The sequence below is a fragment of the Amblyomma maculatum genome, chromosome 10, assembly GCF_055883805.1.
Source record: "Amblyomma maculatum isolate TAMU_Amacu chromosome 10, ASM5588380v1, whole genome shotgun sequence".
Taxonomy (NCBI): domain Eukaryota; kingdom Metazoa; phylum Arthropoda; class Arachnida; order Ixodida; family Ixodidae; genus Amblyomma; species Amblyomma maculatum.
In genome coordinates this window covers 89,646,299-89,718,387 of record NC_139353.1, presented here as the reverse complement: position 1 = coordinate 89,718,387, position 72,089 = coordinate 89,646,299, and the positions used below count along the sequence as shown (strand labels likewise).

General features: G+C 45.4%; 1 protein-coding gene across 1 annotated transcript; it reads left to right on the top strand.

Moving 5' to 3' along the window:
* Positions 1-31,837: 31,837 nt before the first annotated feature.
* LOC146176983 (uncharacterized) lies at positions 31,838-62,855 on the top strand. Its single transcript, XM_084583047.1, has 6 exons — positions 31,838-31,979; positions 39,997-40,100; positions 41,011-41,026; positions 47,202-47,340; positions 53,659-53,938; positions 62,600-62,855. The coding sequence occupies exons 2-6, from the start codon at positions 40,017-40,019 to the stop codon at positions 62,825-62,827; spliced, it is 747 nt and encodes a 248-aa protein (XP_084439173.1). The 5' UTR covers positions 31,838-31,979; positions 39,997-40,016; the 3' UTR covers positions 62,828-62,855.
* The last annotated feature ends 9,234 nt before the right edge of the window (positions 62,856-72,089 follow it).

The window sequence follows — 72,089 nt, the reverse complement described above, 5'->3', positions numbered from 1 at the left end:
TTGTTGCTGCTTGGCTTCCATCTTGCGTTCCCATTGCCGTTTTTTGTACTTGTTCTTGCATTCCCTCTCGCCCGTTGGATGCTGTCCCCCGCAGAGCCTGCACTTGGGCTTGCATTCGCGTTTGTGATCCTCGCTGGGGTTCGCGATTCCGCAGCCGAAGCATACTCTGGTGTTGGGATTCGGGCATACGTCTCTTCTATGGCCGATCTTGCCGCATTGCCTGCACACGTCAAAGTGCTTGCGGTAAAGCCCGCACCTGACTAATATCGAGCCATACTTGACGTAGTTCGGTACTTTCTCTCCTGCGAAGAGTACTATCACCGTGGTTGTATTGCCGATTCTGTGCGCCTCCACCGCTAGGGGGTTGCACGGGTTCACGATGTTTTCGGCTATCTCCTCCGGGGTGTCGTCTACGGCTATGCCTCGGATGACTCCTTTGACCGTGCCGTCCGGCGCCGTTCGGTAGGCGCTGACTTCGTATGTCCTGTCCCCTACGTTAAGGGTTTTGACCTTAGAGTACAGCGTGGCACGCCTCTCGTCCGGGGTGCTGACCACGATGATGTTTTGCTGCGCGTTCGTGCAGATGGTGTCTGCTTTGGCTTCTTCCTTCGTTACTCGAGCAGCCGTCATGACGGCCGACATAATTATTGAAACCTCAGTTCTCGCTACGTTGAGACCTCCCCGTGGTCTCATGACTATCTTAGTGTCTTCCTTCGGCATGTCCATGGGCATCCTCGCCGCTTTCGTTACCGAGGCTGCAACTCTCTTAGCAAAGCTGGCCCTAGTCTTGGGTCTAGACTGGCGAGTAATGGCGGCGGACTCACCGTTTTCCTTGCCGGCCATGATCTGCTTGACGCGCTTGCCGGAGGCCGACCAGCCTTCGACTTCTTCCGGTGTAATGTCCTCTCCTTGAACTTCAATGCACGTACGCCCGCCGAGACTGCCGATGCTCGGTGCTGACGTCATGTTGTCTTCCATCGACGTGGCCACTTCCATTTCGGACACCATCTTGGTCGTACTCGTTGCCGGTTTAGGCCTAGCGGCCGGGCCCGTCGCCACCGGTGGCCGTACTCGTGGTAGGCCGACGTTAGGCTTAGAGAAAAGTCCGCACCGCACCAGAGAAAAGTCCTCGTATATCGGGAGAATCACGTACCGCTTGGTCAAAACTGGTACCGGTCGATGCCCCGCACCTTCGCGCACACTTTGGTACCAAATATATCGCGGTAACTGTAAATTAACACTGCGTTAATTGGCATAATAGCAGGGGCCGTTGAGAAGCACGTCCCCTCCCGTCGGCGACCGCAGCGCCACCCGGGAGCAAGGCATCCGAAGTGACCTTTCAGAGCTAGCACACAGCCATGTAGCATGTGAACGTTATGCATAAAATCTGTAGCTGTATGGTAAAAAATTGCATGTCGCTTCTCCTCTAGAAGCCAGGCATCACAAAGCAGCGTGCTGTATGCGGATTACTGCTGCATTAAGGGAGCAAAATTGCTGCTTCGCGAGCATTTACAGCCTTTTTAAGCTAGAGCGCATAGTAGCCTGTTTACTTGTAAGAGTGATGTAATATGTTTATACATTCTGCTGAAGTCGACGTTAGATAACATGGTGGTTTTACTCGTCATCAAAGCGCCTGCGATGGAGATCGGTTTAATTTGGTTTTGTGTGGTTTAACGTCCTAAAGCGACGCAGACTATGAGACACGTCGTAGTGGAGGACACAGGAAATTTCGACCACCTGGGGTTCTTTAACGTGTACCGACATCGCACAGCACACGGACTCCTTGATTTTAGCCTCCATCGAAAAGCGGCCGAGGCCGGCATTCCATCCCGCGACCTTGGGCGCAGTAGTCCAGTGCCGTAACGACTGCGCCACCCCGGCGGGGTAATGACACATATGAAGCCCCGATCATAGCCTGGAAGCAAATTAATTGTTGCTCTTTGTTTTTTTCTGAAGTAATATGTTGCTAGCAAAATATATATTTTCTTATTGTGCTGTATAATTGCTTGCAACCCTCCTTCACCTTGCGCCCACTTCGCCCATTGGTCCTAGAGTTTATTTCCTGCTCCCGACAACCTGGTGCCATGGCGATACCTTCTTTGACTATCACACGTCGACCTCTCCAACGCTTCCTGACCTTCTTTTGCTAAACTATCAGCAACGCAGCGATTAAACTGTCTTCGCACTTCGACGTCATTCGTCATCGCTTCCTGACCTTCCTTTGCTGAACAATCGGCAACGCAGCGATTAAACTGTCTCCGCACTTCGATGTCACTCGTCATTCTCCATATGTGCGTTTCCCTTTGGAGCCCTGTATATGTTAAACTGCACCTTCCCGTCCGCCTACCGACGTAAGCGCGTTCTTGTCATGATAAACACTATCCGACTCCTGCTCTTCAGAATGTGTTTTCCTATCCTAGGCCTCGTTCATTCCGTCCTCCCAGAACACTTCAACGCCCAATGAGACAATGTTAATGACAAACATGCGTCCAGCGGTTCGACGTTATGTGGCCAGTTGCGTGCAGTATAAGCGTTTTGAGCTCTTTTTCTTTTACAATTACCAGGACGACTTCTCTCACTTGATCCTCCAAAAAGCCCTTTACCCTTATGAGCGTCGGATTATGACGTCGTTTAACGGTTTTTCTACTGTAACTGATCGATCGCCACATGTGTTGACCACCTCACGCGATACCCTGCAAATGCCACAAGCCAATTCACACTCTTCTCTAGTTCTCGATGTTGGGAGTGTGCGCAAATGATGGTATTATTGCGAAAGCCCCATATTGCTCACCCGGCTAACTGCGACGCACTTCACGTACCCCGCAGTCTGATCTTTGGCTGATCATCAGCAATTAACCAACTATCGCGGTCGCCGCCCACTTCTTCGCAGGTGTGGTGCAAGGAGCGAGCACTTCAATCTCTTCCGGCTACTTCGCCTCTTATATATCGGACACCTGCCTCTTCTTGGCATACCTGACAAACCTCATTTGCAGCGTTACATATCGCCGGTCTCCGTAAAGCACCGGCCGCGCCCGACGTCATCACTTCGTTATATGCATCACTGCGCATGCGTGGTTCTCATCAGTTGCGGTGCCGCATAGAAGCATATAAGCTGAGGAGCAGTCGCTTGCTTGGGAAGACGCATATATACGCTGGGTATTTGCTGCGAGTGTGTAACAATATGCAATGTACGATGCAACAAAGCTTAGTGCGACTGCTCGCTACGCTCTCATAGAACCCAAATCTACCCATCCGGTCTACATTGCTCGCCGCGAAGCAGCAGCGCGAACAACAAAGAATGAAGCTTAAAGATCTAAACGAGTTATGGAAACTTCCGAATAGCGAGAAGAGAGACTTGCAAAGCGACTACGCAAGGCGATGGAGAAAAAGGTTCAACAAGAATGACAAAGACACGATTCGGTCTCGTCCACGATTACTACTACTTTCTTTTTGTATCTTCTGGCATAGCTGAGTTAAGCCACTGGTAATCTTTTTTTTTTCAACACAAGTAAAAACCTTCACCAGAAACACTGAACTGAATTCGTATCTGGAAGACGGTGAAAGCGGAAAGAATACTTACATCGCTTAGGTATTTAGCGTGAATCTGGGTCACATGACGTCCTGTCATATATGACATAGGGCACGAGCTTAAAGAAGGAAAATTTTTTATTTAGCATCACGTGTGTTATGTGTAACTACATATTAATCGTGTGAAGTCATGACTAATATTAACGAGGAGTTCAACGTGAATCAGGATGCAAAGAATAGCCACATTATTCAGTAGGAAATACAAAAATCAATGGCATTGCCGAACACAGCATCACATGACAAAAATGTCACTTGATTCGCGATGCCTGAAAAAAAAGCGATGACATCGCACTCAAGTAACGGGAGAACGAAGTATCACGCCAATGAGACTGGCTAGCGAAAATATATTCTACCACTCTCTATGACAAAATACCATAAGTTATTCAGGACGAATTGCAGAAAGGGTCGATGTCATACAATCCGCAGCGTAGAGACAAAAGAAGCTTTACGTGATTTTGGAAAGGCACGTGATAAATAAATTCCACTTAGCTCACAATAACTAGCAAGATGTGATGTAACTTGTAAAATCAATCTGGAGTCACATAATGAGACTCACGTGATTCAGAACACCATGTCAGTGAAGTCACGTAAAAAATATGTACCACATGATTCAGGATGACTTAAAAAGAAGCTGATGTAACGCCGGAGTCATGTGACTAGGTGTTACTTCATTCCTAACTAAATGCAAAAAGGCATAACGTAATTTATAATTCACGTTAAAAAGAAGTACCGGTTATTCATTATCAATTACCAGTAAAATTCTGGAACTTCCGCATTTATCCCCTTCAGTAAACTACAGTAAGTGTAATTTTTGAAAATGTTCGTCTCTCTCACCCCAATCTCGAAAATATGACTCCATGTCATTTTCAAATAAACTCATTTAACGCGTCAGGAGCGCTCTCACCACTGTGCTGATTACCTATGATGATTCCAATTAAAAGAACTTGGATGACATACTGATTACGTATGGGGATGTCATGCTCTTCCTAAAGTAACCGATTGATCGTCGTGTGGATTGACCACCTCACCCTATACCCTAAAAAAGCCGTCAGCCACACCTACATTTTCGCACATGCTTCTTTCTGCGACACGGCACTCTTCTAACTCTCATCGTTCACCGTGGGATGTCATTTCATTACGTATGCTTACAATGCTAAGCAAGATGTGCCCAGTGATCACAGCCTGCATTACCTGCTTTACGTTTGCATGTTGTTCAGCTGCCTTACTGCAATATCTTCGTTTTTCCTCGCCGAGCAGCCTTTAATCGCTGTCATGTGTTCGAGCTTGGGAAGCTGCCGTCTTGCCACCGTACTCAATTTGACTCTCAGAATTCCTGCAAGGGGCGTTATGATCATCGGTGTCCTCCTGTCTGCTATATAGACCAGATCCCGGAGGGTAAATCCTTGTAGTGCCACCTATACGCGCCGCAGCGAAACAGTGTCTCTGGACTGCCAAACGATATGGCCATGGTTATACGTCGTACTTGTGCGTTTACGCTTAGGTTTCAACCCCGAATTCTCGTAAAATCGTTTGAAGCTAACTCCAGCCTCACGGCAAGATTATTTGATGCCGGCTGGCCAAATCAAGACACATGATTGTCACGATACTAGGGACGGAGCTACCCAAGTGGGTCCAGTACCTGTTGTGTGACCTTCGACTTTTTCTGTTTCACGACCGTGTGGAGGCATGTTATAACTGTCGGAAGAAGGGGCATAGAACAGATGTGTGCCCGCTTCCTGACTGTAATCTGTGTCGTCGGTATGGCGTGGAGCATCCAACGCAGGCAGAAAAAGCCCAGCATTCATGCACCACCAAGTGCATCATATGCACTGGGGGCCACAATACTAGTAGGAGAAACTGCAAGTACCGCTTTATCAGCGCACGTATAGCAGCAGCGTCGACACCGGGAAGGAAGGGACGGATAGTCGAGTGGAAGAGTGAAACAGAGCCATATCCCGAAACCAGCACCAGCAACAGAACGCGTACGAGGGCCATTCACCCTCCTTCCAGCCCCCGTGTAACGATCTTGGGCGGTCTTAGGGAACCGCAAAAATTGGAAGAAGAGAAGTTTCAGCCGGGGGAGAAGCCCATCCGTTGGACGCAAGTCCTTCGGGTAGAAACAGTACAAGAAAATAGAAGCCCTTCGTAAACAGGTGAGGGAGATGTCCAAAATCATACTAGATAGGCAGTCCCAGAATTAAGAACTCAGTAAGGCAAAGCCAAAAGCGAGTTAGAAAGGAGCAGGATCGAATTTTTGAAGGAGCACGATGGTGCCTTATGAGCTAACTTTGCCTTCTCGGTTGATGTAGAGGAGCTATTTTATTCTATTCCTCAAGCAGAGCTGTTAGACGCAGTAAAAGAGCGGATTGGAGGTGGGGATGCTCTCACATTTCAAAATAGTAGCGGGGTTTTAGTAAATGACTTTGTAGCCTTTGTTAAGTGGAACCTTTCACCCAAGATATTTTTTGTTTTAATAATACATTTGTTTTAATAATACGTTGTTCGTGCAAAAGGGTGGTATTTGTTTAGGCTCGTGCATAGCTCCCATCCTTAGTGAAGTTTTTTTAGGTCAGTTTGACAAGCGTGTCGCAGCATTTGGCCTATCATTGTAAGGTTTGGTTTGGTTTGTGGGGTTTAACGTCCCAAAGCAACTCAGGCTATGAGAGACGCCGTAGTGGAGGACTCCGGAAATTTCGACCACCTGGGGTTCTTTAACGTGCACTGACATCGCACAGTACACGGGCGCCTTGCTTTTCGCCTCCATCGAAAAGCGGCCGCCGAGGCCGGGATTCGATCCCGCGTCCTTGGGAACAGTAGTCGAGCGCCGTAACCACTGCGCCACCCCGGTGGTGTAAGCGTTGCGAGTGCGTGCTTGGTAGGGGAAGCACAAGGTTAGGGCGTGAGATATGTGAAACATATCACATTAGCAGGGAAGCCAATAAGCGTGTCAGTGCGCCTTCAATCACTTTGTCCGAAAAAGAAAAAAAGAAAAAGTGTACCTAAGGAACAGTTTGCCCCCTTTTGATTAGTTTTTGAACGTTGGTTTGACTAGTGTTGCATGTGCCACCAGTTCTTTTACGTTCCCTTCATTGCAAGTAAATCCTCAGTTGATGTTTAGCGCTCGTCCCGTCTTCTCCTACGTCTGTGTCTGTGTTATTTGCGCTAGTCTTTTTATTTATGATGACACACCAACTAGCCCAGCTTTCTGCTTTGACTGCAGGATCAACACCTTCTAAAATTGTATGAAGGTCAGGATCCCCACCCTAGACACCAAAATAGAACACTTAATTGTGCGCATGGACGGAAGATTTGATGAGTTCACGCCGCTCATCTGTCAGACATTACGAATTAAAATGGGGCGCACCAGTATGCGCGAGCAAATCCCGCTGAAACATTAGAACTGCAGGTGATTCGCAATAAAGAGGGTACACCTTCACCTCCACATCCAAAATGTCGAGGCGAAGCCCGATATATTAGCACTGCAAGAAAATAGGGGATTAGTTTCATTAACGAACTATAAGGCACAACATCAGTTATGCGTGGCGGAGAAGCGTGATTTGCTCATCGCAAAGGGATATATCGGCGATTCAGCGTGAGATAAAGCTAAGGCTGATTACACCTTAGTAGAAGTGGTACCCAAGAAAAAGAGGGAACAAAACATATACGTCTTTAATATATACAGCTTTCCTAAAGACAACAGTGTGGGCGTCCTCGACCTTCTCAGGCAGTGGCAAAGTTTGTGGGTAAGGAGAAGTTTGTTATTGTTGGGACTTAAGGCGCGACATCCAGCGTGGGGATATGTGAAAGGCGACCGGAAAGGCGCCAAACTATGGGCAATCATGGAAGACCTAGGTCTAATCATCTTTTTTACCACACAACAGCCGACCCGTATAGACCGTTTTATCATGGGCGCTGCCATTTTGTGTATGTGGCACCATCTAGCGGCCGAGTTGTAAACAACCGCCATGCTGGTATGTGGGATCCCATCCGCGGAACAGGCGACAAGTAGCGCAAATCGGCATTTTGGAGCTTTCGCATGCAAATTTTTGCTTTCTGACAGTACGTAGCTGAAAAAAAAAATAAATATTTTCTAGTAGCAGTGAAGCCATTCGGTCAGAAATGACAAAAAATTATGCTCCTGATCAGGTCGGCTGAAGGCTATAAGCCTGATTACAATTAGAGTGTAACTTTTATGTGGCATAGAGAGGCGGCGGGGCATTACTGGCCGCGACGGCAGCTTTTGACCTACTTTTTATTCTTAAATTATTTCTAGAGACGGCTTACCGTAACAATTTGAGGAAAGAAAGAAAGCGAGTGTAGCAGTTTCATGTCACGTTTAGGAGCACTGCTAATCGCGCTACATTTGTTGGGTGAACCGATCATTCATACACTCTTTACTGCTTGAGCGGCTACTGCGGAAGTTCCCACACCTCCACTGGGGTTCTATTCTTAAGTATCCATTATTCATTTCTGGTCTATTTACTCTACCCTGTCTACTTTTGTTGGATGACAATCAGGCAGGGTGTTCAAGCGTCCACTACGAGGCAATCGGATTTCAGCATTGCCTACATCACTCAACCACCTGTTTGCAGGTATGTGCGGGGTGTGGCGATGACTTGTTAGCGGCGGGAGCTGCTACCTTGTAATTTCTCTGACTGGGCGTTAGTTGAATTTGTCTGACGTTGCCGCCATGCTTAAATCCAAATACAAGATAAAATGGACAACTGATACCTATGGAATAGAGACCTTAAATTATGTCCCATAATGACCTCATCGAAAGTTGTTTTTATCAACAATTATACAGTCCATTTTTCGTCGCAAGGTTTGCTTACTGCGAGCGATTGCTGCTATTCCTATGATCATATTCCCATTTATTATCGGCATCAAACTCTTACAAGATGCGTGTTTTCAAAAAATATATTGTAGCGCTGTTTCACTAAATAGTTTGACAACCAATTTATAAGTATATTGTTGTCTTCAAGTGGGACAGGTTCTTTCATGCTTGGATTAACCTCAGGTGACTGAATCGAAATAGTTCTTTACCTGGCGGCATTTCGTAAATATTTGCCGCAAGGAATATCATCCGCTTGTTGCCCAAAGACTGCCGTTGCTGCAGGGGTATTCAGTTTTTCCGTTCACTACTCAACAAACACAGTGTTCGGAACTCGCACGAAAGGCTGCCAAAGCGAAACAAATTCGGTTGGGACTTTAAATTCAGAAGCTGCTCGTCTTCGCCCAGTTGAGTGAGTTGAAAGTGGAACAGTGTAGAGCGACACACGCGCATACCACCGCTGTTAATCTTTTATCTTCTGTTAGTCATCTTCTTTTGATTGTTACTTTTTGTTAATGCGAACAACTGAGTAAAAAAAAGAGTGTGCTAACCGCGGCAGCTCTTAACAGCTAAAATGCGGCCGGCGGAAATGAAATGATCCGGGAAATGAAGGAAAGAAAGGGGCGAAAGAGGAAAGAACAAGGAAAAAAAAGCACATCGCTCACATCAGCTAATCGGCTTAGATACAAATTTGCGGCTCTTCAAGGCACTCTGTGTGCAAAAGACTGCAACGTGTGCCCTTTATCCGTAGAATGCCCTGCCGCCCCCGCTGCTATCCCCGCGTCCCCACATACCAGAGAGGAGGAGCCGCGCAGCGCGTTCCGGTTCGAGGCTATTTTCCTCCTCGCCACGAAAACGGTCTATAGGCAATAGCGTTAGTAAAGACACGAGCACTGACATCACGTTGACGAGGAACGTTTGGAGGGCTGAATGGCTTAATACAGGAGTACCACTGGGCAACAGCATTTGTGTGGTCTCAGGTACGTTTGACAGAGTGCCGCACAAACTCAAAACGCATCTGGCAAGAATAATGGACTGGGATAGATTCGTAAAATGAGGAAAGCGCGGAAAGGTGGTGTAATTCCCCATTTGGATGCCTAGATAAGCAATCTTAGTCGTGATGCGGAGCGAACCACCGAAGAGGTTGACACCACCGAAGAACACCCGCGGTAGACAAACGGCTCATGCAGATGTGGGAGGCGCACGCGTCCCTCTTTGGTAGGCGGAAGTCGGCCAAACACAATTGGTAGTTCAAACTCCGCATTTTTCAAATTGGAACGGGAGATTGAAGATAACGACAATAAACTCATTAGCCAACAGTGAGGGTAGATATGCGGATGATTAAATGGGCCACTGGGAAATAAGAAATCGTGGCTTCTGTTGCGGCACCTTCTACACCCAACAAATTCCGGCCTCAGACGCGCTTGAACCAGATATTAAATCATTACGATGGGACGGGCGAAGAACTACTGGAGGATTTGAAGGGCAAATACCTCAACACGACACTAAATAAGAGGGCACCCCTCGATATATTCGGGCGGAGAATGAGGAACTACACGCGGATATCGCCACCACGGAGGTGATAGCTGCAATGAAGAAACTCCGGACGACCTCGGCAGAGGGGCCAGATGGAATAACTAAGAAAATTCTTAGAAATCTGGATGCCGATTCGGTCCAGGCGTTAACAGAATATATTAGCAAGTGCCGGAAAGGCAAAAGCATTCTGCAGGGTTGGAAACACCCAAGAGTCACTTTTATACCGAAACCCGGCAAAAAGCTCAACATCGAAAACCTTCGACCTATTTCCCTTACGTCGTGCCTGGGTAAGCTCACGGAGCACGTGTTTCTCACGAGTTTGCACAACTACGTAGAAATCCATTGCCTCATGCCACGCACAATGATCGGATTTAGGTCGCATCTGCCCAGGCAGGACGTGATGCTTCAACTCTCTACAGAAATCATAGACTCTGGGAAGGGTAACAGTACGCTGGCCATCCTAGAGTTGGACTTGGAGAAAGCGTTCAATAACGCCTCCCGCGAGGCTATACTGTCCAACCTATAGGAAATAAATATAGGGCGACACACTTACGAGCATATAAGTTATTGTTTGTCCAGCAGGACTGTGGAGCTTACATAGGGGAACTAAAGTCGGAACACATACCGCTGGGAAACAAGGGCACACCGCAGGGATAGGTGTTATCCCCTTTTCTATTTAACGCTGTGCTGATCACGCTCCCTAAAATGATTTACGCCATACAAGGTATTAGACACACCCTATACGCTGACGACGTCATAATTTGGACAAGTCAGGAATCAAACGGGCAAATCGAGAAAGCCCTACAAGAGGCGGCGGACATCGTAGACGCCCACGCTGTTTAGACAGGACTGGAATGTTCCTCACAGAAGTCGGAACTGTTGGTCATCCTTAATAGCAGAAGGGCTTGCAAAGCAAAGCCGAACAAGATAGAGCTATAAATCCAGAGAAACGAAATACCGGCGGTAGAAACGACACGAATGCTTGGGATGTTTATTCAATCCAACCGGTGCAACAAGGTAAAGCTGGAAAGGTTGTCGAGCTCGATCCAGCAGATCATACGACTAATTAAGCGCGTGGCTCCTAGGCGACAAGGTATGAAGCAGCGCGACGCATGTTGGCTCGTTCAGGCTTTTGTTCTCATCCGACTCGCGTATGCCACCACCTGGACCTCACAAAGGCCGATAGTGAAAAATTGAATTGCCTGATAAGGCAGGCATACACAGCGGCTCTTGGTCTCCCCACAAACACGTCCACTGCAAGACTGCTGTCACTAGCTGTCCAAAACTCCCTGGAAGAGCTTATTGAGGCACTGTTGACATCACAAAAGCAGTGACTCAGGGAGACTGAGGCGAGGCTGTGTATCCTGAGAGGCCTAGGTATAATGAGCGAGAACCCTTAAAGCCAGCTGATCTTGCTTGTAGAGATGAGTGAACACATTCGGTCAAAACACACCCCGCGAGCATGCAAGCTGATCCGCACGAAAGTCGGAGGAGGGCCAGGGCGACGACGTTAGGCAAAAACTGTCAAGGGGATGATAGTGCCGTGTATGTTGATTGCGCAAAATGCACCATTACGGGAAAAGAGGCTGTCGCTGTAAGCGCGGTGAGCATCTCCTGCAGGGTAGCAGCTACGGTGGTCACGGGCCGAGTAAAAGAGGCAGAAGAGTCCGCGCAGCCCTAGGAATTGTTCAAAAACCCGCACTATTCTCAGTGATTCCAAAACGGCCCTTCACAACTTTACCAGGGGTCGTATCCCCGCCACTATTCAAAATCCTTAGCGCGTTGCCTAAAGATAGGAACGTAGTGGCTCGCGTATTGGTCCCGGCTTACTCGGGGGTGGCGGGGAACGAGGCCGCTAACCAGTATGCTCGAGGTTTTGTCAGCCGAGCTGGTGAGGAGATCTCGGAGCGGGTGCCCGACGCGGCGAGTCACTGGATACCTATCAGATTATTACCACTTATTACAACGAGCTCAGGGCGAGCCTGCCTCCTCCCCACGAGCAACAGCTACCACATGGAGGTGGCTGCAAACGCGGTCGCAGCCAAACTCCTTGACGTATACTAAAATCTTTCCCGACATAGTAAATCAGTACTGCCACCTTAGTGGCGAGCCTGCCACCTTAGACCATATAGGCTGGGACTGCGCAGAGGATTCGCCTCCGGCAGATCTAGTACCATCACCCTCGCTGGAACACTGGGGAGCTGTTCACGCCTGCCGGCACCGAGACGTCCCGTGCCGGCAGTCGTCAAGAGCGCAAGAGGTCGCTGACAGACAAACTGCCAGCCGTCTGAAGCAGTAGCTGCTCCAGACGGCTGGCAGTTTAAGTCTGTCACAACCTCTTGCGCTTTTGCCGACACCCGGCAGTGAACGTCTCGGTGCCGGCGGGCGTGAACAGCTTCCCAGTGTTCCAGCGAGGGAGATGGTCGCATTCAGCTGATTGTGACCAAAGGATAAAACCATCTAACATTTGCAAATAAAGGTTTCTCTCTCTCTTCCCCATTTCTCTAAGGCAGGGGACAAGAGCAGCATACACAGGTTGAGCGGGAGGTTCGGGGAAAGCCACGGTACATTTCTATGCAACAATGCTGCTGCCGTGACTTTCCCAATTTGATATGCATGCTCAATAATACGCCCTGCGTTGGCAAAACCTTGCAGTGTGTAAAACATTATTCATTGCATGGCGTCTGCAAAAGTCGTTCACAACTTTCAACTAACAGACGCAATAATATTATAAGATATTAAAAATAATTTGTTCATGGAAAAAAAGCGCAGTATCTGTCGTACGTTTTCTGTGGACACCTGAAGCGAGCCCTAAGGTAAGAAAGAAAGGTGGAAGTAAAAGCGGAAAGAAAGAAAGGGGTATCTTAGTGGATGGCTCCGGAGAGCATTCGACCACCTGGGTATTTTTAATGTGCAATGGCATCGCACGGCACACGGGCGCCACAAAAAAAATTCTGAGATCTGCAGGATCTGCACTGGAGAAATGGGTAAGCCTATGTGTTAGCGGGATTCCGCGAGTGGCAGCTACTGCGGCCTTTCTATCACGTAAACCAATTACAGAACACCGGTTGGCTTTGATGCGTTCAACGGAACGCTGATTGTGTATGACACGGGGTGCGGGATGCACCATGCGCAGCGCTCATGCTTTCAGACACGTAACCGAAAACTCAGGACCGAAACCGAACGTGGGCTATCGGTCATGACTGCAAGATGGGAAACGTTTCAGGAAATTAGCTCGCGGCGGTTTTGACTCCAAATCAGACACATAATATGTTCTACCTAATTTCCTAGTTAACGCACATCAACCATTTTGTCATCCACCTTTCCTTGACGCTCTATCCAACATTTTCAGAGACAGTTGGAAAACTTCTGGCGTACCGCGCTGCAAAGTGGTCCCAAAATATCGCCAGTCCGGCGTTACGTGATCGTAAAGCGACCACAGCGCCGTTTCCTCTCTGCGGTAGATGCGTGAGGTCATAGAGCTAATACACCGGCGGAAATGTTGACACCAGTAACCCTCTTCTATTATCAATATGACGAATAATAAAATTGCGTTTGTATTTTTAAACACATTTTGTACGCATGTTAAATCCATCTCATTTACTGACTCGTCTGAAGTAAAGAGGTGTTGTTGTTGTGGCTGTAGGAAGAAAGGAAAAAAATGAATGGACCTGCTACTGGCTCTGTAGTTGAGCCACCTTCGCTGATTTAAAAAAACTGATTTATTTATAGGAAGGGAAAGGCGCGGTAACTGTCTCACTTGTTTTCTGTGGACACCGCAACCGGGCCGTAAGGAAAGGGAGGAAGGTAGGAATGAAAGTGGAAAGAGAGAAAAAGGAGCCGTAGTGTAGGGCTACTTCGACCACCTGGGGATCTTTAACATGCGCTGACATCGCACAGCACACGGACGCCTGTTCGTTTCGCCTCCATCGAAACGCAGCCGCCGAGGTCGGGTTCGAACCCGGATACTCCGGCACAGTAGTCGGGCGTCTTACCACTCGCGCAGGCAGAAGAGAAAATGGAGAAGAAGAAAAAGAAGAAGAGGGAGAGAATGACGCGCGTCGCAACAATAGCCGTCGTCCACCACCACCGAAGTGGTGGTGGGTGCAATAACGGCCTACAATAGATAAACATTTAGTGGCAGACTAGCCCCCGCCGCAAGCGGTGGTGACCTACCTGTCCCAGCCCCAGCAGGACCAGGATCACCCACCCCTCTTTTCAAAGGTACCATCTGACGTCTAAGGAGGTGGCAGACGCGACTCAAGCCAGTCGTCTGCTGCCTGCCTGCTACAGATACGTCTACAAACTAGGCGGCATTTTATGCGTACAATGATGAGTTTGAAAAAGGCTGGCGCAATTTAATTTTCCGTTGCGCTGCTGAAACTAAAGGGTCAAAAATATTTCAAAATTTCCGCCTTTGTATACGCTCTATGGCCTCACCCATCTACCGCAGCGGGGGAAAGGGGCGGTAGATCTATTTGCTATCTACTCACGTCCGTTCGGCAATCGTTTTGGCCCACTTCGCACCGCGCACACTTGCAACTGCCTCTAAGAACGTTGCCTGTATCCGATGCTATTATTCCTCTAATGTCAAAGCATTACTTCGCTATGTTCACAGATTTATGTCCGCAGAGCGTGTCAGCAGGCCGTGTCCACAGAACGTACCAAGCACTCAAATGGGCACACAAGAAGTGAAATAAGCAACTAGAAGCAACCAGAAGCCACAAACCGCATCCGTGCTTTAGCGCTACTTCAATGCAGAATCTGAAGTGCTCTTTATTTTTTCGCTATATAAAGTAGTTCGTCTTTTCCGACAAGCTCCGACAAGGTGACGACCATGCGGAACCCGCGTACGTGGCAATACAATGCTTACGCATTAAAAAAATACGTCGCATTTGCGCTCATTTTCTGATTTCAGACGGAGTAGTTAGCATTGCATCGGCTGAGCTGGAGCAAGGAGCAAACGTCATGTTTTAAACAACCGATGACAGCGTGGCATTCTGATACTCTCATGACCAGCACCACAACCATTCACAAAATGCCACGTCAAGGTTTTATGCTGTTTATCCTAACAGATTCGGACGCAACGTCGCCAACTGTTGCTAAAAATGGCACTTTCTTGTAGCTCCAACTCAGCGGATCCTTTTTCCTTTTTTTACCGTGTTGAAGAAAGAACAGAGACATAAGAAGATGAGCACAATTGTGACTGTTAACTCGCAGTTGCGGCATTGCGCCTGCTTATGAGTTGGACTATTACAGCTTTTTGCAGACATCATGCGAAGGTACATTTTACAAGCAGCAAGAGCTTTGGCAGGGCGTAATAAATTATTGGCCATGCATATGAAATTGAAAAAGTTACAGGACCAACAGTTTTGCATAGAAAGATTTTGTACACTTAGTCGAACCATCCGCTCTGCTTCTGGACGCTTTCCATGCTGCAGCCATCGCAAGATGTGCAAGACAGGCTTACCTTTAGGCTGAAATGAACATGAAACAATTTTACGGGCACCCGGTAGCGAAAATGTCAAAGAAGCGAAAAAACACGAGCGCGGTGTATATTCGTGGCGGCCTCGTTTGGCATACCAGTGCCATCTATTTGCTGATGTGCCGATAGAGTCACTACAGAGCTCTCAAAAGTGCGGTCTGGTCTCTGGTATCTGGGCCCATGCTCTGGTCTATATCCGGACATTTATTGTTGCCGCAGAAGCCGCTGCACAAGTGCGGTTAATGGAAGAAGCGCCTTTGGTATTATAGCTGTACTTGTATTCAAGCGATAGCTTAACTACGCTAGGTTTCAAGCCATCAGCGTGACTGCACCTCATACACACCATTTCTGGAGAGCATAGCCGTTGTCACGGCAACCGCCGCAGCTGGCATGGGGCCGTGCCTTGCCTAGCACATCGTGCGGTCAGCGTGGCTGCGGTGCCGTGTCGGTGCCGGTGCTCCGCCAGCTCCTTATGCGCATGATGTCACTACAAACCAATGGGCTGGTCTCTACACAGTAAAACAGAAATTCCTCCCCAGAAATCGAACCTCCATCCCTCGGATCCCCAGTCGTGCGCATTAACAACCATGCCACGCCCGTGATTTTTTTTTGACATGGTATATATTACTAGTGGTTATGTATAGACTATTTACAAAGCACTCAGCCGTTGCTGAGCAGCACAGCAGAAAAAGCAACAAAAAGGCAAGCAAAGATGAAAACCGTGCCACCAGCGAAAACCTGTCAGGTTTAAAGTCATTTTCTTCATAAATGCTCATCAGTTGCAGCATCATTCTGCTAACACGGAGTCTAGGTGGAACAATAGGTTCAGTGTTGCGATCCAACATGCGTGTCTTCCACACACTATGAAGTCCAATAAGGAAAAACATGTCATATGGTTCGTACTCAGATTGTGTAACCGCAAAATACCACAAAATGTACGAATATAGGACAAAGTGTTTCTTTAGAGTTCTTCGCAGCATGTCCCAAGAGAGAATTGCGTGTTTGCAATTAATTAAACACTGCTCAATTGTTTAATTAAAGCAATTAATTAAACACTGCTCACAGACGCCAGACTACAGAAGATACAAAAATATGCTCTCTATGGCGCCATGTGTTAAAAGTTAGAGCTTCGGCGTGTAATTTAAAAAAATTGTTTTCTTGCAAGGAAAAATGTGTATCTTGAGCACCCTATTTAGCAAATCATGACCCTTTAGACAAATGTATAAAGAGCGATACAGTGGTGGCGGAAAGACCATTGCTATCAATTCATTGTATAGACTCTTGCGCGAAAAAGAATATAAGTACTCATTCGATAACCGTAGTGTCAAAAACTGCACCGAAGTATAAACTTCCTGCTTACATCCTAGTAACTCTGGCTGGTCAGTAAAATCTCAAGAAACCACTAAGTTGGGAAACGAAATCATGAAATTAACTTACAGAAACGATGTATTTATTGGATGTGAACAATCACAAAAAAGAAGAAACGGGCAGCTAACTGCCTCAACTAAGCCGAGCCTCCCTGCACAAAAAGGACTGAATAGGTTACCACGTCGAATCAGTTCAAAATTTGATGACCAAATAAACGTCTTAAATATTCGGTCCAAACGCTGAATGTAATGTCTAGCACAGTGGAGGACCTGAAGCATGTTGGAGATAGTGGAAACATGTTGCAAGCCCTAGCCCGACCGAAGATTGATAGCCGATAGGAGACAAGTGTATTAGTATAACGCTGGATAACTTGAACTAATGGAAGTAATTTGCACTTGACTTAATTCCATACAGTGGAAAGACCATATATTTAGGGGGAACACATGACCATTCCACTCCTTCATATAGGGGCGGTGCTAAGCCCCACGAACCAAAACAAAGGCCAGAACCATTGGAGTAATTCTTCTGAGCACCAGAAACAATGCCAAATTGTTCTATTAACAGTCGCATTTCTGACCGCATAGGACAACACAGCGAGGAATAGCTCGCAGGAAAATAATTTGTTCATATTTCCCATAGAGTCAAGGCTTCCTCCATACCGTGCGCCGGCAGCGGGCAGCACATAAGAAGATCAGTGCGCAGTCACATGGGTGTAGGGATGATCATCGTCTTCTACTCCGCGCGCTTTTCTTTTGCTGCAGGGCCTTGGCTCCCCTACTGCGGCCGCTGCATGCAAGCCACAGTTCGTCAAGACGGGATACTGAGAAGTTCTTTATATCTTGTCTATAGATTCGAAATATTCGGCAATTTTTAGTGGCGACAAAAACAGTTTCTTTGTTCTTTTTTGTTTGGGAGGGGTAGAGGGACGACTGGAAGATTTTCGGAAAAAAAATACTGGCTTAGATTTGCGTAATTTTATTATTGCTTAAGTGCCCTATGGATATGTAGGCGGGGTTCGCATGGGCGTGACCTTGTCGGAGCTGTGAGAGAGCAACTGGTGGGTATGTCGGAGAACAAAATGGTACCAGATTATAGAGTGCCAATAAAAGTGTGCAAATCATAAAATAGTTCTTGAAGGTCAATTAGGTCATTAAAACAAATTATTTGCGCAATTTGACGCCAAGATGACCGCTAGCCAACTTCCGGTTTCGGTTCCCCGCTTTCTGTCACGTGTCACACTGGATTCCACGCGTCTCAGTGGAACGCCCCTTGTAGCGTTGAAAGCTTCAAATTCCGGGTTCTATAATTGGCTCACAGTAAAGGAAAGGCGCAGCATTGTGACTCGCGGAATTTCATTGACACGTTTCGCCAACACAGCAGCGCTCAGGCTTGCGCATTTCTGCATAAATCTAGGAATTTTTTTTGCGAAAACATCAATTATGTATTTAGCATTATCCGATGATTCAAACGGAAACTTCGGCCGTTAGTTGTGTATCCAAAGCATATGATATGCTCAGGCGCCCCTTTCTCTCTATTCACTTTCACTCTCATCTTCCTACCTTCCCTTACGGTGCGGTGCAGGTGTCCACAGAAACAAGTGTGACAGATACTGCATCGTTTCCTTCCTGTGAACCAATTATTATTATTATTATTCAGTTTAGTTGCGCACATACAAACATTCGGTAGTATGTTTCTGGTTTTGTCCGAGACTGAGGTTTCTATTTTGTCATCCCCTGGCGTTTCAGTCCCTTTGCTCATCTAGCAAGCAATATAAACCACAGTATGACGATGCTTTCCTGTATCGACTAGTCAATACAACAATAATTTAGTCGAAGCCAGGGCAGTTTTATAACTACCTTGCCACGAATATCAGTCCAAGGGTTTGTCAAAGGAATGCGACACTACTTATTTCGCAAGGTCTCCTCTTATGATGCATTGTTTACCTGCACTTCGAGTTGGAGGAAATCTGCACTCAGAAGGTGTCGAGAAGCTTACGCAAATGCGTCAGTTCGGCTTAGCAGCTACCGGTGATGTAGGAAAGATAGTTATGCCGCCCTTGAACATTATATGATCCTAACCCTCGTCTCTCCAACATGAGACTCATTTGCTTGACTTTATTACTGCGACAAAAACCAATCCTGACTCATGGCGTTTGCATCAATGACTAATTTTGATATGTTCAACTTTACATGACGAGCGGTGCTTGTATTGCCCATCGCATTGAAACATGCATGCTCAATGCTACAGTATTCGCATAATGCTCCCTTTTTTTCACCCGTGCCCACTTCGCACATACGTTGCTTACAGGAGCTCTTCTACGGTGAACCTTTCCTTAATATTTCCAAATATATTTCTCGCTATATTATGCGTACGCTCTTTCTCGTTTTCGCTCTTCGAGAGCATTCATGGCAAGATTGCGCACCAGTATAAGTTGAAGCTCTTGCCTTGTATGATCTAAATTTCATTACATATTAGTGCGAATGTAGCTGATAAACAATTATTGTATAGCCACCCCAAAAACATCCCAGGTAACAGTGAATGTAGCACTAAAGGAGGCTTTCATTTGGATAAAGCAGCTTATGTCGCCAAAGTGTCTTTGCCTTGGGAAGCTTTTATTTCGCGGTAACACATTAAGCTTTTTGTTGTATTTAAGCACAGATGTAAATCCTTATATTAGACTTATGTTGAGCCTGATCCATTTTTGTGATCTGCCTTCAACCCGCTTTTTCGCAGCACGAAAGTCAATAAACGCTGACCCAACAAGCAATCCCAGGTAGCGCATACGACCGGCTCGATATTGGAAATTGATTGGCGACATCTGGTCCGCCAGTGGCCCGGCGTTGCTAATGCGCTACGAATAATAGTACAGCCATTCGATAACATTCACTACTCTTAGGCGAGTGATTTATACGTTCCCCCATGATTGGCATTCATGGGCTATCAATGGGCAATAATGACCTTGCGTATAGAACTGCTTGCCAATATTTTATACACAATGATATATGATGGCCAATATTACCCAGCCATGGGCATTTGTCTTGCCCACAATTCGCAAATCACGGCATATATTGGTAAATATTTTTCTGCCATATATATGGCTTGCCGACATTGAATATACCATGGCATTCATTGGTCAATATCATCCTGCCAATGTTAGTGACTCGCCAACATTGTACTCATCTTCAGTTACTGTGGCCGATATTGCCCAGCGAGAGGTGGCTACTGGCCTACATTAGGTATATCATGGCATGCATTGGTAAATATTGTCCAGCGAGTATTGACAGCTTTTTGAGATCGAATATATATTGACATACATTGGTGAATATCCCCCTGCCGATCGTGATGGCTTCACAACATTGTGCATATCTGTAGACAAAAATGGTCGATGATGGCATACAATGGTAAATATTGTCCTGCCAATATAGCTGGCTTGTCAACATTTAGTATACCTTAGCATATATCGGTAATGTTATCCCACCAGTCTTAGCGGCTTCCCAACAATGTAAACTTGTTAGTTCCAGTGAGCAATATTGCCCAATGAGCAGTGGCGACTGGCTAGCATTGCGCCTGTCATGGCATACATTGGTCAATATCCTCCCGCCAGTCGTCATGGCTTCCCAACATTGTATTACTGCAGTTACAGTCGTTGATGTTGCTTGACGAAGTGTAATGGCCTGCCAAAAATCATACATCTTTACATAGGTTAATCAATATTCTCTTGACATTGATGGCCTGTCAACTCGAAGATTTACTGACATACGATGGTCAATATTTTACTACTAGTTGAGATTGTTCCTCAATATTGTATTCATCATGAATTATAGTGGTCAATATTTAAGGGCAGCTGCGATAGCTTGCCACATTGCACGCATCATTGTATGCATTGATTGATATGATCCTGCTAGTATAACTGGCTTATCTACATTGACCACATTTTGGCACACAGGGGTCAATGTCGCCCCGCCAGTTCTAGGGACTTTACAACAGTGAATATGATTGGGTTACAGTGGTTGATATTGTCCACTCAGTTTTGAGGGCTGGAAAACATTGCACATATCATGACATGTGCTGGTTGGAATTGGCTTGCAGATATTAAAGATCAATTCTCAACCTGCATATCCTGATATATTTGTAACGTCCTGAACGAAAAGGGGGAAATCAGCTGGAGAGGATCAGATAACTACAGATTTGCTGAAGGACGGGGGGGATATCGTGCTAGAAATCCTGGCCACCCTGTATACGCAGTGCCTGGTGTCATCGACGGTACCGGAACCATGGAAGAATGCAAACATTATCCTCATTCACAAGAAAGGGGACTCTAAGGACCTTAAAAATTACAGACCAATCAGCTTACTGTCTTACGTATAAGGTATTTACTAAGGTAATCGCTAATAGAATCAGGACAACCTTAGACTGCAATCAAGCAAAGGATCAAGCAGGGTTTCGGAAACGGTACTCTACTATCGATCATATCCATACCATCAATCAGGTGATAGAAAAATGCTCGGAATATAACCAGCCCTTATACATAGCATTCATGGATTACGAAAAAGCATTTGACTCAGTTGAAACCTAAGCGGTGATGCAGGCATTGCGAAATCAGGGGGTAGACGAGCCATACGTGAAAGTGCTGGAAGATATATATAGCGGCTGCACAGCAACAATAGTTCTGCATAAAGAAAGTAACAAAATTCCCATAAAGAGAGGTGTTAGGCAAGGAGACACAATCTCCCCAGTACTATTCACAGCTTGTTTAGAGAAAGTATTCAGAGACTTGGAATGGGAGCAGTTAGGGATAAGGGTAGATGGAGAATACCTCAGTAATCTGCGATTTGCTGATGACATTGCCTTGCTAAGCAACTCGGGGGATGAACTGCAAATAATGATTGATGACCTAGACAGGAAAAGTAGAAAGGTAGGCTTGAAAATCAATATGCAGAAGACTAAGGTAATGTTTAACAGCCTCGGGAAGGAACAGCAGTTTACATTAGGTAGCGAAATACTGGAAGTAGTAGGCGAATATGTCTACTTAGGACAGGTAGTAACCGCAGACCCGGACCACGAAAAGGAAATAACAAGAAGAATACGATTGGGGTGGAGCGCATTTGGCAAGCACTCGCAGATTATGACTAGCAGCTTACCGGTATCGCTCAAGAGGAAAGTATACAACAGTTGCATCTTGCCTGTACTCACCTATGGGGCTGAAACGTGGAGGCTAACCAAGAGAGTTCTACTTAAGTTGAGGACAACCCAGAGGGCTATGGAACGAAAAATGGTAGGGGTAACATTAAGAGATAGAAAGCGTGCAGAGTGGGTCAGAGAAATAACTCAAGTTACCGACATTCTAGTAGAAATTAAGAAGAAGAAATGGACATGGGCAGGACATGTAGTGCGAAGAGAGGATAACCGATGGTCGCTGAGGGTAACAAACTGGATTCCAAGGGAAGAAAAGCGTAGCAGGGGGCGGCAGAAAGTTAGGTGGGCGGATGAGATTAAGAAGTTCGCAGGGGTCAAGTGGATGCAGCTAGCACAGAACCGGGTTAAGTGGAGAAATATGGGAGAGGCCTTCGCCCTGCGGTGGGTATAATCAGGCTGATCATGATGATGATGATGATGAACAATACACCGGGCACCCGTCTCCCGGGCACCCGCCGGATTTGTTGATAACGTCATGGATGACAGAGGTTTTCTTGGACTAGTGAATGCCTCAGGCATAATGACCCGACAGCGAGCTGACCCAGAACTTCGGCCCGTCATTGAACACCTGGAGGGTCGCGCTGCTGACGTCCCCCATCAGTTTGGAAGGCACTTGTCTGCATTCTGTCTTCGGAATGGCGTTTTATTCAAGAAAAACTCCAGCACTGTTGATCGAGCGCACCTCCTTGTTGTGCCGGCCGATTTTCGCGACGATATCCTTTTTGCTTGCCACGATGAGCCCACCTCCGGCCACTTGGGCTTTGCACGCACACTCGCTCGAGTTCGTCAAGCCTATTATGGGCCTAAACTTTCTGACGCCGTTCATCGCTACGTCAGAGGCTGCCGCGAGTGTCAACGTCGAAAGGTGCCTCCTCTCAAGCCCGCGGGTTTGCTCCAACTTATTATTCCACCTCGCACGCCGTTTGACCAAGTCGGCATCGACCTACTGGGCCCATTTCCGCTGTCATCGATGGGTAACAAATGGATTATAGTCGCGACCGACTATCTCACACGTTATGCGGAAACCAAGGCAGTGCAGCGGGGCAGATAAATTGAGATCGCCCAATTCTTTATGCAGCAAATCGTGTTGCGTCACGGTGCAGCGTCCCTAGTCGTAACCGATCGAGGCACCGCGTTTACGGCACAGCTCATGCACGACGTGCTCGAGCTTAGTCATGCCAGCCACCGAAAAACTACTGCATATCACCCGCAGACGAATGGCCTCACGGAGAGACTCAACAAAACCATCGCCGACATGATAGCAATGTACATAGACTCGCAACACAAAAACTGGGACGAAATTCTCCCTTACATCACATATGCTTACAACACGGCCACTCAAGAGACGACGCGTTTTACACCATTTCGCCTAGTCTACGGACGTGACGTTCAGACGATGTTGGATGCCATGCTTCCGAGCTGCACAGATGATCATCCACTCACGCCAGACGCCGAGCAGTTTGCTCACCGTGCTGAGGAAGCCCGTCAACTTGCCCGCATTCACATTCAACAACAGCAGGGCACGGATGCAAGCCGCTACAACCTCCGTCATCGACACGTCGCATACTATCCTGGAGAGAAAGTTTCGGTGTGGACCCCGGTGCGTCGGCCCGGCTTGTATGATAAACTAATTTTTCGTTACTTCGGACCTTACGAAGTTCTGCGCCGAGTCACGGAAGTGACTTACGAAGTTCTTCCAGCGGGTACTGTGCAACCCTCGCGTCGGCAACCACGCTCCGATGTCGTGCACGTTGTCCGCATGAAGCCCTATTTCACGCGGTAGTGCTCTATGCGCTTGTTTCGTTGTCGCGTAGGACACCTTGCCCCGCCTCCGTTATCTATGCTGTCCATGTGCTGATCTTTCTTTTCGCTTACATTGGCCATCGCTCGCGCTCCGTCCCTTATTTCTTTTTTTAAGAGGGGGAGTAATGCCACCTGGTGTCCCCACGTTCTTGCTGCGGCTGGAAGAAGAGGACACTGAAGTTGACTCTCGCGTGCTGTGCGCCGAACGTTGCCTGCTGGTACAGCTTCGTCCCTTCGTTTTAGTCAAGTCTAGCCCTGTTGTCCGTGACAATACTGTCGTCTCCTTCGCGATGGCTTTCAAATATGTTTTATACATCATCAACAATATAGTAGCAGAGAAATTTATTGAAGAAAAATGGCATAGGCTGTAAGGGCATGGTTGGTATATGGTCCTCCCCCATTGCTCCAGTCGCTGAACCCCTGTTGGCGTAAAGCTTCATTTTCTTTACAAGCCAATGCCATGAGATAAAGGTAGAGATTCTCGAGGCAAAACATTTAAAATTTAAAAAGCCCCGAATTGAATGATTGGTGGGCATACGTATGCAAGTAGGGCATGCTTCGTGCAATATTGCCATTGAGTCGGACGCGTGGTTTACACTGTCTACGAAACGCATAAAAATGCCCTAATGTTGCGCTTTTCTCAACTGTGAAGAAGTTCAACACAGAGGTTGAACGCGCAGCAGTTACAGACCCTACCAATCCTTCTATACGTCTTCAGCGTGATGCATGAGGCCACGCATACGTCCACGTCATCGCACTCCTCGTTAAAATCACACCAAAACAGATGCATAATTTTTTTTAACTGACAACTCTCGTTGCCTATGTATAGAAACACAATGCGGCGCTGTATACAAGCATACACACTTCTGCAATCTGCAGTAGGCGAGTAACACGTAGCACCTTCCAAACCATATATCCAAACCATCAGCCCGGGTTTATTCGTAGCGATGAGGCTTTACATCCGCATCCTGAACACTTTTGTCCCTGACTGGAAATCGACACGTAAATGCTATATATATGCACTATTTCATTTGCGTGGTGAAAGAAAAGATCAAATGCTGGAAAACAGAGGACGGAGAGATTGTGCTAGTGAAGGCAAATGCTGCACCGTTTCGTCATGTACGCTAGCTGACTCCTCAACGAGGCGCCAGCCCCGACTGTATTGCGCCGAGGTGGTCTTGTAAGCACAGAAGACGGGCTTGCGGCAGCATATTTTGTATTGTAATTTACATCAGCCATAAACTTGCACTTGATTCCTAAATGCCGGCGTGCTCTGCTTTGAGTGCTTCAGCAAGGGACGAATGATAAACAAACCCTTTAGGCTGTTGATGCAGCATAGCTCATAATCAAAAAGTAGATCCGCCCAGATAAAAAAAAAAAGCATTATTTTCTATGCGTTCTCTACCTTCGCCTGGCAGAGAAAAAAATCTAGTTTTCTCAGAAGTTCTGAAATGAAATGTATTTAAATTCAATAGCAATGCGTGCTGCCCAACGTTTTACTACAAGTTGTGTGCTTGTTGTGGCAGCTGTTTAACTAATTCGCACTCAACATTTGCTAGTAAAAACTTAAAAGAGAAAATATTGAAAACGCTTGAAGCATATCCACCCCGCAATTGGGTACTGGAAGTAAGTGTCAATTAAAGGTCCCCAGAAAGGGGTCACCAAGAAGGGTAAACAACGCCATAACACTGATAGTTATTGAACCACCCATCATTCTCCCGCAAAAATTTTCGATCTAGCTTCTGCAACACCAGAGATATCGGCGATTAAAAATGACCCTTCCAATTTTCCCCCTGAACTCGTACGCCGAAGGGAGCCATAAAAAAAAATAAAGAATACAAGCAAGTTCAAAGCTCCGCCCAGACATACGTCACTTCGACGAACTTCCGGTTGCCGCGCGCTCGCTCGCTGGCGTACTCGCGCCAACTCGTCCTCGCTCGCACACGCCTGAGGAGTTCGCCAGTTCGCGCAGCGACGGAACCCGTGGTTATCCTATGTTACACGGCGGACCAAACCATGGTTGCACCACTAACCGCGGTTACCGCAAACCAAGCTTGACCACCTCGGTTTGCGTCGTTAACCGAGGTTATGACGGCGTCTGTTGACGGAAGCTACTCGTCGGCGCCCGAGTGCGCGAAGCGTACGAGCGGGTCTGCTTCACAAAGTTATTCATTTTCCCACTGTATCACGTTTAAAGATCGATGTATAGATTATGGTGCCGCCCGACGTCTTCGATTACGGCCGACAGCGCAGCGACTGCGTATGAAGCCTTGTCGTGCCTACAGTATCGTTTGAACGGCTTGTTGCTGAGCAGAACGCCAAAAAATACGCGGCCTTAGCTATGAAAGTACACGAGTTTGCAACGCTTGCAGCACGGGATGCCGCGAGCAGGCTGAGGTACGTTACACAATTACCGCGGGGGTGGAACGTGCGAGCGCGGCGAACGCCGGCGCCGTGCGTGACCGTCCCTAGTCGTCGCTAGGCCTATTGTTTCGCTTCGAAGCCGCGGCGGTCGACGCTTTGGAACATGATCAAAGCTGTCGTAAATCGTCTACTTATGAAACTGCCTTATAGTGATTCCTATCCTGCCATAGTAAAATAATTATAGGATTAACTCTACCGACGCATTAATCGCAGAGCTAGTACGAGCAGATCGGATCAGCCGAAATGCACCAGTGGCAGCTGGCTTGAGCAGAAACTAGCTTGTATCACGGCTACCGCTCTTACCAGCGATTTGCTGCTGGTCAGCGATCCTCACGAGCGCTTCGTACTTGATATTCGGCTCAGTATTCCAGACGCCAACAAATTTTAGCACGCTTTATTTCGGACATCGGTGCTAACGATCCGCCGTGTGGTTCGCGAACGGTATGCGGGAGGAGGGACCACAGCGGCGATGTTTACGGCGGTCAAGGAGGTGCTGCCATCGTGCGGTGCTTGACCGTGCTGTTGACGCCTCGTCGGACGACACTCCGATACTCCTGAAACCACGTTATATAAATAAGATATTTGTAAATGCAGCTTCGTTCTGCCGATCCCTGCGTCGCTTCGGTTGTTGCACTTAATGGGCAATGGCCACCTAACCGATAAGGGCGGCGAGCTGTAACAGCCCGCACAGAGTTCGAGCAGCGCACGAGCAGACGATTTTCGCAGCTACCGGAAGTGTGTTCGTGACGTCATGGTTGCAGTGACCGCAGCGAATGGCAGCTTGTAGCAAGCCTTGCCAGTCAACCGACCCGTGACGTCACGGGATTAGGAAATAGTTCCATGCGACACCGCCAAGCGACATTTCCTCTGCCCGCGAATTTCAAAAAACGCTGTTTTTAAAAATTAATAATAAATCGCTGGCTTTGTTCCAAGGAGTTATACTTTGCGTTAATGCTCAAAAGGATGTGTTCTACACGCTGAACACGTTTATCAGTGGTTTCTTGGGGGCCGTTTCCGTGGACCTTTAATTTGTTTTTCCAGAAACAAACCAAACATGAATGCGTGATGACCACCGAAATATTTGTCAAACCATTACTGTTGACTGGTCATGCTGCTCTTCAAGGAAAATATTTTTGTCCGAAAGCAGTATAGGCGCGTGTATAACTCTCATGACCTGCCTTCGAATATTTTTGCAAAGTCGGCTTAAAATCACGCGTTTAAAGACTTGTTCCTATAGGAACAATACTGCATATATGCAGTATTGTGGGAAGATTCTATAATGGGAGTATTATGAAAACATATTGCGACCAGGCCGAAGGTACTTCAATTTAGAAATTAGTTTGTTCGCCCTTAGAGTTTACCGAAGACATGTTCTTTCTAGCAGCAATAGACAGGCGGCTTTTTGCGACGCAGTCAAAGTAGCGGCGCGAGCCTTCGCCGTGGCAGAGTACGCATTCTTCGTTCCCACGCCTCAGCAGCGGGCACTGACCGTCGGTGTAATTCCAACTTGCGGTGTCATATGAAACCATGCGGACAGACCTGCTGCGTTCGCCCAACGCCGCTAGCGCCGGCGTGCTCTCTCCCTTCGTTCTTCCCTCTTCTCGCTAGCCGCACGTGCGCGCCTGGCGTTGGCTGCTTACACATAGAGAAAGAGATTGGTAAAGAGCGGATACTCCCATAGGGCCCAGCGGCCCATTTGACTTTAGCGCACCAAGCGGCGGGCGGCAACTACTTCCGGTCTTGCTAAAAGGCGCGCGATTTGAATGCTAGCATGCGCTGCGTTCTTCTCTGCCCTTTTGGCGCATTATTTTGGTTTTATATCGTCTGCTAGGGTTTCTGTTTATTTTCAGCACGCACAACAACATGAAATATAGATTCCCAGTTCTCTAAACTGGCCATCAACGCAGCTGTGCCACAGCCTTTGCACAACAGTATTGCAGAAAAGACTCCAAGTGCTTTGTGAAATGAACATTTATTTTGCTGCATATAAAACACATAAGAGATGCAACAGACGTAGACGGATGCATTGACAAAACTTGGCGCACATTAGACGATAGCACAGTACAAAAAATGAAAATACACAAGTCGAGAAATGGCACCTAAAGACAAAAAACAGTATAACGTTGATTTCCGAATTATGGCAAATGGTATGACGCGAAACAGGCATTATACATAAACTACACAGTCCCAGTACAGGTTACCCTAGCAAGGGTAACTTATATTGTTAAAGGCAGAGAGGAGTACTGACTTTTGGGGGAAGGCCACAACGTTCACTCGTCGCATCTGCCGTGCTTCAGCTGCTCTCCGTGGGTCCATGCAGTACTGTTGGAAAAGGACTGAACATGATGCAGAAGGTTGCAATGAACTCTAAGGCCACTGCACCGCGCACAGATCTGTGCATGTGGGTGCGTACTGAAGACTTGGCGAGTAGCAGTTATGGTCCAGAACAGAAAAGCTGTCATTCGTATAATTTATACAAAAGCTACTCTTGCAACGTAGAGGTCAGGAAATGTAGGTTAACCGAACTTATCTTAAAATGCGTTTCTACAGTGAGTGAAATAACAGCCACTAAACTAACAATATTCCTCAAAAGCATTGAACAGCTGAAGCAATGAAGCTTGCAGCATAGTACAACATCTCACTTTAATATTGTCCCGTTAAATGAACCGCGACACCACGCAAAACTGGCCGTTCGCAAAACCGCAGACGGCGAGCACGCCATGCTGACTTGCCCTTTATACGCGACATTGTGAAGCGCACCGCCGTGCTGAGCTAAACTGCCCGCAATGCCTCGCAGTTTTCGCTTGCAGATGTTTGTACGAAAGAGAAGATGGTTACATGCAAACTTCTCGAGCATACATCGGCAAAGGGTGCTGAAAGCTAATGTCCTTATAACCGAGAGCAAAAGGCGCGTGGTAGAGATGCTGGCTTGGCAGACACCTGAAGCTGTCTTTAAAGCGGCGTCGTCTTCCTACAACCTGGGATCTGCCGACACCTTGTCAATAGACCTAACCAGAGGTAAAGTCCTAGAAGTCTGAAAGAATTCTGCCTATAGTTTCTTTTTTTTCACTATGTACCACATGCACACCTAATAAATATCCATGAAACATACAATTCTGGCTTTTTGTGTGAATGCATGTGTACTTTCAGGAAGCTGTATATATATTATTAGCTACATGTAAAATACCTGCACAAAAACAAACTAAACCCTGTGTTTGGTGCATGATGGCGTTAGCTGCCTGCGCGCCGTAACACCCATCAAATCAAAAAATAGTCACAAAAAACAACATTCAACAATAATGGGATTGCCTGGATGCCAATGATGCAAAGCCAGGGGACAAGCTTGAGTGGGTGATGTTGGGCAGCCGGTGAGCCTAGCTAGATAGCAATTCTTAGAAGCCAGTTAGTAAGATTGGTTGTAAGTATTGGATAGCCAGTGAGAGTGGCTCTATATAGTTCTATAGGAGCCAGTGGAAGATATATAGAGCTTGGGTGGAAGATATTGGGTAGCCATTGAGTCAGGCTGCATGCAAAATAAATTAGCTAGTCTGCCAGTGGTGGCCATTGTTAGAAAGTCAGTCTAGTAGATTGGATTATATCTTAGCACGGGTAGCGCCCCAATGAAACATAATTATTGGCCCCAATATATGGGCCGGTTTCCCCCAATATTGGGCTGATAGCGATCTATTGACGGCATGCTACTTGGGATGTCATGGGCACCTGAATATTAGGGCGAAGAAGCCAGGGTTAGATCTCGTCCACTGCTGCCCCATTTCGATGCAGGCGTCTATTTGCAGTCGGATATTATTGCATGTCACGGAATCTTGAGAACTGGATGTTGTCGAAGCCGTCATCTACAGAGTTGTTCCTCGACGATGTAGCTTTCAAACAATAAATCCCACAAAAGCTTGAAAAAGCCACATGCAGTCGCTGTCTACTCTCTCTGTCGAGGCATGCGGCAGACATCTTCCGAATTTAACTGAAAATTGGGGTGAACCTGGACTAAAAGCAAGCAGTCAGAAAAGCGGTATATTTGACTATTTGTTTTTGATTGTTTTGTTTTACTACTTCTACAAGCGCAAAAAAAAAAGAAAACAAGATATTATAAAATTTGATTTTTTTACGCAATTACATCTCTAACCATGGCAGAAGAGGAACGCTCTTCTTCTGCCACTGTGGCAGTTTCGCTACGAGGTGACAATGAGAGGAAGCTAACCGGCGGTCGATGGAGATGGACGCCGCCAGGAGACCCGCCTCTTCTGGCGGCGCGGGGCTGATGCACCCCGAACATTTAAGCAATGAATAAAACATATTTTACTTGATAAGACTGTCAACTGAATATTCACTACTACATAAAGCCATTACGCTATGCTATCGTTTATCAAGTTTACAAACAGAAATATTATTTAAAGACTTTAGTGCCGTTAGACTTCTCGTTTAGGGAATTGCCGCATGGTTTGGATCGTTTTGAAAAAGAAAATGATGTATAGGTTAATAGTCTTGGTATTTGTGGCATTTCAGCGGGGGCGAAGTACAAGGTCGAAAACCGGAGAAGACGCATGCAGTTACGGTTCTGAGAAAATGTCAGTCTCCCGGATTGTAAATCGACCCCTGTTAAGATATTCAGTACGTAAAACTTCGAAATAAACTTTTATTTTAGTTATGACGGTGTAGCATTAGCACCCCAATCTGAGTGCATGCTTCCTATCTCTCATTTGCAGAACTAGATTTTAAGACTCAATTAAACATATTATCACCAAAGGGCATGCACTTACACTTAGTGGTTATCGCTTTCATCTTCGCTCTGTTCAGTGCTTTCAGGCTGCGTGCATTCGTAGATATTTTTTTTATATATTACTCGTCCAAACATGCGCAAAGAGACCAAGGAGCGTGTATCTATAATCGCTGCTCTTTATCTACCCGGGAATCGACATAACGGAATATGTTTTTGTAAACTTTTGATGGGACTGCGCTTTTAAGCTATCATTATTCTTGCTGGAACCGGTTCAGTTCAGTTCAGTCGTTCAGTCGTGTCCGACTCTTCGTGACCCTATTGACCATGTCACGCCACGCTTTCCGGTCTCTCACTATCTTCCTAACATCACACAACTTCATCTGCAGTGCCTCGAGGATGCCATCTAACCATCGCGTTCGCTGCCTACCCCTTCTCCGGCGACCCTCAACCTTTCCCAACATCAAATCTTCTCCAGCGACTCCTCTCTTCTCATCAGATGACCAAAGTAGCTGAGCTTTAACTTTAGAATTTGACCCTCTAATGAGCAGTCAGGGTTTATGGTCGACAATATTGACTGATTTGATCTTCTGGCAGTCCAAGGAACTCTCCGGAACCGGTTCTCTCCTCTACATTTCATCTCGAATGTCTTACCACTGCGCTAGCTACTTAATCATCGCCTTTTGTTTTCATAGGTTACAGTAGTGCAGCATATATTTCTTCTTTTAAAAGTGATTAAGAACCGAGAAATGGCTTTGACACGAGATTGCATACAATGCCCTTCGATATACATTTTTGCTGCTGCGATACAAGAAAAAACGTGGCTCCCACGTCCTATTCACGTGCCTCTCCTCAATGTGATCAGAATTTACTGTAAAATATTTTACCGGGCAAGTAAGATCAAGTTTATATTTTAAAAAATCTGAAATCTTTCCTTCAGTGGCGACTGAAATAAAAAGCGGTCTTGCTTTCTCGCTCCAATCTTGTTTCGATTTACCAAGGTTCAAATGGTCACGGTGAGTTTCCCGTTACTTTGTTCTTGTCGTCCGTGTTTTATATGTCGGTCAATATTATAGTCAGATGTTAGTAAAGGAACGGTAATAATTTTCTTGTTATCTTTTCTAATATATTATTCGGTACAAGGAGAGCAAATTGAAAATTGTAGTAGCGCTGCAACGCCTGATTTATTTTTTGGAAGGTTTGTTCAAAACATTTGGATATTCTTCGTGATTCTAGCAAATGAGGAAAAAAGCGATAAGGAAGGTTTCATAATGTTTCAGGTTTAGAGTGCTGTTGTCAGCATGAACTGAATACACACAATATCGAGCACGAATTAGGTAGAAAGAACGGTGGACATATTATCGTAAAGGAAGCAACCAGCCATTACAAGTCATGTGACCCTGATTGTGCTCTGATGTAATATGTTCTTTCATCGTTATTTAGTGTGAATGCTAACTATACAATGAAAGTGGAGGCATTCCCATCATATTCAAAGCCTTGGTAAATGCATTAGCCACTTGGCTAAGGCAACGCAAAGTGCCTTATCTACACGCCGCCCCTCTGTTTTTTCTGTTTCGCTTAAAAAGGAAGCTGGTAAAATCTTTCAGGCTTCCCTTGCACCTCTGTTTCACGATGGCAATTTAAATACCTAGTTCGGAGCGAGAAGTTGCGACGGCGTTTTGTGTGCAGGAAGTCAATACATCCCTAATTTTTTAAACTGAGTAATACTGAAAAAAAAAAACGGTAACAGTTTCTTAGTCCCCGATGTCGTCGCAGATGTTCGAAATGGGAGGCTTCCTCAGTGTTCAAGAAACATAAGCAACATACTATTCTAGAAGCACCGCCGGGGTGGTGCAGTGGTAAGACGCCCGACTACTGTGCCGGAGTTCCCGGGATCGAATCCCGGCCTCGGCGGCTGCGTTTCGATGGAGGCGAAACGAAGTGGCGTCCGTGTGCTGTGCGATGTCAGCGCACGTTAAAGATCCCCAGGTGGTCGAAATTACTCCGTAGCCCTCCACTACGACCCCCCTTTCTCTCTATCCACTTTCACTCCCACCTTCATCCCTTCCCTTACGGCGCGGTTCAGGTGTCCACAGAGCAAGTGTGACAGATACTGCGCCTTTCCCTTCCTATGAACCAACCAACCACATATTTATGAATAATTCAATGAGAATAAAAATGGAACTTTGAAGCAAGTAATAAATGGCTAGCGTTAGAAATAGGCATTTTATGATTATAAATATTTTTAGTGTAGTGCTTAGTGCTCTGTTAAGCGACGTGCTTCGATAATTATATCTCCGAGATGTTTTACGGTACTTTTATAGTATTTACTGTGGACTGGGAATGAAATGATAATTAATTGGTTCACAGGAAGGGAAAGGCGCAGTATCTGTCATACTTGTGCTGTCGACACCTGAACCGCGCTGTAAGGGAAGGGAGGAAGGTGGGAGTGAATGTGGATATACATACGTCTTTGGTAAATATTACGTCTTGTCGGTGAAACATATCCGCCTGAAACTTCGTTACGCAATATACCGACGTCGACATATAGAGCTTCCACGAAAATAAATTTGAATCTTAGCTTAAACAACAAACCGCTGCTCGACGTTGGCTAGTGAGGAGATGTTAGCTGGAAGTAGAAGCTCGGTATCTGTGTACTGCCACTACACATCAAAGGATCGAGACGAGTCAACCCAAAAATACGCTTTCTATCTTGTACGTCAACCTCGACGGATGTGTAAAAACCAAATGCCAAATGTTCCTGAGAGCAGTTTTGCTTCCTTAAGAAGCATTAGAGACCGATGAAAGTTACGAAGAAAATTGCTGCTCTAGGAGCAGCTGAACACACTGTGCCTGCAAAGGCGCTTTATGTTTTAATTCAAATAACTACGACTAGCTTGCACAAGCTGGAGGATCGGAGGAAATAAATCGCTTTCAATCTCGACAGCCGTTATTAGGGCTAACAAGGACCGCGAGCAGCTAATCGTCTCGCACAAAAGCCGGTGCACACAACTTTGCCTGCATACGAGCAAGCAGTTCCTCGTAGACCATAGAGGAAAGCTCAACATTGATCTAAGAGTGCAGTTTATTGTGAAGAGAAAATATATCAACAGTTGCTTCAAAGATGCAAGTTACATCATAACAAAATTTGGGTTCATAAAAAGGACGTCGTCATATTTAAACTATGTAGACATTCGCCAGTCCACATTAGCTCTTGAGAGGGAATTGAATCTGTAGTTAGCCATTCTGTAGTCTAAAAGCCTCTACCAACACAGACTACAGAAGCCTGGCTTGCGGATAATTGTAACTGCATTTTCTAGCGTATTTTAAGTGCAGAACACGCACAGACCTCTACAAATGCGGAATCCGCACCTGTACAACCGGAAGGAAAGGCAGATAAGGGCTCGACGTGTGTTTTCTTTTTTTTGCTTTATTGCGTGATATCAACAAAAATAATAAAAGCTTCCTTTGCGATGGCTTCGTCTTTCTCGAGTGACCTCTCGCCCGCCTCTTTGGCTTAGGAACCAATAAATTCAAAACCCGCACGCTTATTCACACAGTGATTTCCTAAGTATTAAAGAAAGCAGCAGTCGTACAAGATTGAATTTGACAAGTAGCTTTATTGCAGCTAAACCTTCTAATGGGTTGTAAGGTTAGCTGTATAACATAATAATTGTGTTTACAATTGCAATAGTACACCCCACCACATATTTGTCGCAAATGTAATTTATAGTCTTTCATATGGTGTCGTGCATTTCGGAATGTGAAGACTGAATCAAGGGTTTTATACAATGTCTTGGTTGCTCATACACAGGTAACACAAACCAGTCAGTGTGAATTTGTCCACAACTAAATAAGGTCCTGTTACTAACAGATTCTTCCAGTTAATTTCTGATTTGAATATATATATATATATATATATATATATATATATATATATATATATATATATATATATATATATATATATATATATATATATATCTCTTAATTTATATATATTCACTTCAGTCGTTCAGTCGTGTCCGACACTTCGTGACCCTATGGACCATGTCACGCCACGCTTTCCGGTCTCTCACTATCTTCCTAACATCACATAACTTCATCTGCAGTGCCTCGAGGATGCCATCTAACCATCGCGTTCGCTGCCTACCCCTTCTCCGGCGACCCTCAATCTTTCCTAACATCAAATATTTCTCCAGCGACTCCTCTCTTCTCATCAGATGACCAAAGGAGCTGAGCTTTAACTTTAGAATTTGACCCTTCAATGAGCTTTCAGGGTTTATGGTCGACAATATAAACTGATTTGATCTTCTGGCAGACCAAGTAACTCTCAAGAGTCTTCGCCAGTACCACAATTCACACGCGTCAATTCTTCGGTGGTCAGCCTTTTTCACAGTCCAACTCTCGCATCCATACATCACAACTGGAAAGACCATAGCACGAGTTATACGGATCTTGGTTGGCAGACTAATGTCTCTGCTCTTTACTAGGCGGTCAAGGCTAACCATTGCTCTCTTTCCCAGAAGCAGGCGTCTCCTAATTTCATGGCTGCAGTCTGCTTCCGAGGTAATCTTGGAGCCCAAGAAGATAAAATCTGTCACAGCTTCCACTTCTTGTCCATTGATGCTCCAGGACTTGATAGGGCAAGATGCCATGATCTTTGTCTTTTTAATGTTCAGTGCAAGCCCAAACCTCTCACTCTCTTCTTGTACGCGCATCAGAAGTCTCTTGAGTTCCACTTCACTTTCTGCCATTAAATTGTATATATATATATATATATATATATATATATATATATATATATATATATATATTGTATTTATCATATCTTGTCCGCGCTCAGTGTTCACAGCACATAGCGATGCAAAATTGCTTTTATGCCCTGCATGTATGCAAAGGCGTCCTGCTTAATATCATTCATTTAGTTATGGATCTTGAACACGCATAGAGGGAAATTGACTTTTGAAGCACATGAATTCTGCAGATTTATAACATAAAGCAAGTTAATAAAAAATATATAATGAGAGCCTCAGCCGAAATAAAGACGATAATATGACGGAATTTGCGTCGTCCAGTTCGTCATTTGCCTTCTGCAGTTTTCTTCCCTGCAAATGAATGCACCTCCTCTTAAGCCTTTCAGTACCACGAATAAAGGGGATAATTTTCATAGGCGGAATAATTTCCATTATTAAATGTTTCAAACCGTATTACAAGATATGCCGAACTGCGATACATATAGGTTTTCACATGCAAAATGGGTAATCCTTACCCATTGTAGAGGGGCACGGGGCAAGAGCTATACCAGGTAGTTGGGGGATATGAAGAAAACTCGCTGATGTCACAGAGGTGTTTTAGTTGCCAATGGGTTTCAGTTGTAAGCGAGCGGGCGAGCTGACAGCATTCTTCTACGTGCATCGCGCGTCGGTGAGTGGCGTCTATAAAGAAACATCAAGGCGGTAGGGAAGAAGTTTGTCCATCGAGCAAGTTTCAGAGCAGGCCATCAAGAATGCATATGTTGTGGGCTTGGGAAAGAAGTCTTCTGAACGAAAGAGAGCAATTCGGGCTTGAAAGAAAGTGTAGAAGTGTCCCTATCCATGGGTCATTCCACTGGTAGGGGGCCATGCCTTAAGTGGCAAGCGACGACAAATCGCAAATACAGGGCAGGTCAATTACAGAAGCTTAAGGCAGCGGCTAGTGGGAAAGAGCGTTCGCGTCCGTATTTCTGAGCCTAATAGAAAAATTACACGAATATCATGCTCCTGAAGAAGGGAAAGCCAGTTAGCAGGACAATGGGACGGGTCTTTACGAGAGACCAGCGAGGACAAAGCCTGGTGGTCAGTGACCACATAAATGAGTCGGCTGATCGAATAGGGACGAAATGTTTCAATACACCAAAATATGGCAAATATTCTATTTCTGTTACAGAACAGTTTCACATGCTTTCGTCAAGGTTCAGCGGGCATACGCCACCAGGGTTTTGTAGGGTGGGGACGATACCTAGCCCAATACCGCTGCAGTCAGTGTGGATCTCAGCTGGCACAGTCGGATCTGAGGCGGAAAAGGAAGGCGAAACCAAACGATGGCGCTAAGTGTTCTAGGCACTGCCGCATGTTGGCGTTGAAGCGAATAAGTCCGAGCTGCCGGCAAACAGCTAGATCAGAGGGGCGATGATGAAGGCGAAATTACAGGCGAAAAGTCGAAAGCAGGAACAGAGTCTGTTAAAGCTGTGGAGGTTGGCCTCGAAAGCTCCAAAATGGCACGAAATTTGGCGTGGTCGTGAAAAGTGCCGTTTCAGAAACATGTCCTAAAAAGGCTAATTTATGTGCATCATCGATTTCAAGAATTAGATCTCGAAGACAAAGAGTCCGAAGAGATGTGGACTGATGTTCGTGATATAATACAAGAAGTTGCTACTAAGGTAGTTCCAAAGCAAAAGAAATGCAAAAAAGCAAACTGGTTATCTGAAGAGGCTTTGCAAATAGCTGAGGAAAGGAGGATGGCAAAAGGTATGGGGGAAAGAGAAAGATACAAGGTTCTCAATGCGGATTTTCAGAAAATAGCAAGGAGAGATAAGAATGCCTTCCTGAACATACAGTGTCAAGCAGTTGAGGACAACAGCCAATTAAGGAACACAAGAGCTCTGTATAAGACAATCAAAGATATCAAAGGAAGCTTCTGTGCTAAGCTGGGCGTGATAAAGGACAAACGAGGCAAGGACCTCACTGAAGCCTCAGACATAAAGAAGAGGTGGCAGGAATACACAGAAGAACTGTACAAGAAGGACCCGGATGTGCAAACCCAACATAGGACGGTTGTGATTACTGATCTCGAGCCGGGCATCCTGAAGAGTGAAGTTGAATGGGCCTTAGCCAGCCTTGCTAAGAACAAAGCTAGCGGAATTGATGGTATTCCAGCTGAGTTGCTTCAAAACCTCAACCACGACGCTGTTAACACACTGCATACATTATGTCAAAAGATTTGGACAACCCTGCAGTGGCCACAGGATTGGAGGAGGTCAGTTTACATCCCCATTCCAAAGAAAGGCAGTGCCAAAGATTGTTCCAACTACCGCACGATCGCGCTTATTTCGCATGCTAGCAAGGTGATGTTAAAAATCCTGCAAGGTAGGCTGCAGCAGTATGTGGATCGGGAGCTTCCGGACGTGCAAGCTGGGTTTCGCAAGGGCAGAGGAACTAGAGACCAAATTGCCAACCTTCGCTGGATCATGGAAAAAGCAAGAGAGTTCCAGAAACCCATTTACTTCTGCTTTATTGATTATGCGAAAGCGTTTGACTGCGTAGATCACAGCAGATTGTGGCAAGCTCTCCAAGAGATGGGAGTTCCAATTCACCTCATCTGTCTCCTTAGGAACCTTTATGAAGGGCAAGAGGCCACAGTCAGAACTGGGCATGGCCTTACTGATTGGTTTCCGATTGAGAAAGGAGTGAGGAAAGGCTGCATACTGTCGCCCTGCCTATTTAACCTATATGCAGAGTGCATCATGAGGAAGGCCGGTCTGGACGAGTCTTCAGCTGGAGTGAAGATTGCTGGAAAACGTATCAACAACCTTAGATATGCGGATGATACCACTTTAATGGCAGAAAGTGAAGTGGAACTCAAGAGACTTGTGATGCGCGTACAAGAAGAGAGTGAGAAGTTTGGGCTTAAACTGAACATTAAAAAGACGAAGATCATGGCGTCTTGCCCTATCAAGTCCTGGAGCATCAATGGACAAGAAGTGGAAGCTGTGACAGATTTTCTGTTCTTGGGCGCCAAGATTACCTCGGAAGGAGACTGCAGCCATGAAATTAGGAGACGCCTGCTTCTGGGAAAGAGAGCAATGGTTAGCCTTGACCGCCTAGTAAAGAGAAGAGACATTAGTCTACCAACCAAGATCCGTATAACCCGTGCTATGGTCTTTCCAGTTGTGATGTATGGATGCGAGAGTTGGACTGTGAAAAAGGCTGACCGCCGAAGAATTGACGCGTTTGAATTGTGGTGCTGGCGAAGACTCTTAAGAGTTCCTTGGACTGCCAGAAGATCAAATCAGTCGATATTGTCGACCATAAACCCTGACTGCTCATTGGAGGGTCAAATTCTAAAGTTAAAGCTCAGCTACTTTGGTCATCTGATGAGAAGAGAGGAGTCGCTGGAGAAAGATTTGATGTTGGGAAAGGTTGAGGGTCGCCGGAGAAGGGGTAGGCAGCGAACGCGATGGTTAGATGGCATTCTCGAGGCATTGCAGATGAAGCTATGTGATGTTAAGAAGATAGTGAGAGACCGGAAAGCGTGGCGTGACATGGTCCATAGGGTCGCGAAGAGTCGGACACGACTGAACGCCTGAACTGAACTGAACTATGTGCATCAAGCGCCACTTTTTTAAATTCAACTGAAACCCAGCGTAGGCGCGATACGTGTGGGCGTGCTTCAAGCGAATATAATTTTGTATAAAATTTAGTAGGAAAGACAACGGTGTACCTCAGAAGGTCGAAATTAGGCAGGACGTTTAAAAAGTGAAAGGGCATAGTGTTGAACTCCTATACGGCATCGGGTATTTTAAAGGCAGTTTTGAAGCGCTAACTGTCAACCATCGGTACCTGCCAGTAGCCATGCGGCAAATCCAACGAAAAATACTCGGTTCCCTGCAAGCAGTCCAGTGGGTCATCGATTCGTGCCATAGGATAGGCGCCTTTGCGTGTAACCTTGTTTGGCCGATGGTTATCAATCCAAAACCGGATGGAACCATCTTTATCGGTGAACAAACAATCGCAGAAACGCAGGGACTCTTCGATGGGTGTATGACAACGCGACAAAGCATATCTTCCATGTAATTAACAATGATTTGGCCCATACACGATAGGGACAACCAAACATTGTTGCATTAATCGGTGACTCTCATGTAAAAAGGCATATTTTTGAAACAGCGAGGTATTTTTGGTGCCTGAATAAAAAAACGAGGTTTCACCTCAAGGGAATTCAGGTCTTAACACAGGCGGAAGATAATCCAAAAAGTCACTTTTTGTTTCACAGGTTTTCTAGACAAGTACAACATGCTCCAATTCACTTTTGCTGTCATTGTGGTTTTTCTGCGGTTGTCGGCTGCCTTTCATGTCGCGTCAAGAGCTTATTTACTCGTAAGTACGCCACTTTTCTTGTAATATCTCTAGCAGAGCTTTTCGATTCGTGTTTTAGTGCGGCGTCATTTATTGACTCCATATACGTGGTACAGAAGCCCACAGAGATTTAAAACAGTTCTTCAGTTGAAAGTAGAGAAGATGCACATATTGTTGCATGTATGAGGCACTTACAGAGTGATTTTATCTTAACCGTTTCAATTTCAGCCCGCCATTGGAATTATAAAGGCAACTATTCTTTTTTTATTCCTTTGCGGAAAAGATTCTTCCTTTGAACTCTTTCCCAACAGAAAAGATACCGTATTAGTGCAAATAAAGTTTTCAGATGCTGAGTAAACTTTGAAAGCCCATTCAGAATAAATAGTGTGTAAGCATGACGCAGGATTGTTCTCAGTATACCCTTTCATCTGCATTGTGGGCTGTCACGCAAATTATCGTAGAATATGGGTTATTATTAGATTTCCGCCATTCAAATTCTAACTCAGACTCAACTTAGGTTATTTAGTAAATAACTGCACCCACGTCTCATAATAACCTTTCTGAATACTTCAAAAACAGGATGGTTTTATAACAACATCGGATATAACGCTGTTCAGTTTGAACAATCTTTCACAGGCCTATTGCACTGTAACCTGGTTAGTCAGCGATAACGCATGCTGAAACAGCTGTCGAGCCTTTTTAATAAAACATTCATAACGCAATCTCTATGTTGTGACTGTTCATAGGCCATATAAATTTATAGATTTATTCCAACTTTCTTCATCAAATGGTCTTCATACCGACTCATGTAGGCTGCTCTATACCAAATTATATTCTCTTATCTAAAGTAAGCATTTCTTGAGAAGACCAACATTACTAAGCCCGAGTTACCTGCATAAGCTAACCGCATTCAATGCTCTATTTTTTGCAGGCGGCATGGCAAGAAAGTAAGTGCCTTTTAAAACTTTTTGTTAAATGTGAGCTCCTAAAGCCAAATTTTAAGACATTATTATTACGTGTGCTCGCCGTCGTTCTGTACAAAATAACTCGTTGTACCCACCACTCGGTGACTTATTGTTAGGATTGTTACGAGGTTTATTTACACGTAGTATCTTGTGATGCACTGGATGTTACCACACCAAGAGCATACAGGCTCATCTTCCTCTTCTGCCTCTCCCACCACACCTTATCTTCGTCAGACACAGGATAGCGGGAAGTGCGTGACACTGCCCCCTTCGCAGACGATGCCCACCTGGCGAGTCAAGGTTCGTCGCGTTGATCAGTTCAGTTCAGTCGTTCAGTCGTGTCCGACTGTTCGTGACCCTATGGACCATGTCACGCCACGCTTTCCGGTCTCTCACTATCTTCCTAGCATCACATAACTGCATCTGCAGTGCCTCGAGGATACCATGTAACGATCGCGTCCGCTGCCTACCCCTTCTCCGGTGACCCTCAACCTTTCCCAACATCAAATCTTTCTCCAGCGACTCTTCTCTTCTCATCAGATGACCAAACTAGCTGAGCTTTAACTTTAGAATTTGACCCTCCAATGAGCAGTCAGGGATTATGGTCGACAATATGGACTGATTTGATCTTCTGGCTGTCCAAGCAACTCTCAAGGGTCTACGCAAGCACCACAATTCAAACGCGTCAATTCTTCGGCGGTCAGCCTTTTTCACAGTCCAACTCTGGCATCCATACATCACAACTGGAAAGACCATAGCACGAGTTAAACGGATATTGGTTGGCAGACTAATTTCTCTGCTCTTTACTAGGCGGTCAAGGCTAACCATTGCTCTCTTTCCCAGAAGCAGGCGTCTCCTAATTTCATGGCTGCAGTCTCCTTCCGAGGTAATCTTGGAGCCCAAGAAGAGAAAATCTGTCACCACTTCCACTTCTTGTCCCTTGATGCTCCAGGACCTGAGAGCTTTGATAGCAGTGCTGCAATCGGGCTGCGTTAACTACTTGACTCTTTCGAGAACTGCGACCTTGGGTAGTCAGGCAATAGACTACAAAGTGTAAAGGCGCCTCTTACTCCTTAATACGACGGCCCGTACCGCGTCCTCAACAGGACGACAAAGTCAGCGACAATCCTGCTGGATGGTCGTGAAGAGGTCGTCTCTCTAGATCGCCTCAAACCCGCGTACCTCGAGACACCTCCCCAGGAGCTCCCCTCAGATGTTTCCGGCATATCTGCAGACCTGCTTGCGCCATGGTACCCCCATTTCTGCCCCGTCGGCGCGTACATTTCGCCGTTCTGTCTAGGCGGGGGGCCCTATAGCGCCCGCCGACGCTATACAGCGGAGGCGCTCAGATCAGTGTTAGAAGAAAATGAAGATGTACAGCGCTTGCTCGGAGCGCAGGCACGGCACGGGCTGTTCAGAATAAGAAACCTGCCACGCTGGTCGTCTTGCCCTGGTGCTCCATCAAAACAAACGTTCTGTGCGCTGAGGGGTTTCAGTACAATGAAAGGGCCAGTACACACATCCAACACTTTCTGGAACAAGCCGCGATTACGCAACGGTGTCAAAATCTACACCAATTTACCAGAAACATAATTATATCTTGGTGATGCTTGCCGTAGCATTTCTTACAGCGGTCTTGGGATGCTAGAGTGCGAAGTCTAGCGAGTCGACGAACTTATTCAGCCAAAAAGTGTATGCGCTAGTGAAGTTTCAGCAGGGAATGAGAAAGATAAAAACGTATCCAGAGTATTTCAAGAAGTCGGGCACAAAGAAGAAAAAACGTACCGTAGTCGGTTGTTTCGTGCCTAACAGCGTTTAATGCCTATGTTTTAAACGGGACAACTTACCCCCAGTTTTTATGCCAGGAATCGACATATATTGCAAGCATATTACTAAGCTAAAGATAGGTGCATTCGGTATGTCCGTTTCTTTATGGGTGGTAACCAGTTGAATGACGAACATTGCATGAGCAGAGGCGAGGAAGCTCTACAACTTGTGCCGTAAACTGTCGCCCATTGTCACTTATTAACACATATGGATACCCGTTTCAAATAACAATAGACCGTAGGATAAAGGACAAGACATCAGAAGTAGTGGCTAGCGGTATAGTAGCAGTCTCACAATACCGTGTGAGGCAGTTACGCATACAATAACTCAGCGGCTTCCGTTGGGGAAACGGTCCTAAAAGGTCAATATCCGCCTGCTCCAATGGAGATCGCGGAGGCGTTATAGTCTGCAGATGACCTTGCGGAGAGCAGAATTTGTGTTTGAAATGCTGGTACTGGAGGCAGCTGGCCACATTATGTGCAGTAGTTTGACGCATCTTCGCCAATAAAAATGTTTCTTATTCCTGTGTAATGTCGCAAAACCCAAGTGTCCAGCCTCCGCATCGTGGGACATTACCCGAAGGACCTAACACGGAAGATTTGTAGGAACTACCTGAAGACACTGTGCATCTACTGACGAGTAGTTCTTCCTATATAGTAGACCTTCATGAATGCAGAAGAATAATGCGGGTTTCTGGGAAACTTCTGCATCAAAAAGCGGCGCCAACTCCTTGACGTTCAGTTGTGCTATCTTGAATTCACCAACTTAGGGGAAGCTTGGAAAAATAGCACCTATATAATCATCCAAGAGCTCATTGTTGCAATCAGTAGTTCCAAGCGGCAACCGTGACAGGCAGTCAGCACAAACGTGCTTAACGACCGTTAAAAGACCATAAAATTGAAAGCCCACCGCGCGAGGCGTCCGCAGGGGTCACGAATGTTTACAAGCCAACCTAAGGAATGAGGTCCGTCACTATTTTAAATGCATATCCAGTAAGCTATGCCCGAAACCGTAGCACATCAAAAACAACATGTAAGCATTTCTGTTCAGTTACTCAGTTCCTGCTAAGTTAAGATGCTTCTGAGCAGTTTCAAAGATTCCGTTGCTTAAAAGCAAGTGACAGCTTAAATCTTATTCGGATCAAGCCTGACCCCATCTTTACCTACGTGATATCAAGCACCAGAGCAGCTTTCTCGGTACACTCGAAGACAATCTCTAATCGGCTATTCTGTTCACGAAGGCTAGTTCCGATTAGTACTACATTTTCCAAATAGCAGGTACAAATGTACCACGTTTTCGGCGCAAAACTGTACCCATGAATCTTTCGAATGTGACTGGAGCATAACATATTCCAAACGGCATCACATTAAATTCATACAGTCCGTCTAGGGTTATAAACGCCGTCTTTCCTTTACCTTGCGGGTGCATGGGCCTGACCGCATGTCAACTATGGAAAAATATGAGGCAGAATGTAAGAAATGAATGTGTCATCAATATGTGGCAAAGGATACACGTCCTTTATGGTAACAATATTCAGCCGTCGATAGTAGAAACAAAATCGGCATGTGTCATGTTTCTTTTTGGCTAGTATCACAGGGGTAGCCCACGGACTAGACAATTCCTGAATCATGTGCTTATGCAGCATACCACGAATATGTTCTTCGAACGTCTGACGCTCCCATGGGGATACACGAGAAGGCTTCTGATGGATGGCATGAGTAGTCCCAGTATTGCTTCTGTGCTGAGTGCTGGAAATTAAATCCATTGCTGTAGAGTCTCGACAGAAATCAAAAGCAGAGCATGTTTCGACAGAACTTCCTCTAAATTATGACGGTCACTCGTTGACAGAGATTTGCAACCATGGCAAGGAATTTTGTTTGGCCTACTGAGAATGCGGTAGGCCGGAAATTGTGTGTGCTGTGCACTCCCACTGATTCAACAGCGTATTCGTCAAAGTTGGCAGGTTTTAGGCCACATACAAATACAACAGGTTCATTAGAGCAGTTATTCGTCCACAAAGAGGAATGACCATCCTTGACTGAGATGATGCAACGGGGAATCAGAACACTTTTCTTCGCGTTGTCGACGGTTAGTTGTTCAACTGCAGCGTCGATCGGATCACTGGCACAACTTGAACAAACAGCTTGTATAACCTCTTCTGACATTGTAAGAATGACTATGTCGTTCGAAACCGAAATCATGATAGGATTACTCGGTAAATTCTCACACAAAGCAGCTCAATACGAGTGCTCACTGAAATGTCTCCGTTGCGAAAGTCAAGAGTGGCCCCAAATTGTTCCAGAAAATATAAACCAAGAATGACGCCATGCATTGATCGAGAAAGTGCTGCGAATTAGTTCAGAATGTGTGTCCAGTGATTACAAGGTTCACGGAACAGACCCTAAGTGGGTTAAGCGGTTCGCCGCCAATACCACACAATGTCACCGCGCTATATCAACCAAGCATAATTCTACGACCAAGACATTTTTTAAGTAGCGAAGTTTATAATAGAAATGGTTGCATCCTTGTCCATCAACGTCATAGCAGGTACATAATTACACAAGCACTTCAGTTTGGTTCTATAATATTACAATGGGCACATGGATAGGTAAGTCTGAATCATTTGCGACGTTACCTCTATCGGCCGCACTGACTAGTTTTCCAGAGGTGACGACCGTCCTCCGAGAGGAGAGAAGCGTTGCAGGCGCCGAGAAGGTGGTGCAGGCTACGGTCAGAGGCTGGTGATTCGTGTCGGTTCAGCGCCGTTCTGTGCTCCTATCGGCAAGATGTTTCTCTGTACTCATTCCGGGCAGGTGTCCGTCTATACGGATCATCACTGTGAGCAGGAAACGTTCTATAGGAGCACAACCACTGACGATCATACTGCTTGTACGAAGGGCGATTGCGGCAAAAACGCGAAATGTGGCCCTCATTCCACATTCTTAACACGCCAGCGCCTCACGTTCATTCGATGAATAAGGCTCATCGTCGCTTGGGTTAAACGCATCATGATCTGGATGTAGTCGACTAGGAGGACCAGAGTGCTCCCTGTTTTAAGCTTTGATGGTGAGCGGTTGGATGCCCTGGTGATGAGCAGCAGAGAATCGGATATCACAACGATGCGTAACAGAGGGAGCATAGAAGGCAGACAATTATCTATTGTTCACCGAGAGGTCCCACTTTAAATGGGTCTGACGTGGCCCCAAATACCTTAATGCCTCCGAAGCTCATCGCAAAGATCTGTCGAGTTGTATTTGGCATGCTCTTCGCTTTAGGCAGATTCACACTGGCGACAGCTGTGACATTCGGGAACCAACGAAACTTCGCGGTGATACAGCGAAGCTTCAAACATTCAAACGTGCGGCAGTGTTGTGTTGCATTTGCGGTGGTATTCAAATCGTCCTTGATGATAACAAAGATGTACACGTCTTCTGCTATTGTCCCTGAGGAGGTGGCCGGCTTCGTCTTCCTCAGTCATCCGAGCATTGACTTTTCTGCACAGCTTAAAGACTTCTATGTAAGTTGTGCAGGTTTCCCTCGGTCCTAGCGGTCGCGGTTTCTTTTATGGGCATCGGTATCACCAAATCACGCTCTAATTTCTTCCATGAACCTATCCCATGTAGTAAGGAATGCTTCATGGCGGTCAAACTATGTTACCGCCGTGTTTTTCTGAAAGAATACCACGTTCCCCAACTTGGTCTTCGCATCCAAGCGGTTGTATTTGCTCACCCAATTGTTGTGGGTGAGCCAGTCATTCACGTCTTCAGCAGGCTTGCCATAAAGGTACTGCGGTTTCCGTAAGGATGTGTGGTGACCGGTAGAGCGGCTGGCATTGGCTGCGTTGGAACATCTGCTAGCTCCATCTCCGTCCTTAGGGTAGTCCAGGTATTCTTCTGCTTCAGCGGTGTATACGCGCCGTAGTGATCTACTCCGCGCCTCCATAACCGTCATTACGAGGTTTATTTACATGTATGATGTTAGAATGCGCTAGATGTTACCACACCAAGTGGAGAATAGCTCAACTTTTTCTTTCTCTTTTGTCTATCCCGACGCACCTTATATTCCTCCAATACAGCCACGCGGGAAGTGCATGACAACATATAACTCAGGAATCTAGTCATTTTACACAAACCGCAACAGAAATCATTTAAGCTAGAGTAAAAACCTGTCAAGCTGCTTTGGACATATTTTCAAGCAGGGCCGATTATCATTTTCTGAGGTTCATAGCTTTTAAACGTAATCTTTTAAACAATCGATAAAGTAAGAAGCACATACATATGTACAACAAGCATAAATTATTTACCATGTTTTTTCTCTGATTTTTTAAAAGGAAGTGTACATATGCTAGACCTGAAGGAAAGCGGAAAGGCCTACATTCAAAAGTTGAATGAAACTGATGGCCTGATCGACAGCTGGAATCTGACGAGGAAGTACGAATACTGGACTGAGCGGCACAATGAGACTGGAGAGTGAGTTACAGTACCGCAATTCATTCAGTTGGGTTCTGTTCCAAGTGGGGAGCATATGCTCGGTGCGTGCAGCGATGGGTGTCCTTGACGTCGTTTCAAATATTTTACAAAACTTTTCTATTAGCCTTTCTAGTTGTATACACACTTGACTTTGTTATGTTTTTGTTTTAGAGGACTTGTTTGTCCAAGCCGTTGGCGGAGCTTAACAATTGCCGAGCAAATATTGGAACCATTCCGGAGACAATGCCTGCAACCTACGCATCGGAAATGACACTGCACTTGCGATGTCCCCGTAGTTGAGAATCGATCTTTGTGGAGTCCAATCCATATTTGTGATTTTGTAATATGTCCACAGAATGTGAAACCTGTGTAGTAGACGCACTGCTGTGGTTTGCTTGGATATCGCATTCTCCATCTTTCGCAAATATAATGCCCGAATTACGTTTTTACGATAAAAAAGTTGGCCTGGTTGAAATTATTAGCAAGAAATATACATTAAATCCACTATTAGCAGAATTGATTGGCTTGAAATGATCACTGCTCAGCCAAGTCACTTTTTTGCGTTCGTGCAGTAGAATTGCTTAGTCACGGCCGCTCGATGGAAGCGCACTGGGTGCGGCCTGCTGCGTCGCGCCGCCGTCAATGGGCAAGCGCGTCCTTGGGGAGTTTACAGTTACGCCCGCTATTTCTGCTGAGGGCGCCACTGTTCGGGGACACGTCGCCGCCGGGGTCGCCGGCCCTGAGCGCGCGGTTTGCTTCCTTTCTGAGCGCGTTCGCCTCGAGTCTGCGTGGTAAACGAAAACTTTTTTGTGCGCGCATGTGCAAGCACGTTAACGATGAGACTGGATGCGTTTGTTTTTTAGGGCGAAAGCCGTTCTAGGCCCATGGAACGAAAATCTATGCGCAGAAGCTGTGCCTGTTATCTGTGCGTCGCATCTGTGCACTGGTGTGCCAGTCGCAAAAGCGGACGTGTAGGGAGGGAGATCAAGAATGAGATGATTGATGGTGATAAGTAATCAATAAAAGTTATAGACATTGATAGAGATAATGACTAATGCTAATAACTAATAATGGTTAATAATGATTAAAATAATTTGTAATGACCAGTATATCAAACTACGACATGTAATGACCGCAATTGATTACAAATGAGTAAAAGTGCTTAGCTATGTGTGGTAATGACTATAATAGCTAGGCATGACTCATCATTACGGTTAATGACAACGAAATGACCAATATGTGAAACATGTAATGACCACTGCTGATTCTAAATGAGTGATAAGGGCTACAATGACTACGCAGGCAGACTCATCATTACTGAGAAACGACCAATATATCAAACGACGACTTGAAATGGCGAACTGGGACAAACGATGGAAGGCAAATGATAGGACAAGGATAGGCTTTCGCCGTCGCTTAAGAGACATCTAAGAGACCCTCTAATTTTATCTGCTGAGCTCGCTTCGGGCAAAGACAGCAGCGAGGAGTGGAAATGCACTCGCTTCCTCTGAAATGAAAGCAGCGCTGAGGTTAAAAAGTCCAGATGCTGAAGCATAACGCCCTACCAGCTGCCGTTGAATTTGCTGCAAGGGGCAGTAGATTGGACTTGTTGGTGATTAATTATAGGTTGACAGCGCAAACAACGGGACAGGAACACAGGAGAAAAAGACGGCACAACCACGCTAGTTGTGTCGGCCTCTTTTCCTGTGTTCCCGTCACGTTGTTTAACCTGTTTAGTTACCAGGGAGCTGGTCAGTGAACTAAGACATTTCACGATGTGTTGTGAAGCAGATGAACACAATGAGGTAGCACCAGAAGCTTTTCTCGTAGGTTATGTTGCGAGGACATATCAGAAAAAGCTACGAAGGTTTTTTTTTTCTTTATATAAGCATGTAATTTGTTCTATATTTTGCCGCGCTAGTCTGAGTGGCCTTGCAAGTAAAGGAGCCTGAGCATACAACATTTGTTTATACTGTTGAGACTGAGCCGATGCGATAAAATGAAAAGCCGCGTCCCACAGAAAATCCGGCGCCCGCTCTGTCGGCGGACAGTCGGAAAAATCCTCTCTGGTAAGAGGCACTTTAGTTGGTGATATGGCCAGACACCTTTGGCGCAATGAGAACACATGACATGTTCAATGTGGCAGGAGCTGCCAAACCAGAGAGAGTCAATAAAATGTAAGGGTGAAATGGGAATTATTGAAAGCGGGACCCTTAGATCTCAAGTAAGGCACACTATACTCCTATAGACAAGCGTCATGTTTGTAAACAAAGGTGGCGCTGCGATCGGCATCGACATGAGGTGTAGGCAAAAACACAGCAGCGTGCCTACACTGCGCCAAGCGGCGCTTCCTTCGAAACCAGTTCGCGCGTGCGAATATTCTGAAGCGTTAGCTTCGCTTCTGCGTAGAAATAGTTTGGCTTATACCTGGAGAGTAGTTCAGCCCGTTATCAGCCGATTAGTGCTGGAAAAACATGACGAAGAGCGCTGCACTGACTTCCTTCTCCGTGGCCTCAACAGCACGCGCGCGGCTACGGTACGTAGGCGACTGGTTGCAGTGAGGGATTAGGTTAAATAAAAACGAGAAAGCGCAATGCATAAGGAAGACTAATAGTCAACACTGTTCAACTCCCGGTTCTATTCCTAGCGCATGCAAGGAGGACGACGATATGAATAACTGGAAATGTGTTTTCCATATGACGACTCTTTCGACTGGTTTTCTGCAGCTGCTTCAAGCACTTTCACTTTAAAGAACAATAGTATCGGCAACTATAGTGAACTAGAAATCACATTTCTAGCTCACTGTACCGGCAGCTTAAGTCATGGAATTTCATATTTAACAATAACTCAATCTTTTAGTTCTTTCTAACAGATTCGCCGAGTGCGCTGCGAACTTGTTTTAGCCTGCTGGATAAAAAAGGACGTTTGACGCCCGTGTCATCTTACAGACGTAGCCAAGGTCATTCACAAGTGAATATACACATGAAGGCCCGTAAAAATGCTCTCATTTTGTTCTCTTCGCTCTATAGGAGACGCGCATGAGTGCAGATGTAACTTTCTTCACGATCGCTTGGAGCGAAATTTGCGCGATCTGCTGACCTTTTTTAAATATACTTCGAAATTTTTGTTCAAATGAGCGTCATTTTATTCTGCTTATTTGCACCCCTCATAGCCCATTCCACTTTGGGACATTAAACTCCATGTATCATATATACTTAACTATCCTGCTTGATCAGAGCTAGGTTGTACATTTAATTCGTTCGTCAGGACCTTGATGACCTCCAAAAAGAAAATTTAAGAATATGAGAAATAACGCTGCATGGCTGCCCGGATCTTAACGATGTTTACTCGCTTTCTAGAACATTAACAGTCACTCGATGAAACTCGCGAAAGTCAAAAAGAAAAAAGATTGGTTTGGTTTGGTTTGTGGGGTTTAACGTCCCAAAGCGACTCAGGCTATGATAGACGCCGTAATGGAGGACTCCAGAAATTTCGACCACCTGGGGTTCTTTAACATGCACTGACATCGCGCAGCACACGGGCACCTTGCTTTTCGCCTCCATCGAAAAGCGGCCGCCGAGGCCGGGATTCGATCCCGCATCCTTGGGCACAGTGGTCGAGCGCCGTAACCACTGCGCCAAAGAAAAGCAAGCTTCACAAGTCCGGGCCTGTAATTTCGGCAATATCGCGCTTAAGTGACTGCTCAAGGTAATTGCACTTACCTTCGCAGCAGCTTTTGTGTCCTTTTCTGTGTGAACGTATGCACGGGCAGTACTGCAGGTGGATGGAACTCAGAGAGCAACCTCCATGCGTGATAATACGCACAAGGAATAATCGCGTCTAAGCAATTCCTATGACTTGATAGTATATACAACAAAACCGGTACTAGCTGCAAGCGTTTGTTCTTGCGCTGTTTGTCGTGCTGCCGAAAAACTAGCACGACAATTAAGATTTGCGAACGAACTGACCTAGTTTCAGTGCAGAACTACAACGCACGTTAGCCGCGAAGGCAATCCGTCACCGACAATTTAACTTGTCGCGCTCAACGCCGCTGCCCTTCGCTCTCATCTTTATTTGACAGCAAGAAACATGTTGGAACGAGTGCCATTTTGTTTTTTGTGCCTCGTGGCGCAATCAGCCGCAACATAGTTTACAGAAATATTGGAAATTATGCCCGAAAACACGGCAAGCGCCGCGCATCCAATGCAGACAGCCCACGCTTTTGCCTACACCACGAAAGTCACTGCTGTCACCAGCGCCGCCGCATCTCCACTGACGTCACGGGCTGACGCTTGTCTATAGGGCACGTTCGTACGGCTGCGGTAAAGAGGGGCTTTATATTATGTGTAGGGTGCTATTTCATATAATGCAGTGGCTTAAGGCTGCATTCTAATGATATGAGACAGAGGCAGCAATTGCGGGATACGGCGAATAAGGCGGTAGCAAAGTGCGGGCACTCTAACAAGGCTCCTCAATGAGACTTAAGAACCCCAAGTTTTGTTTATCACTACCAGGTTGTTGCTTAATTTATGCGATATTTGGTAATGGTTTTGAGGCGACATGTCAGTCGAGCAAGAGCCTGTTGCAGGAAATATGGTCAACTGGACCAGTTACAGGTTAATGAAAACCAAGGAAAATGGAGGATTGATATACCCCGCAAAGGAAGTAATCAAGCTTTGTCAGCTTACGAGCACCTTCATTAACAGGATGATGAAGTCTGAAGAGCTCCGGTGAAGTAGCAAGCTGTGTAAACTTTTGGTTTCATCATTGTTTTCTCACTGTACACAGTACCTGCAGCTAATCTATAAAAACAATGATCGTGCCCATGCTAAGGCGCTATGCAAGATATCTTTAAGTTGCTGCCCCCACTGATAGCGAGCTGGGCTGGAAAAATCAACTCAACAGTGGAGCGATGTGTATGGCTATGGCATAAACCTCTCTCAAGAAAGGTTTTCCGCCTGCGATTGGTAATTTTCTTCCTTTTTTTTGTATGGCCATTAAATAAGCGTACTTGGCTGCTCGCTGAATCTCGGCTGCAGTTGCGCTCTGACGCGTGAACATTCTTGTGATCACAGCTAATAGTTTCACAACAGCAACACTCGATGCGCGTTTTTCTATTGAAAATTACGAACCAGCAAAATTGTATGCGTTTGCGAGCAGCCAATAACAATATTATTAAAACCTTTTGGCGCATATACGTAGCACCTTGAGGCAGACCGGCTATCAAGCGCGCTTACTTTGTCCGGTCATGCAAACTGCGGGAAGCCATGACAGATAACGTTCTGGCGTACAAAGTTTAAGGACTCCAACTGAGTCGAAGATACAAGGTTATCATCTAGATTTAACATAATAAACATCTTCATATTTCCACCGTAAAATTTGTCACAATGAGATAGAAAGGTTGGTTACATGTCGCGTTTTCACAGAGGTTGCTCATAGTAGGACATTTTTTTAGTGGATAGCGCTGGCAGCTTAGAACAGGTTGACATCAGTTTGTGCATAAAAGCTGTATTGCAGGAATGAGTAAATGGTATGAAAATGACACACGGAATTCGCGACGCAGTTAAGTGGTTATGCATTAGGCTACCATGGCAGCTGAACTGCTTCGAATTGTTCACAGCCGGGTGACATTTTAATGTGACGAACAACTGGATCCGATGCAACATCACGGTAATGCGAGCTCTCCATTCGAGTGGCCTTGAACCACCGTGACTATAAGTTTTTCGGGGTACACTCCAGTGTACATCCTTGCCGAGTAAGCGCTAAGTGCTGACATGGTCACACTAGACATGACAGTATATACTAATTCTTGCTGCCAAATTGTGTGAAGCGGAGCTCTTATATCCTTAAAATAAAGCGCTTCTACTATGCCGACGCCTACCTCAAAGCGCAGCCAGGCGCAGCTCTCCGCGCGCGGCTGTCCCCGAACGGTGGCGCCGCGGCGGTGGCGACAGGAAGTAGGCGCCTCCCGCCGGTTTCGGGCGGTGTAGCAGGCCGCACCTAGTGCGCTTCCATCGAGCGGCCGTGGCTTAGTTATGTGGATGCTTAGAAGCAAGCACCTTTTTGCTGTGTTATCTTATTTTTGGATTAATTAGCGCCCATTTTATACTCCACTCTACTTTGTTTGTGTTTAGCTAACCAGCTATTTATTTAGTCGAAAGCCTCCACAGATGGCCAAACGTTAGGCAGCCTACAAGAAGAATATTGCTCTGTGAGCTCCAACTGGCCTTATTTACCATACAGCATAGAACCTACCAATTACTTTTTGTTTTATTTGAATATCATACCAACCTTCCAATATTTGTTGATTTCTAACAGGTACCCAATACAAGCAAGGGCAAGCCAAATGACATGCGATAGTCATCTTCCATCTGCTCAATATACGAAGACTGTCATGGCGATGTACATCTGGCACTTCAATAACAGCATACTGAGCCCTTTCGATTTACGCTTAACCGTCGAAGTCCCCATGGTTTCCCATAGTGGTGTGCACAGGACAAATTTGAGCCTAAAGCTTAATGGCGCAAAAAGAATCATTCGTGTGCGAAAAGACTGGGCGAAAATATACAAGGAAAAGAACCTACATTTTAGCATGCAGGTAAATATGTCCACCAACCTTCATCACTGTCAGCTACATTTTTTTTTTCACAATGACCCCTCTCAATAGTTTTCTTCCATTCCATCTGCCGTCATTTTTGATGAAAGCTTGGAAAAGACCCCTAAGCGCACTGCAGAGACACTTTTGAGACAGTTCGTGCTTCGACCGAAACGTCGAAATAAACGTTTTAACTTCTGACACAGCATGACTCGCGGAACCTACTACTTTCAGTCAGTGTTGCCTTTAAAACTTTTGAGATGTATGTATGTATATATATATATATATATATATATATATATATATATATATATATATATATATATATATATATATATATATATAGAGTCACACTGAAAAATTTATTACATATTTCTTTAGACGTTTCGGCCGTTGCAAGACCTTTCTCAAGAATCCTTTAGAGTGCGCTCAGGCGCCTTATCGAATGTTTTACAGTGACACTTACCGAACGCAGTGAAAGGGAAACGGAAGGGGAAAACTAATGATAGCGGCTAAAAAGATACAAGACGGAGGGGGCATTTCTCCGCGATGCAAGCACATAAAGGGCGAAAAAAAAAAGCAAACAACAACCAGCGCTGATGGTCAACAACCCAAGAGGGAGACGAGCATATCGATTGGTGTACGCTTTGACTTCAGTGCAGGGATTCGCGGCGCCTTTGTACTGGTGCGGTGAAGCAACATCACACAGGTGTAGCCTGAGGCAGAGAAAGTAGGTGAAAGGCAAATAATTGGATGTAAGTGCGTGAGCGAAAAGAAAATCGAGGAAGTAAAACCAAAAGGACACAGAGAAGGAAAGGAAAAAAGAAAGGATGCTAAAGCGGTAGGGAAAAACGAACACATCATTATAAAACCAGTCTATAACTTTATCTAAGAAAATACGCCATAACGGTTTGAAGATATCCGAACTATAACAAAGGAAGCAACGCAATTCCTCAAATAGGAATGTAACTCATGTGAAGCGCCTAAGATCAGCCCTGTATTCAGATGCATCAGATGGTGGCACTCCACAATAAGGCAATGCTTAGCATCAATACAATCAAAAGAAAAAGATAACTGTATTAAAAATGAAGCCTGTAAGCACATAAATAACCCTCAGAAACATTGTTTCCAGAGACTATTTTTTGTTTCTTTTCCTTCCCTTCTCATTATTTTTTTCACATTCTTTCCCCCTTCTTTGTCTTCTGTCGCGGTTAGGGTCGAACATCGAAGAAGCCGCCTGAGCTCACTGTATAGACATTTTCGTTAAAGGTCGTGCTTCGACCGAAGTGTCAAAAGAGATACGGTTAAAGTTTTTCGGCGTGACTCTAAGCTCGTACTAAGCCTTATATATATATTACATTCTTGCATTTCAGAATCGTCATATGGCCAAAATACGCAAGCTCGTAATTCTGGAAAGGTACTTAAGCGCTTTAAATTTAGAAAATCATCACGTCAGACACCCTTCTAAAAAGCTTTAAGACGTCACTTCATTCATTTATTCTTTCTCATAAACGATTAGTTTATATGACACGTCATCTCATAGAGTTAATATTAAGGTATGAAAAATATATAAGATTGAATGATATATTTGAATGAGTTTGATATGAAAATTTTGTATAAGGTTATGTAACTCAGTTGCTGACACTTGAGTGAAGTTAAATATAACCGGTAGCGCATGTTCTATCTTTCTTTTCTAATCGCTGTTGTCCCTTTCCTAGTCCTGGGTAAGAAATGTTAACTTGGCTACTGAAATAAATAATACTTGAAACATAAGAGTGCAGTAGCAATGTCTATTGTTGTGATGAAAATAATTTTCTTAAAAGTTTCGGACCTGCTTAAAATCTCTTTTGAAAATCGCTGCAAGAATAATGTGTAAGTTTCTAAAGCAGTAGTGAGTCATTAAAATTTTATTTACCTTTTTCAGTATTCGGTTCTGTTGGCCTCATGGTGTTCCACGCGTGTGTTTCAAGAGTAAAAAAAATATATTATATCAAAGGTATAGCCATATCAGTTCAGTCGTTCAGTCGTGTCCGACTATTCGTGACCCTATGGACCATGTCACGCCACGCTTTCCAGTCTCTCACTATCTTCCTGACATCACATAATTTCATCTGCAGTGCCTCGAGGATGCCATCCAACCATCGCGTTCGCTGCCTACCTCTTCTCCGGCGACCCTCAACCTTTCCCAACATCAAATCTTTCTCCAGCGACTCCTCTCTTCTTATGAGATGACGAAAGTAGCTGAGCTTTAACGTTAGAATTTGACCCTCCAATGAGCAGTCAGGGTTTATGGTCGACAATATCGACGGATTTGACCTTCTGGCAGTCCAAGGAACTCTCAAGAGTCTTCGCCAGCACCACAATTCAAACGCGTCAATTCTTCGGCGGTCAGCCTTTTTCACAGTCCAACTCTCGCATCCATACATCACAACTTCAAAGACCATAGCACGAGTTATACGGATCTTGGTTGGCAGACTAATGTCTTTGCTCTTTACTAGGCGGTCAAAGCTAACCATTGCTCTCTTTCCCAGAAGCAGGCGTCTCCTAATTTCATGGCTGCAATCTCCTTCGGAGGTAATCTTGGAGCCCAAGAACAGAAAATCAGTCACAGCTTCTAGTTCTTGTGCATTGATGCTCCAGGACTTGATAGGGCAAGACGCCATGATCTTTGTCTTTTTAATGTTCAGTTTAAGGCCAAACTTCTCACTCTCTTCTTGTACGCGCATCAGCCATATATAGGTGGCTAAATGCGAAGTATGGGCGAAAGCACGTAACGTTTAGTTGTGCTTCTGTTTTAAGCGTAGAGTTTCAAGACAAGCATTCATGCAAATATTAACAAACCCAGTGACTGGGGACTACATAAATAGCACACTATGCAATTTTGGAACCGAAGAAAACCAATTATGAGGGCAATGCGAAAGCAATGCGCTTCGAACCGTTGCGCGTGGACAAAAGATGGTGAAGATCGCTTCGTTGAATCCACAAGGCGAGAACTGGATTACATTAAACAGCTGCTCTTTCTGTTATCTCATATAGCCCGCCGTCATGTTCACCAAGGGGGAATCATCAGTGTTACTATGTTTATCGGTGCCGGAAATATGCATGGAAAAGTCTCCTTCATAATGAGTTCCCCTTTAATTGGTTATAAAACAACTTCCACGCTGCACATTTTCAGTGTGCAGCATCTAGTAAGCTAAAGCATAAAGATAAAGGCATGAAAATTCACTAGAGGGGTTTTTGGTTTTCACTTTCAGCGCGATGCTAAATGTCAACACCAGGCATCAGGGCACCATCTGATGTGAGATGCCGTAGCAATGCGGCTCATTATTGGATGCCGTTTTGATTTCCAAATATCAGGTTCGGTTCTACATCTCGCCAAAAATAATCCTTATGTTTTCACAGGAATTGGCGAATATTATTATCTCTTCACTGCAGTACTCATGGATTCATAGCTAATGGAAGCTAGCTAAATTTGTCTGTAATAAAGGCCGATGTTCCTGGCTTCTATTCTGGTCAAACAATAGAGCGCATTAGGTACAAATCTCGAAATTTAAAATAACCGCCTTCACTTTTAGCACATGAGTTGTATAACGTTATTAAAATGAAACATCTTTAGAAACGCAAAATTGACTACAAAATAGAGAAGTTCCAGGGTTATGCGACAGAAACGTTTTGGCTTCGACCTGCCGCTTTCCTGTCTATGGTTTTGGTCACTATTTTACTAGTAAAAATATCATGTTTGCTACAATTATTTTTCTATATTCTCTAACCAACTCTTAGGCAATGCCAAAAAACTGTCAAGTGGAATACTGGGCTTTACCAGGTCTATTTTAGGTTTAGTTCAGAATTTCGTACCTCCATCTGCGATTAATCCAACCAGACATTCGAGAACAGCTATAAGACCTTTGAAACTAAACAATAATTACTCTACGGAGTTCGATCAAGGCTTCTTATTTTGCGACAAAATTGTGTATCCTAATTAAACTATAGACAATTTATTGCGCCCAGTGGAAAAATATTTAAAAGAGCCCTCATTATCTGTGATGACTTGATTAAATACTTTGCTACCATAGTTCTAAAGTGTGTATGAAGAACCACCTAGGCTCAGTCATAACCATAATGTCAACCTCCGCATTTTGTGTTAGACTGAGGTAAATGGAGCTTGTAAGCCAAGCTCTGAATGCAAAAAAAAAAACGATCTAAAACAAACACATGGCAGCAAACAGGACTAATTACATATATTACTCTGCAGCTAATAAAATGTGACTTTGTTACCGGAGTAGCCCTTTAGCAGGGCTGTGAGCAGACGCTGATTGCTTTTCCATCACGTTGCCATAAATAATCAATAACTGCTAATAACATTGTACTCACCATTATTGAAAAAGCTTGGCATTAGGTTAATTTGGTGTGATTATCTTCGCCTCTTGCTGCGGTAACAAGAAGAGCCAAAACTTTGTTAAATCATAAAGGTTTTGTAATCTAGACGAATGTTGATATGCGTAATGTTGTGTGCTCCGAAGACGCTTGCCAAACTCGGAGGAAGTGCCTTGATTACGAATGATGAGAAAAGGCAGCTAAAGTTCCGTTAACTTGAAGGGGTAAGATGAAACTGGTATACTATAGTCAGTACTTGGAGGAACTCTCGTTTCTTGGTCTGAAAACTGCACAATGCAAGGGCGTAGTATGAGGCGAGCCTGAATTGCCATACTGGTGTGTTTAACTTTATTTTTAGATTCGGGTTTAACTTTATTCTTTGATTCTCTTGAATGTATGCCTCACACATAGAGTAAAAAACGTCTACACATGTATGCACAGGTAGATGCGCCGGCGACTCGTAGCGAAAAATAATTTCTCGACCGTGGTTTTACTTTTGGTTTCAGTGCAGTTCAGAATCCATGGTTTTGATAAATAGTAGTGCTTTCGCTCCCAGCATTCTAATGATGTCTCTCATCTGCTCCGCTAGCCACACATCCGCAGTATGTATGTGCTCTAGTATCCGATGTATGACATGCAGTAAAAAGTCAGCAAAAGTTATACATATTTGGAAGGTTGTCTAAGACTTATTCTGAAGCCTTTATAAAGAATGAAATTGTAGCCCGATGTCGTATATGCACCTGGACTAAACAAGATTCCTCATTCTAGCTTAGATGTTTCGTCGGCGTGAGATTCAAGTAGAATGGCTAGGCATCAACTTCAGTTGCTATAAGCTCAATCATAAGTACGTCAAATCTGGCGGCGGCGCTCGCTGCAAATCAATAGGGTCATGACAACGCTCGCTCCAGCCCTGGCATTTCAATTCCTTTGTCCGAATGAAATTTGACACCGCTCTTTTAATAAGACAAACTCAAAAAACAAATTTTTGTTCTTTTTAGCCTCGTATCATTGAATAGCCCTTGCGTATTTCACTTTTCAAACACTACCATTTTGTGTCAGGCTTGAGAGCTAAAGCCGTTAATCACAGATCAGTTTCTTCAAAGCCTTAAGCCCTGCAGCTGTCATCTCTAACATGAATGTTGAAGCTACCTGACAGCTAGACCTCAGAAGAAAACTTTAACATTATCGCATAATTTCTCATTTAGGTTACTCAACAACGCAACATTTACGCTCCGTAATAGTACTGGTAGCTACAAAATACAGGTGGTGTACCTTACGTGGACAAAGGAATTTCGAAATAAAGCGGTTTTCACTCCAATGTTACTGTGCCGAAGTGGCCAAAGTGGTCAGGACGCTTACTAATGACATAGAGGGCCGCAATTTCATCTCGGTCGCGCCGGCTACATTTCGTTCAGGACAAATTAGGGTTTTCTTAGTTTCTTGAGGTTTTCTTGCTGCTTGATGCCAGTGCAAGGTAATAAACTCTAGATGAAATTCTCCAAAGCCATCACATACTATGTCCTTCAAAGCCTCACTAAGTTTAGGTGTTGAGCTCCATAAACAAATCCAAACATGTCCATCTTATGTGCCAGGATGATTTCAAAACAACTTTAAATTCATTTCAAGAGGTCTCTATATATGTGTAGAAGACGATTTTGCCTCTAACCTTAACACAGTATTTTTCCTGAGGCTCATAAAGTTTGATAAATCTAGCAATATCTTAATTAGATGAAGCTCTTGCTTTAACATGCGAGCCTCAGTATCCTTTTCACACTGCGACCTCAATATTATTGTCATAATTTGTTTAAGCAAGGGAACTTTTATATTCATTTATGCGTTGCAAATGGAGGCAGACGAACAGCATCGCGTACACGCCAGTGATATTGGCGACCGAAGGATACTATCGTAGTATGGGGAAAAGGAGAACAGGCTTCTAAATATGTGCCTTTTGAAATCCCTGCATGCTTGTGGAATAAAAACACCAAGCTTGAGTGTGTCAGGGTTGCCTTGTGATTCTGTAAGTGTTACAATATATGCATTATTCACCTGGATGGTTAATGGATGTGATAGTTTCTAGCATTTATTGTTGGCCAGACATATTTGCTTGGAACAGAAGAGGTGTGCATGTGAAGTACTTGGGAGTAGAGGAGGAAGTTGTTGCTGGGTGTGAAAGAGGAAATTAGGGTTTCGTTTCGTATTTAACTAAGTAGTGTCCTCCTGTATGGTGTTTCTCTCTACGTGTTTATCTACTATGCGCCGCAATTCTGGGAAACAAAGATCTTTGCCAAGAATCTTAGCTACTTTCCTTGAAACATTTTACGGTCAGAATTCCGAGGACGCTGCCATAGGTTTCTTCCGCTGTATCCTTTTGTTTCTTGCCTCCTATTTCTATACATGAAGAGACAACAGCTGGATGATCTGCCTAGGAGCCATAAGGTTTTTTCAACGAGACTGATAGGTTACGTTGCCGCCGCATTATTTATTAGCACTACTGCGGCTACTGTGCTGCTATTTCTTTGGTGCGCAGAATACCTTGTCATGCAATAATTTGTTAATTTCTGTTCCTGTTTCTTCTGCGGTACCATGATGGTGGATGTGTGCGCTATGAAACAATTAAACCTCGTTGCTCCAAATGTGGCAAAACCTGTCTCAGTTAAAATGCCTTCATCTTGGGCTACTGTTCTCCTATTTAAGGCATACTGAAAAATCTGTAAGGGGCAATAACCTCACATTTTCTCACACAATCTCGCTCAATTCACATAAGAAATCACGTACAAGTCGCATACAATTGCATAGGTTCTCATAGTTTCTTGTACATTATCATAAATTATGTACGATATTTTATGATAATGATGTGCACCTTATGAGACTTTATGCGATTAAATGAGATTTTATGAGGTTATTGCCCCGTAGAACTTTTGGTTTTTCAGTAGGGAGCTCTATTTGCTAGGCCAAGATGCTATCTGCTGTGCGAGAATCTAGATGTGCCCTGCGCCTGTTTCGTCGTGTGCTGAAACTCGGGTGCCCAGGCCTCGACACCCGAAACTTCACATATACCAGTACTTCCAAACCTTACGTATGAATATTTAATAATACGAAGTTATAGCTGGCGTTCAACCTCAACTGGCACATTTTTAGCGCAAATTACATACATGTATGATCTGAACAGGCCACCGTGTGCCAAAATTTTGCTTTACTAGCTCTGGTTTTCCGGGCCGATGTTTGAGAAGAAGCGAGATGTTTTGTTCAGTTTCTGGAATTCTCCTCGTTTAAGGCAATAAGCGAACAGAAACGAGCCGACGCCGTTCTCCGCTAATGAACTATTCGGACTCTCCAGAAGGTCGCAATGGTAGAAAGGCCATTGATAAACCAAGGCTGGATGTGGGCCTCACAGACCATTTGCATCACAGTATAAGGTCGCTGATATTATTTTGCTGAAAACGCACTAAAATGTGTACGGCATAAATGTTTCTAAAATGCAGCTGTTAACCTAATTTATTCATTTTTGTTATCCTAGAAAGTTTAGGATATCTACCTTTTGTAAAAGCATGATTTATTGGTTTAACAGGATCATTAGCGTACGGTTATTCAGTCAAGTGACGGGTCTATGTTTAGGAAATATTTTTCAAGATCTTTTTGTGTCTCCAATTGTACTTGGGTTTTAATCAATCGCGCTACTTTGTTTGTGTAAGATTTTCTTCCCGCACTTTGTATCAACAAAACGTGAAAATGGGCTAGACGGTGCATTTCAACTTCACTAAAGATAAGATAGCGCGTGTCCTGTGTCTTCTTCTTTTGAGTGTGTCTTCCTATGCGCTTTATATTTAGTCACTTTGTAATATTTCTTGAATAATCATTTGCCCACGCTCAAAAAAATTTTCTTGATTGGTGTTTATATTTTTCGACGTTATCTGCGTGGGTGCGTTCTGTATCTCTAATGCAATGAAATAATCCATCCAAGATTTTATTTATGCGGAATATATTTGAAATTTGACATGAATTCTTGTGAATTATTACATTTTTCATCAGGCGCTTGAGATTTTAAAAGCAGTGCAAGTGGTGCACGGGTGACCGCAATAATGTTGACAAGAGACTCTCCATAGAAAACAATATAGAGCAGGAGTTGCTCACCTGCGTTGACATAGAGCTGCATCAAGATTTTAAGGCTACCAAGATGAGCGCTAGGTGAAGCGCGACAGCATGCTCGAAAAAAATGGGTGTAATAGGATATTCGTTAGATTTCAGAGCGAACAACAACTTTCGCTATGATATCATTCTTTCTTTTTTCAGACGTGCAAGTTCTCTACCAAGGTGACATTTGATGGATGGTTTGCATACCATAAGAAAAACAAGACATCAGCTACCGATGGATACCAAAGCGTTGCTGTTGGAAATCTCGCGAGCGTGTCAGAAAGACTAGTGAACACTAGTGACCATACGCTTAATTATACAATAGATGGAAATTACACGCAGATAATATTCTTTGAACCAACATTTAAATACAGGTTAATACGCTAACAATAAATATGCGTTCTAACAAATTTAATTCAAGCGTGGATTCCTCAGCAGGATGGGAATGCCGGCAAATTGCTCAGAGCTGACTATTCTGCATACTGCGAAATCAAAACCAACTCCTACACTGACTATAGTCACCTCATTGGTTAATATTTATGAGCCTTAATTGATTTTAGGCGCATTAAAATTCAATTTTTTTGTCCGCCCTGTCCTTTTCACATTCAATTTTAGGGCGGCATGTAGAGTGCGAGAAGCCTCTACTACATTTTCTTGCGCCTGTACTGATGGAGCCTTGATCATCACACCAAATCTACAATAGAAATATTTAGCAACGCAGTGTTAAAGCCCGCACATGGGGCAATATTACTGTCAGTATTAGGAAAATAAACAATCCTGTATTATTATTCTCCTGGGCACTTAAGCTGCGGTCTGTGCAGAAATTACGGTTGTCAATAAATGAAAAGACTAAAGTTATTCCGTTACACTAAACAAAGCTTCACTCTTCTTTGAAAAGTGATGTATTTTTCGATCTCCAAATCTTAACCATAACTGTGGAGCGTCAACTTGTCCTAAAAGGCCGGTATGTCAGCGAAATCGTTCAAGATTCGCTTCTTACGTCCTGCCGCAGCAATTTATGATATTTTTCCCTTACATCGAACAGCCTGATGTGCTTTCACGCGGCTTAAAGGGCGCACGCGAGCAGCAGAGTAGTTAAGCCAGTTAGCGCTCAGCTCCTCTTTTCTGCGTGTTCGTCCTAATATTTTCTACCTGTTAACCTTCTTTGACGCCTCAAAGCCTTAGTTTCGTTTGTGCCATAAAACTTAATACAGCTCAATTAAATAACTATATTCGTCTACCTGGTGCCCTTCGGATGCGACATGTTGGTTACACAGCAGGTATGGAATTACTGAACAATACTTCTATCATATTATTTGAAAAGGGATGGCTTGGGTTTTCATGAAGTTCGGTGCCTTTTATTTGGTTATATTTCACAAGTAAATCATTCACCCCTACAAGCGAAACCAAACAGCCACGCTCAATCATTATTATGACCTTACTTTTGTGCCGTACCAACTGTTACTTCCAAATATTTCTCGTTAGAACCCTAGGTTCGCTTCACTTCATCGCTGAGCACGAAGATGCAGATGCTGTGGACGAAGAATGTCATTATCTCAATAAAAACAAATACAGTAGCCAAAACTTTTCAAGAAGCCTTTAATAAACATTCACTCATTAGCCACCTGGATTTTGGACGCTAAATCTAAACAGCTACTTTGATTTATAATGTGGAAACCTGCTGTTGTGCCACCCCATATTTCTCCTATATGAGTTCATATAGCCATCTTTATGCACTTACCTTAGACAATCAAGCACAATGATCACTTGTGCTGAACGTCCGGGAAGCCGGGCTGTATCACGAACTGAGTTTTTCACACATCGAAAGTGTCATCGTGGCGACCAAATTTCATTTTGTGGCTGCCTTTTGTCACACACTGAAATAATGAATCATTGTTGCGCCAATGTTTGGATATATAATGATTCCTCTTTCGTTTTGTTATAATAATATCAGTGTCCAGTTTTCACTGCATTTGCTCTTCTTCGATGCTGACAGCAGTGCGAAAAGCGATATTGCTGCTGCGTTTTCTTTGAGCTATGACATGAGCCTAGCAAAACTGCTTAACAAAATTTATTTTAAAAAAGATAACCACGCAATTATCTCGTACGGCCACGTTATGGGTGAGCCAGTGCGCGTCAGTTTGTTTGAGTCAGTGCAAAATCACGGACGTTCCCGAGCGCGTCGCTGAGTGGTTCTTCACCGTCTGGGCCTGGCGTCTCAAGGCCGGCTTGCCAGCATGTGCCTAATACCTAGTCCGGGGCCTGATGCCGCACAGAGCTCCGAAGTTCACTTCTTTTTGACTGTCCACCCGCACATCCGTGATCACCATTCACGATCATCACAACCTCTCCCATTTTCAAGACATTTCCTTGCAACTGTTTCGGCACCGGGGAAGGAGGAGACTTGCAGGGGTACGAAAGGTACAGCTTACAAGTACCACACACAAAAACCAGTTCACGCAGGAGCTGAAATTCTCGTTTTGCTACTCGATGGTTCATAACATTGAGAGCTGTCCACTCCTCTTAAGGGACTCTTTTAGTCACCAGAAACAACACTCAGACCTCACACGCGGCTCACAAAACTAGCACCGAAGTACTCTCTGAAAGGCAAGTTTGTGAACGGGGCCTTCTGGCCTTAGTGACCACTTGACCTTCCCCGACGTCCCCGATAGGTCTCGACGACACCGACATGCACAGAGCTATTCACTGTAGTCGCCATCCGATATCTCCAGGTCCAGTGAGATGCCTTATAATTCCGGTGTGGCTGATACTCGATGTGTAGCAGGAAGGCGTTTGCTATTGTAATATGCTTGATGGTTTTTTTGGCCGGGCTATTTGGTTGCGATTTGGTGACATTGGTGTCATTCTTTGATACGTAGCACAAGAGCTAACTATTCTTCTGGCAACTCCGCGTATATCACGCCAATAAACCTCCTAACGTACGCAATCAGTCGCGCGCCCGATTCCTTGGTGTTCGGACGTATCACGTTTGTGTAGATGAATTGCAGACACACTCGTTGTCGGGCCTCCCCAAATATGTTTTAGAGATCCCACTGTGCCAGACGGGAATGGAGGAGCGAACCGCCGGCATTTAGTCCAGCAGTCACGGAAAACAATCTGCGTGAGCTCGGCAGGCGTGCTGAGGCTGTCACCTTCTGCGGCGGGACCACGAGGGCATGCTCTAGAGCCCCCTCTAGCGATGAAGGTGTGAGCGAAAAGGAATGGCGAAAAGCGTATACTGTGGGTGCGAATCGTACGCGGCGAGAGCTCGCACTTTCAGGAGGTAGTGCAGTGGCCCAATTGGCAATGACGTATTATTCAAGGTAGACCGGATTAAGACGTTGAACGGATATTGTGGTCTCCCGGCCGTTGAAGCGCCGTAGAAAGTGCTCAGGAGCACACCGGAGTACCTGGAACGGGTCATTGTATGGTGGCCGTAAGGATGAACTATACGGCCTCGTGGCCAATAAAGACGCGAGTGCACCGCGGAAGGTCGAGGGGGCGAACGTGGATACGATGAGAATGCTAGCGCTGACGTGGAGAGACAATAGTGCTCATAGCGCTACGGAGACGGACAGCTTAATCTAGGACCTCAGAAGGCGTGGGCGGCGAGAACTCGAAGAACTCCCCTCGGACGTGGTGAGTAGTACCAAACGTTAGCTCTGCTTCACAGGTATAAGCGTCACTGCGAAGAGCGACGCAGAGATCAAGCAGAACGAAGGGTAGGCGCTCAATCCATGATGAAGGGAAAGGAGGCGCTATAAGTGAAGCTTTCCACTGCCGGTGAGAACGCTCAAAGATACCGCTGGAAATCGGATAGTAAGAGGTGGTCTTAATGTGGTTGACACCGAGTAGCCGAGAAAGGTTGGCAAATAATGTTGAGTCAAACTGGCGACCACGGTCAGTCGTTATCATGGAAGAGACATTGCAGCGGCTGATCCATAGTGTTATGAGTGCTCTTGCGATCGATTCCGGAATTATGTGCCATTGCTTCAGGCCATCTCGTGAACCTGTCAATGCATATTTAACAGGTACCGGTGGTTCCTGCTGGGAGGAATGATGGGACGGAGGTCGAAGACGTCTGGATACTCGGCAAGTACGCTGGACCAATGATCGGGCGACTGTAGTGTCAAAGGAAGCCGGCGCCGATGGTTGTCGAGCGCACGTCCGCGATTACAAATACCCAGCGAAAGGTGCGGCGACGTCCGATGTCAAGAGTCACCAACTTCTGGCCGTATGTCCGTATGATCAATTCGTTCACTGCGGAGAGAGGTGGAGAGCCTGAAGGATCGCGTCGCTCGCTCAATGTACGCTTGTGAATACAAGTCACGGCACCACTTTCGATGAGGAAGCGGATTTCGTTATCCGGTCAGTGACTTGGAAGAGGCGACTGCATCGTGATCAGAGAACACCGGTCGCCTTCAGTGTACGGCCAGACCGTTTCCCACGAAGGAACAGGGTTGGCGGCATTGGCGTCCGCGAGAGCTGTAGTGGGGGTAGTATCATCAAAAAGTCATGAAGAACGGAAACCTGTTGCCAGGAGCACTACGGCTGGTACGGCTGGTGGTGATGGGGAACACGGCCGCCGAGTACGAATGGCTGACTTCAGTTATAAGCCGCTCTTCTTGCCGAGTAAGCTCCTCATTAGCATCGGTGTGGTGGGCATAGCGATTGTCAGCAGCCACACTGGGCACGATGGCGATGAACTGTTTCAGCAGCGGGACAATCGACGTCCATAATCTAACATTCCCGCGTAGCGAGAGGTTCTAGAGTCTGAAATGAAGACAAGCTCAAGATCATAGGCATCTGCGGTGGTAGGCGCTGCGGGAAGGATTCCCGCTGGAGTGTACTGTCGTGTGAAGCTGCGCAGTCTTCAGCCAGGGCGGTCATGCGATGCAGCAGCTCGGTAGGCTTGCGATCAACGAGCTCTTCTAGGGTAAGAAGCTGCTGCAGAGGTCGCGGCTCCATTTCATTAGTTCGCTGGATAAGCGTCGCCCGACCGTGATCGTAAGGGTGATCGGCAGATGTAGAGTGCAGGACGCCGCGAACAATCGCAGCAGCAGCGGCAGGCGTGAGAGTGCCAATAATGTGGTCGAAAATGATCACCTGCAACGTGACGCAATTCGGCAGAACAAGGCCTCAATGGTGAGGAACCAAAGTTGCGGGTCCGATGATCAGAGATGACGGAGCTTGAGAGCGGAGACCGCGGACTCATGAGCAGGCGCCGTGTGAAGCGACGGAGATGGTACATGAGAGGGGATCCGTAGCCATGACTTACACAATGGAAGGGGGGCGAGGTCTCGAGACCCGGGTGCTGGTAGGCCTAGCAAAGCGGCTGACGGAACGCACAGGGCAAGAGCACAGTGCGAAGACACGAAGCCCGGAGTCACCGAATGTGTGAAGATGAATCGCAGACACGCTCTTTGTCTGGTCTCCACAAATATATTTTACAGGACCCACTGAGCCAGGCGGTAATGGAACAGCGACCGCCATCATTCAGTCCTGCAGCCACGGAAAACAATCTGCGCTAGGTTGGCAGGCATGATGAGGCTATTGTCTTGTTCTGCGGCGAGACCAAAATGGCAAACTACACGTTCATGCACCATCCATAGAATTTGATGCTGGAATTTTTGGGGAACAACATACTTGAAGATTCTTCCCGACGCCATGCAGTAATACCGGTAAAGAATGTTGTCTTCTTCACGGAAATAGTATGAGTGGCCTTGACCTTATAGAACTTCCTTATTTACGAAAGAGCAGTTTTAATGTTAAATTATTCCGCTGTTCTTCCGGTAACTGGGCCTTTGTCGGGTTACAGAGATGAATGGGTGGCACGCAGAGCAAAGATTTTTTTCTGGTGACTTGGCCACGGCTGCACTGCAATGGTTTGGTTTCACAGGTTGCTCGTGTCTCGGAAAACATTCGAGGCATTAATCTCTCGGCTGCGTGAGGTAATGCAGTCGTATTCAGAATCTTCTGTTCTCACGCACCTAGGATATTACCAAGCATGAGACCGTTCAAGGCCTCTCCATACAAAGAGCGGTCACCTTGCCAGTGAAGTATAATTGTCCTCGTTCCAAGGCAAATTGTATGGAGGTACCATCGAGGAATACGCCCACTGTGCAGTCAAGCAGTTCTTCGGAACCGAGCTCCTCCGGAAAGTAACAGCATTACTACCCATGTCTTCTTTGTGCAAGTGGCATAGTTGCTATTGAAGGCTCAAGCGCATGTCCTAGCTTTTGGTCTTGAACCATGGAGGCGGGGAATTTATGATTTACAAGTTTCGGCAGTTTGGTGCCCACCGGCGTGACAGGTAGGACAACAGGGCTTGTATAGGAAGCGGCACTCTGTGCATCCACTCGTTGCAGACTCCTGCTACCCTCTGACCTGTGCCAGCCATTGGTGCGAGAATTGCACCTTGGTGACTCTCTAGTAGAGGTGCAACAAACGGAAGCCCGATGCCCTGATTGGGTGCACATAATTCAATTAATTGTGAGTTCTTGGGCTGGACAACGGTGCTCTCAGTATGACTTCGTGCTTCATCAGGCATTTTTCCGAGGTAAGTGAAGCTTTGGTCTTCCAAGAAGAAATTAGTTGTGTATTCATTATATTGATGATTCCAATCCCATTCTTTCAAAAAGACGAAATCGCTCAGCGATCACGTGGGCGCGCAGGCCTTCATATGTCTTAGGAACGCTCGCCATTTCAATACATTGGTCGAAGTAACCAAGCAGTCTTGAAGCTAGCTGCTTCCCTGTCTAATCGAAAGACTGGAGCTGCGCTCCAGTCTTGAATTTATCGAAATAACCTAAGGCTGCGATTTGAAATCGCGCAGAAGTGACTGCTTGAACTTTGGTAATCAAAGGATGCCGCTGCAGATATTCTGCCGATCACAATTAGGACAACATCAGTAGGCTCACGATTACGGCCATAGACCATTTATCTTGAGGCCAGTCCTCTTCTTCTGCCGCATGCTCGCAACGCTGCAAATATACATGCAGTTCATCGCGTCGTTTTTGGAATAGGGTCTGCAGTTTATGCGGGTTGACAAGCTGATCTTGTGGCGATGCTACTATGGAGCCGACATCATCTGTGGCTTTTCTCCAACTGTTTCTTTAAGTTTAGGCTTCAAGTCAAGGATTATTTTTCTTTTTTAGCGGCTACTCCATTTCGACAAGCAACTAACAGAGTTTCATCTCTGTCTGTAGCCTTTTCCGCTCTCTGCTCTGCCCCTTCACTGTCGATCCATTCCCTGAGTTCCCTTCATGAGGGACCCAACTACGTACATAACATGGCTAAATGGTCAAAGTCCATTGTCGAAGAAGAGTGGCGATGCGCGTGAACACGGCTCCGTTACTCTGCCTTCTCGCAGAAGTGATTAATCCTGGAATCATCCGATTTCTTGGAAATTGATTTCTTCCCTAGCGAAAAAGCCCTATGAGTCACAATAACCTCACACACATTTCTCATACTAAACTCATACTCAATTTGTATAACTCTCATATAATCTCATACAAATATCGTCACGCTACTGGCGACGAGGAAGGATTGTGCTGGTGTGCCAGAACAACAGGAAGAAGCGTTGGCGTCAGGAGGCTGGTAGCCTTCACCTTGTCCCGCTGCATAGCACTGTAAATAAACACTCCTTTCTAATTTCACCGTAGCAACTTGGCGGAAGGTGCTCCGTTCGATCTCTACCTACGGCGCAGCAAGAACAACTGGAATTTCGACGTAGTCGCCGCCTTGCTGGACTGCCACCGCTTCCAACCATCATGGACCACACCCACTCTGACCGTGCAAGCCGCGACGCTGCAAGCCAGGCTGATGACAGGCCTGCCCCCTCCAAATCCATTCCTTTCCAGCCTTACCGGGAACCACGACTGTTTGCAGGAGAAGAAGGTGCGGACGTTTAGAAGTGGCTACTTTATTATCAACGAGCTAGTCGGTACAACCGGTGGGACCCTATTACCATGATAACAAATGTCGTTTTCTTAATTCTAACACACACGGCGAAGACCTGGTTCGAAAATAACGAGCACAATTTGACAACTTGGGAACGGTTTGCCACTGAGATAAAGAAGCGTTTTGGTGACTCTGTACCGAGAAAAAAGTGGCCTAGCAGACCCAGGCTCAAGAGCTCAATTGCCCGATGAAACTTCCCTATTGCAAAAACCAGCGTCTCCAATGCAAAACCAGTAAGATTTTCGCGCTGGATTTGCACTGGGTCTGCTGGGAACGCTGGAGGTCTGCGATATTCACTGGAGCAGTAACGGGAAGACACTGGCTGCACTGGTGCGATGGGAGAAAAACGCTGGGATTAGACTTTTGACGCTGGATCTGTCGCTGGCATCCGCAATGCACTGGGAGAAGCGCTTTATGAGCGCTGGGGCCAAACTGGTCCCAGTGCCCCAGTATAGCCGGTGCGGCCTGCGGCGTCAGCCGGAGTAGCATCCCACAGGGGCCAACAGGGCAACAGCGTACTTTCAATCGACCATCGGGGGGCATATGAAAAATATGGTTCAAGCAAGCGCTTTTTGCTGCGAAGACGTTGCGCATTTGTAAGAAAACAAAGGCAATATCTTTTTTCTAGAGTTTCATGTTTCGATAGGTCGTTTCGAGCGTTTCGAGAGCGACAACGATCGCCGAGCCTCGATCTCATGACAGACTGACGAATAACACACTACTAAAGCTGGAATTGAATAATGTGGGCTACCATGCATAACCAACTTCACAGCTGATCTTATGGGCACTCTAACACAATGATTACTGCCAAAATGTGTATTGCGGGCTCAATCGCAGGCGAGCGTAGCCTGCACCACGTCCCAGTATCAACAGCAGAAATAAAAACTAAAACGAGGAAGAGAGTAGTTTACGGAGCGATGGGTCCATGAGAGAAAAAGCAACAACATACAGCGCTTGTAATACATAATATTTGGCGTGTTTCTCAAGCTTTTGCGCTCCTTCTTACTCTGCGTATTAAGCAGCCGAGCCCTCGGTCATCGCAACGCTTCCCGCAGTGTTTGCATACAAATAAGGTTTAGTTACACGCAATTAGGGTCATCGCTGCGGCGCTTGCCGGTATTGAAGCTTGGTCGCACGTTTTTCCTTGAAGGCTTCTACTAAAGCTCCGTGTTCAGCGAAAATTACGCCCACGGTAGCAGAGCACCACCCAAGAGCCGGCGTTGGCGAATTTGCCAGCGATGTCAAACTCCACATGTTAAAATGATTACAGGGCACAAAATAGCGCGCATAGGTACCCAGAACATTAGTTGCAAGTCGTGAGAGCAGACAGCAAGCTAAAATGATCAAGAAGTTGCAACTGTTAGAGCGGTAGCAATGGCCTGTAGACTGCGAAACATGAAGTCCCAACCTTATGAGAATGTGGTGTCCCCTTCTTGTCTGTGTCCGTTTCCGTGTTGCGCCGCCGTTCAATTCCAATTCCCAACCTTATAAATGCGAGTCGTGACATAAAATGCAAAAATGTTTATACAAAAACTAGTTCTCGGCGTGGCCGAGTGGTTAGCGTGCTCAGCTAGTGATTGGTATGTACCTAGGGACTCAGTTCGAGGCACGCTTGGTGCACAAATATTTTCTCTTTTTACTTTTTGTAGGTTTTTTTATATACCTAACTTGTTTCGTTACTTTTTAA

Excerpts from the sequence above, each read along its gene's own strand:
- LOC146176983 (XM_084583047.1), top strand. The coding sequence starts at position 40,017 with ATGCTCCAATTCACTTTTGCTGTCATTGTGGTTTTTCTGCGGTTGTCG. Across the intron at positions 47,341-53,658 it reads CGGCACAATGAGACTGGAGA|GTACCCAATACAAGCAAGGG; the intron begins GTGAGTTACAGT and ends GATTTCTAACAG. Across the intron at positions 53,939-62,599 it reads ACCTACATTTTAGCATGCAG|ACGTGCAAGTTCTCTACCAA; the intron begins GTAAATATGTCC and ends TTCTTTTTTCAG.